The sequence below is a fragment of the Lygodium microphyllum genome, chromosome 15 (genome assembly GCF_053477565.2).
Source record: "Lygodium microphyllum isolate KBCC chromosome 15, Lygodium_microphyllum_v1.1.10, whole genome shotgun sequence".
In the NCBI taxonomy this organism is placed as follows: domain Eukaryota; kingdom Viridiplantae; phylum Streptophyta; class Polypodiopsida; order Schizaeales; family Lygodiaceae; genus Lygodium; species Lygodium microphyllum.
The window spans coordinates 52,938,101-53,010,189 of record NC_141149.1 but is presented as its reverse complement, the minus strand read 5'-3'; the positions used below and the strand labels follow the sequence as shown (position 1 = coordinate 53,010,189).

The 72,089-nt window shown below is 41.8% G+C and overlaps 1 protein-coding gene and 1 long non-coding RNA gene across 7 annotated transcripts; one reads left to right on the top strand and one right to left on the bottom strand.

Annotated features, from left to right (window-relative positions):
• The first annotated feature begins 19,234 nt into the window (after positions 1–19,234).
• LOC148024523 (uncharacterized) lies at positions 19,235–54,419 on the top strand. 6 transcript variants are annotated; one of them, XR_015693322.1, is made up of 5 exons: positions 19,235–19,569; positions 41,373–41,535; positions 41,648–41,699; positions 41,813–41,909; positions 54,067–54,419. It is a non-coding gene; the product is annotated as an uncharacterized LOC148024523 (long non-coding RNA). The 6 variants fall into 6 exon arrangements; XR_015693320.1 differs by lacking the exon at positions 54,067–54,419 and adding an exon at positions 19,687–19,851 and having other exon boundaries at positions 41,813–51,952; XR_015693319.1 differs by lacking the exons at positions 19,235–19,569; positions 54,067–54,419 and adding exons at positions 40,178–40,289; positions 49,359–51,952 and having other exon boundaries at positions 41,462–41,535.
• On the bottom strand, positions 42,279–51,467 carry LOC148024524 (ABC transporter C family member 4-like). The gene is made up of 11 exons (XM_087694175.1): positions 49,395–51,467; positions 48,346–48,666; positions 47,578–47,664; positions 46,669–47,367; positions 46,406–46,570; positions 46,009–46,303; positions 45,693–45,907; positions 44,888–45,193; positions 44,424–44,487; positions 44,080–44,319; positions 42,279–43,013 (listed from the first exon to the last, which is right to left on the bottom strand). Exons 1-11 carry the CDS (start codon positions 51,465–51,467, stop codon positions 42,907–42,909), a joined length of 4,572 nt encoding a protein of 1,523 aa, XP_087550301.1. The 3' UTR covers positions 42,279–42,906.
• Positions 54,420–72,089: the final 17,670 nt, after the last annotated feature.

Sequence of the window (72,089 nt, the reverse complement as noted above, 5' to 3'; positions counted from 1 at the left end):
GATATCTCAAACTTCGTGACGTGGGTGCAGTACTTTATTAACAAAGAGCTGGCCCAAGGAAAAAGCACCGAGACCACAGCCACAGGGCAGAAAAGACCAGCCCACGAACGCCGAGTCAAGGTAGGATCCGAAGCGCAAGAAAGTGGAGGCCTCGACCACTCCCATCCACATAACAATGACGCCACTAGCTAATTACGACGAGTACATCACCGAGCTGCTCTCACAATTGGAGAAGGCTAAGAAGAAAAGGAAGATAGCTGTGGTTGAGTTGACAGCAGAAAAGGAGTCGGTGGCTACATTTCAGCTCGAAAAGACCCGAGTAATAGCCATGCAGCAAAGGGAGATCTCTAATCTCAAATAGGAGCTGAAGGCTAGGGATGATAGGGAAGAGGGCTGGAGGCAGAGCTGGAGGATGAAACACAGGAACTCGTAAAGATGCAAAGAGAATACAAGCTCATGATTGTGCAACTTGAAGAATTGATTGCAAAAACCGATCATATCGAAAAGCTTATGGTTGAGTTTACTGCCCCACGGACTAGGAAAGAAAGCAGGAGTTAGAGCTACAGCAGAAAGAGATCGAAACCATGACCGACAAGCTGGACCAAGGAAAGAAAGGACGGGAAACCATGAGCAAAGAGCTAAAGGATCAGGAGTAGAAACTCGTGTCCCTGGTCCAGAGGCAGGGTGAAAGCATGGAAGAGATGAAGAAGAGAGCCAAGAATGGGCCAGGCAAAATGAAAGAAGGGTGAAGACACTAGTACGGCACCTGGCTCTGGTAGAAAAAGAGAAGATCCTTGCAGAGAGCAAAGCGGAAACCTCCCAGGTAGCCTTTAATACCCAGCAAAAGGCCTTCCTAAATACATTGATGGACACCACCCACCCAGACGAAGGAGAGTCATTGGAGGTGGTTAAGAAAAAACTCAATATCGCACACAGAGCTCTGCGCGCAGGGCTACACGTGCCACCCCAACCTACGGAGGTTAAGTTGAGCCTAGATGATCAATGAAAGTACCTGTTACTGGCCGGCCTAACCTCCCAAGAAACTGATGCGATAGGGTTTGAAGAGGGAACACAACAAGGAGACTGGCAGGGGGATGAAGCTAAACTTCAATTCGATATGGGAAGGTTTAGAGAAGAGGTGATCTCACAACCCCCCTCGCTGCATTCCCAAGAGCAACAACCGGTCAGCACATCTGGAGAAAGACAAGCCGCGCTCAGGAAAAGAAGGAAAATTTTAGTAGAAGAAACCAGAAAGTAGCTAAGGGCCAAGCCAGTCATGCAGCCATTCATGCCTCTCCCACCATGCCCTGAGGACATTCCTGCAGGATTCCACGCAGAACTGGTAGTTTGGGAGTGACAGGAAAGAGAAAAAGAGCCATTCACTTTTAGCTTCCTCATGTCCAACAGCCTGCGGAGGGTCTTACCACTCAAGGTGATGGAGGAAGTGATTGGGATTGGTAGCCGACTAGGACAGAAGTAGCAGGAAGAAAGAGAGAAAAATCCCACTCTTTGGGGAACTAAAGAAGCCGAGTTCTGGCAAAATAAAGAGTTCGAAGTGCCGCATTCCGTGCAAAGTTATAAATGCCAATCCCTTGTAGGGTAGGAGTGGATTTTGTTGCCCCCCTCCACGGGCGATATGATTTTTCCATTATCTACAACTCTAATGCAGTCTCTTTTAAACACGCCCTCATCTTCAACTCGGAAAGCTTGGATGACTCCATGACTCGCTTCCTCGCCGACTTCTCCTCTTGCCCTGATCCAGCTTTCATAACTACATGTAATTATCTTAGGCTTCTTAAATTATTACTTAAGCAAGACTCAACTTTGCAAGAACATGGCCTGCCTCCCCTCTTCTTTGATCCTAACGCCATCGACAGTTGTGCCATGGCGTGCCTAATGATGAGGGCTAGCCTCCTCCCTTCTTTTTTCCTAGCTCTCTTGGAAGACATGAACAACAGCCAGTTCACCAGATGTAATCATCCCTTCCTCTCCACCACTTCACTCCACGTTCGCATGAATCTTAAAGGATACATGTAGAGCTTGCAATTTTTGAGCAAATCTATCCGACCCCCTTCTCTACCTAATTCAGACGATGAGAATTAGGCACTAGCTGTCATCCTAGTAGTGTAATACTTATACCCAAAAAAAAAAGAGAAAGAAAGAAAGAAGAAAGAAGAAGAAGAAGAAGAAGCAAAAGAAGAAAAAGAGAAGTATAAAAGGAAAAGCAAGAGGAACATCACTCAAGGACATGGAAAAAACAACTCACGTGAAGAAACACTTAGCACCACATAAAACACGCTTACTACACCTAGGGGTCCTCAAGTTAGGCGTGCCCGATGGCCTCGGTCGGCCAGCTCTGCTCCTAACCCCCTAGCCCTTTTGATCCCCCACTTCACGCTTAGGGCCCATCAAGGGCAGGACATACCTAGGGAGGTAACACTTGCCTATGGTTAGACCTATCACCCTAAGCTACTTACACCACACCTCCCTTTGCACGAATGGGGTCCTCAAGTGTGGGACGTCACCCAGGCTTGCCTGTGGTTAGATCCACCTTCCCATTCCACTAGCATGAGCACGATGCACCACACAATAAGGTAGACACTCCCCTTAGGTAGTGCACTGCACCTTCTCCTTTCAGGCATTACAAAAGGCGACAAACCACCAACTTCGGAGGCCCCCATCATCCACTTGGCATCCAATTGGCTTCTCTAACACACATCATTACCAAGCCTCCACAAGCACTCGAGTCTACATGTGGCCCTACCCTCACCCGAACAATTTGCCAACAGCCTACCATTCCCCAATAGTAGCTAGAAGTGCCGTGGGATTGGCACCCGTCTCGGAGGGGGTAATGTTAACCCAAGTCGAGATGGCGGAGAAATATTGTTATAAAATCCAAGATACACGCTCAACTTTCTTATATACTTAAAATATATATGGTGAATATTATGTTGGCACAAAGGGAGAGTAGATGAGAGAAAATAAAGATGTAGAGAGAGAGGTAGAGAAATTGGCAACACACTAGGGACTGTGAAGATGGGCTAGTCCCCCCCCTTGTGGAGTTATATTATTGACAAGGAGCAAGCTCCTCCGTTACACATAAGCCAATTCTTACTTGTAGATCTTGGAAACAAGATCACGGTTCATTGCACAGTATACAACCAGCTAACACTTGCACAACTTGGAAGTTGACACCTTTTGATCATTCTTGAGACTCCTTCTCTCCTACACAATATGTGTAGGGCTCTCCTCTTGGCACTTGATTTCAATAGAGCTTCCGCGGCACTTGTACCTTCTCTTCTCCTCTTGAAACTTGATTTCAACAGAGCTTTCGTAGCACTTGCACCTTCTCTTCTCCTCTTGGATACATGCAAAGTGATGCTTCCTTCACCCCTCTCTTACACCCAAAGAGAGCCTCCTCTTTTATAGGCTTTCAAGAGTTTCTCTTCTTGGAGAGAGAGTTAAGTTGTTCTTTATGCAATTTGTGGTTGTTCCACTCTGCAGCACTAATGTCGAGATATCTCTTTGTGCATTGTTTGGATGAAAAAACGTCCACCATGAAAGTTGTAGATCTCGTTGTCTCCAATAACCCTAGCGGCCCGTTTTTAGAGATTTTTTTTCTATTGCAAGATATTTTTAAAATGGATTTTCTATTAAAAAAATAGCTTTTTAAACTATAGTATTAACTTGTGATCCATGCAACCACTTTAAGTCATAGATAAGGAGAGTTTATTAGATTGCCTTGGGCCTCAACCTCAAGATTGAATTCCACACAAAAGCTTGTGTCATTTTAGACCTTAGAAAGAGAAAATCACTTCTCTCCTCACTTCTAGAGGATCACGTTCTCTCATCTTTCTTAATGAGAGAATTCCCTCTCTCATCTTTCTTAATGAAAGAAAATACCTTAAACCTTGACTTGTAGGGGAGAGGATGACCCCAAATGAATGCAATGCTCATTACACACAAGTAAAACATTCCCAGGCGTCCCTGGATGCACACATAAATACATAACACAATGCTAATGCACTTCCTCTTCTTAGAACTCAATCCATCTTCATTTATGTGTAACTCCTTGGTTCTTGTGTACACTCTTACACTTAGCAGACACTTCTTTCCCCCTTCATAACTTGTACTGCCTGTATTAGATATCCCCATCACAGTGCTCTCTGATCACCCCATTAAGTGATGCACTAGGAATACTGGTCTCTAAATGGTCTCATGGCCATGCTAGATCATCATCAGCACTTAAAGAAAAGTGAGTCATTAATTTATTGACATGAATTTATTAAATAGAGAATGCGTAATAAGAAATCAATTTAGTGACATCCCGCTGGCTTCTAAACACTTGACCTCAACTGTAGAGGGGATACATAGTCCTTAAGAAGATCTGGAAAGTCTTGTAGTTTTCTCTCAGTCATTAACTGAGCATCCAATGGGGGATAATTCTTAAACTTAACCAGATAATTCCATAATACCTTACCTGACCTTAGAGTATTGTCCTGATGGTGTAAAATTCTTTCAAGCACAAGGAACTCTTCTATTTCTTCTATGTCAGGTAAATCTTCTTTGATTGGTTCCATTGGAGGTTCTCCAATATAGGGACATAGCAAACTTATATGGAAAGCATTATGAATGTTCCAATGACTTAGTAGATCCAAACAAAAAGTCACATCGTTTAACTTATCTGTGATCTTGAAAGGGCCATAATAGCGATTAGAAAGCTTAACCACTTTACCCTTTTGACCTTTCTGCTTCTTCAAGCGAGCCTTCTCAAACTTAAGAAGAACATACTGTCCCAACTTGAGATCTAACTTACGACGATGCTTATTTGCTTCGTGTTTATGCTTCTCTTGTGTCCTTTGGATAGCAGCTTTTACTTGATTGAAAGTTATATCAATGTTTTTAACAAACTCATCTGCTGCAAAGATCTTATCCTTCATAAGAAGAATGGGTGGTAAATGAGGCTTACCATAGATGATCTCAAAGGGTGCCTTACTAGTACTAGAGTGCACCGTATTATTGTATGCAAACTCTACTAAAGGCAAATACTTTTCCCATTCTCTTTGATTATCAAAGACATAGGATTTCAAAAGGTCCAAAATAATAGAATTAGCACTTTCACTCTACCCATCCATTCGAGGATAATAAGAGAATGAAAACTTTAACTTTGTCCCAAGGTTCTCGAAGAGAGCTTGCCAAAAGAGACTGGTCATGCAGGGAGCTCAATCACTTATAATGGACTTTAAGCATGCCATGATGCGTGAAACTATGAGCAGTGAATAGCTTAGCCATATGATTGGCTTTGATTGTCTTTCGCACAGGTATAAAGGGAGCTTGCTTATTGAATCTATCAATGATAGTCCGGATTGCATCATTGCATGCTTGTGTGCAAGGAAGCTCCATGATAAAGTCCATGGATATACTTTCCCAAGGCTAATTGGGAATAGGTAATAGCTTCAATAGACTAGGTGGTTTATGCCTATCGTACTTACTTTTTGGCATATCTTGCACTCACGGACATATCTTTCAATGTCAGCTCTAAGAGTGGGCCAAAAGAAATATCTTTCCAATGCTTGAGTAGTGGGTAGAATACCCCTATGTCCAGCATATGGAGATGCATGCGCTTCATCCATTACCTTGTGTCGCAATGGTAATGCTACACAAATTGCTTGATGATGATACAAATAACCATTTTGAATCGAGTATGGTGTAATCGACTAACCTAAGTTAAGCTGATCCCGTATGGTTGAGAAGTCAAAATCAGTTGCATACATTTTGGGTAAATCCATGAACTCATTATGGCAAACAGTTGTGATTGCATTCACTCAAGGTCGCTGTGATAGAGCATATGCTACCACATTCTTAGTTTCAGATGTGTGAAGGATTTGAAAATGAAACATAGATAAGAAATTTGTCCAACACATATGTTTCTCTGAGAGTTTCTTTTGAGTGAGGAAGTATCTTAGACTTTGGTGATTTGTTTTAATAACAAAATGTGCACCAAGTAAATAGTGTTTCCGTACTTGAAGAGCATGTACCACTGCCATAAGCTCTTTCTCATATACTAGAGCATGTAGCTCATGGTCCTTGAGGCGTCTGCTCTCAAATGCTATTGCATGATGCTCTTGGTTAAGCACAGCTCCAATGCAATCCCCAGAAGCATCACAGTGAACTTCAAAAGGTTTTTGAAGATCCCAAACTATGAGAATTGGTTCTTGAGTCACAAGAAACTTAATTCTTTCAAAGGCTTGTAGTTGCCTTGATCCCCAACAAAAATGCATTCGCTTCTTAGTAAAGTCATGTAGAGGAGATGCAACATACACAAAACCTTGTATGAACCTCCCATAGTATGAATATAGGTCCAAGAAACTTCTAACTTCATGTACAGAAGTAGGTGTCGGCCATTCAACAATGACTCGAATCTTCTCAGGATCCATTCTCACCAAATTGTGAGAAACAATATGGCCTAAGTAATGAATTTCCGAAAGAAAAAATCCACTCTTCTTAGCATTGACATGTAGTCTATGCTTACGAAGCTCTTGAAAAACAATAGATATATATTTTCTATACTCTTCTTCAGACCGTGAAAATATTAGAATGTCATCAAAGAAGACACCTGTGAACTTTGAGTGAGGTCTAAAAATTCTATCCATCATTCGATTGAATGTGGCGGGTGCATTAGTCAAACCAAATGGCATGACTAAGAACTCGTATAGCCCAAATGTCATACGAAAAGCTGTCATCTTCAGGTGCTATCCATATCTGGTGATAGTAGCCGCTCTTGAGGTCAATGTGACTAAAGATACTAGCCCCTTACAACTTATCCAAGATATCATCTATCCTTGGGATAGGAAAACGGTTCTTGATTATGATCTTGTTCAAAGATTTGTAGTCTATGCACATACGGAAAGAACCGTCTTTCTTTTGGATAAGTAAGACTGGAGAGCAGTATGGAGAAGAGCTAGGTTGAACTAACTCTTTTTCCAACAATTCGTTTACTTGTGTTAGGATCTCCTCTTGCTGACTTGCACTTACTCGGTAGGGCGGTTGGTTAGGTGGTGAACTGCCTAGGATAAGATCAATTGTGTGATCTTCCAGGCACTTAGGAGGTAACTCTCCTGGGAGTGAATCACTAATACAATCTTCGTATTGTTTAACAAAATCATGTCTAGCTTGATCAATTAAAGAGAGGGGTTCTTTTAAAGTCTGAGACTTAGAAGCATTAGTTGGTATTGTGTGTTCATTAGAGGCACCAAGTGCCCTTGAATCATTAGTTTCTTTTGACTCTCTCACAAAAATCATGTACGCAGAAATAGATTTCTTCATTTATTTAGAAATGCTAACATGACTAACCATTGGTAGCCAATCTCCAGCATCAGCAATGTATACTATGTTCCAACCCTTGAATTGAAATGCAAGGGTCTTCTTAGCAAAATCGGGAAGAGGTCTAATCTTGTAATGCCAAGGCATGCCTCAGATAACATCACAGATACCTATGGGTGCAAGCAGAAAAGATTCTTGGTCGCAGTAATCCCCAATTCTAAGATTCAACTTCCCTTGAATAGGAATATAATTGGTTGTAAGTCCTTCAAATGCCGAACCTGATCCAATTGGTGTTCCCAATCGATCTGGTGGAATTTGTAGCCTTTCAACAGTATCTGCTGACACAAAATTATATGTGAACCCTGAATCAAAGAGTATCAAAACTCATTGATTGTTGAGTGTCCCCTAACCCTTTAAAAGTTGTATTTTCTTCTCATTTGAATGAGTGTTAGCTTGCACATCTGGAACTAAATTTGAGAATAGGATCTTTAACCACATTTGCTTCCTTTCTTTTGTGAGGACAATCAGGCTTCATATGCCCTAACTCACCACAAAGAAAGCACATTCCTTCCTCTTTGTACTTTTATATCTCAAAAGGTGAAAGATACTTGCACTTCTTCTTGTTACCCTCTGGCTTTGAATATTGGTCATGGGTAAAGGTAGGTCTTCTTCGATTAGTCCTGTCTCTTGGTTTATCATAGAGCTGCTCTTGTCTAGCTCTATAAAAACTCATCCCTAACTTTTGAGATGTACCATGTGTATGCAAACTTTTAGCTATGATGGCAAACTCCATCATGCGAGATAAGGTTTCATGTGGATACACCTTCATGGTTATGTGTAAATGAGGGAGTAGGCCAGCTTCAAACTTCATTTTCTTCTCTTCATTGTTGATCTCCATGAAAGGAGTAACCTTGAGAAGAGTAGACCAAAACTTGTCCACATAACTAGTGACCTTTTCATGCTCTTTCTGGCCTAGCCAATCCCACTCCTTGATATCATTCTCAAAATCAGGAGGCCAGAACTGAGCATAAAACTTCTTCTTGAACTTTTCCCAAGTCGTAGGTTTCCTTCCCTCCAAAATGAGAGTCAACCACCAATTGCCAGCGGTGACTTTCAAGTACATGCCTACATGCCTTTTCTGAGAAATTACCATTAGAAAAAGCAACTTCAAATTGCATGACAAAGGCTAACGCCTTAGCAGCATCTCTCTTACCGGAGTAAGAGTCAAACTTTATGTCCTTATCCCCAGACTTGAAAGTCTTAGTCTTCTTAAGGTTGCTCCTCTTATGGTCCCTCTTTGTCCATTTGTGGATTACACGAGACTTAGAACCAAGAGAGTAGAACTAGAAGATGAGGAGGAGGAGGAGGAGGAACTTGAGTAATCATGGGAGTAGCTGGTTACTGAGGGAGATGACTCCCTCCTTATCTGCCTCACTCGAGGTGAGGTCTTTTTACTCTTCTTGACCTGAGAATCCTTCTTCCTTCTAGGAAGCTTATCAGCAATTGGATGCTTTGCATCTTCACCATCAATTGGTGCAATGGTGCTTCCTCCAATATCACCATCTTTTGGAGGATTCGATCCTTCATAAATATCTTCTTCCCTTGTCCTTAAGTTGTCAATCAATTGACGTACTTTGGGAATCTCCAACGGGCTATGATACTCTCTCAATTGAGCATGTAATTGCTCACTTGTAGGTGCTTCATCAATTGCCATCTTTACCTTCTTCTTGCAAGGATCACCTTTACTTTGAGAAAAGCAAAGAGACCTACTCTGATACCACTATTCTAAATTCCGAGATACACGCTTGATTTTCTTATATACTTAAAATATATATGGTGAATATTATGTTGGCACAAAGGGAGAGTAGATGAGAGAAAAGAAAGATGTAGAGAGAGAGGTAGAGAAATTGACAACACACTAGGGACTTGAAGATGGGCCAATCCCCCCCCTTGTGGAGTTATATTATTGACAAGGAGCAAGCTCCTTCGTTACACGTAAGCCAATTCTTACTTGTAGATGTTGGAAACAAGATCATGGTTCCTTGCACGGTATACAACCAGCTAACACTTGCACAACTTGGAAGTCGACACCTTTTGATCATTCTTGAGTATCCTTCTCTCCTACACAATATGTGTAGAATATGTGTAGGGCTCTCCTCTTGGTGCTTCATTTTAGCAGAGTTTCCGCAGCACTTGTACCTTCTCTTCTCCTCTTGGAACTTGATTTCAACAGGGCTTCCACAGCACTTGCACCTTCTCTTCTCCTCTTGGATACATGCAAAGTGATGCTTCCTTCACCCCTCTCTTAGACTCAAAGAGAGCCTCCTCTTTTATAGGCTTTCAAGAGCTTCTCTTCTTGGAGAGAGAGAGTTGAGTTGTTCTTCATGCAAGATGTGGTTGTTCCACTCTGCAGCACTAATTTCGAGATATCTCTTTGTGAGTTGTTTGGATGAAAAAATGTCCAACACAAAAGTTGTAGATCTTGATGTTTCCGATAACCTGCGTGGCCCATTTTTAGAGATCGTTTTTCTATTGCGAGATATTTTAAAAATGGATTTTAAAAAAAACTTTTTAAACTGTACTCTTAACCTGTGGTCCATGCAACCACTTTGAGTCATAGATAAGGAGAGTTTATTAGATTGCCTTGAGCCTCAACCTTAAGATTGAATTCCACACAAAAGTTTGTGTCATTTTAGACCTTAGAAAGAGAAAATCACTTCTCTCCTCACTTCCAAAGGATCACATTCTCTCATCTTTCTTAGTGAGAGAATTCCCTCTCTCATCTTTCGTCATGAAAGAAAAGACCTTAAACCTTGACTTGTAGGGGAGAGGATGATCCCAAATGAATACAATGCTCATTACACACAAGTAAAACATTCCCAGGTGTTCTTGGATGCACACATAAATACATAACACAATGCTAATGCAGTTCCTCTTCTTAGAACTCAATCCCTCTTCATTTATGTGTAACTCCTTAGTTCTTATGTACACTCTTACACTTGGCATACACTTCTTTTCCCCTTCATAACTTGTACTGCCTGTATCAGATATCCCCGTCACAGTGCTCTGATCATCCCATTAAGTGATGCACTAGGAATACTGGTCTCTAAGTGGTCTCATGGCCATGCTAGATCATCATCATCACTTAAAGAAAAGTGAGTCATTAATTTATTGACATGAATTTATTAAATAGAGAATGCGTAATAAGCAATCAATTTAGTGACAAAGATGGCGAAAAAAGAAAGAAAAAATCGAAAAAAAGATGGAAAAATAGCAAAGACATACAGGCAGCCTCTAAAGCTAAGCTGGGGCAAAAAGCGTAATTTTAAATGAAAGGCGCCTCAAAAAGCTCTAAAAACTCTTGTAAAAAAGTGCCAGGCTCCCTTTTGTGCCAATTATAAAATATTAGACGGGTGTAGGCTAGAGGCATAAGGCTAGAAGAGGAAGATAGAGAAAGGACCTTGTCACAATGGCCCGTCATATAAAAAAGAGATGGGTGTCCATGGAAATTTAGGATTTTGTATATAAAATTTAAAAAGTGAATGAGAGCTCATTCTTTTGGTGTGTGGCTAACAAGAGTTCTCTTTTTCTTCTCTTCTTCTCTTCTCCTTGCTTGTGTGTGCTCTTGAGAGAGGGAGTGTGAGAGTGTGAGGGAGTGAGGGATCAAGAGGGTGAAGCTCTTCACCATCTCCTCTTCTCTTCTCTTCTATTCTATTCTCTTCTCTTCTCTTCTTCTCTCTTTTCTCGCGCGCACGGCTATGGTGGATGGAGCTTGGAGATGGAGAAGGCTTGAGGATGCTTGAGCTAGCATCTAGGATCGTGGAGCTACCGGCATGTGAGAGAGAGGAGACAACTCATGTCGGCATCAAGGTAAGCTCACTACACTCATAGGATCGACGGCGCGTCGGCTAGGTGAGAGATAGCCATTAGAGCTCGCTTGAAACGCTTGAAACAATAAGCGGTCCGTGGGTCTTGGCAATTGAGCGTGAGCTCCCTCAACACCTGGATTGCATTCATATGTCTATTCTTCATGGGTCTAATACTTACCATCTTTGACCATTGTCGCCGCACTGTTGGAGATAGATGTAGTAATTGTGGCCATGATATTTTTGGCCCTTGATCCATCACATTAGCAAACAAATCATAAGCTCTAGTACCTTTACCCAATGAAAAATCATCTGGCTCAATGTATCGGCGTGAGCGAGCCCTCCTATTTTTACTACTGTGTGTCTTTGCAACCTTTGAATACTTTGCCTCCTCTTCCATATTTTCAACCGCCTCTGGTGGTGTAGGCTCCATCCTCTCAATTCTACGAGCTTTCTTCACCGGCATTGCTTCAACCTCTGCTACTTTGGCCTTCTCTTTTACATCACTCTCATCCAAATTGATCATCCTGACATCACGATTCTCTGGCTATTGGACAGGCAAGGGCGGCACCTCAATAAGTGGTTGTGGATGGTGGAGAACTTGAACATGTGGTGGAGGCCTTGGATTCGATGGAACAAGCCTCTCCCTAGGTGGTGTCACTTGTTGTTCCCTTTTTCTTGATTGGAACCCATTTCCTGGAAAACGCCTGGGATAAGGACAAAAGTACATACCATGGTAAGTCTCCCCACAATTATAGCAAACATACTCTCTTTCTTGTCTCCTTGGACCTCGATTGCCTTCATTTGTGAGGGGAGGGGGCCTTACTCCTTACATCAAATTCAACGAAAGGCTTTCAAGTTGATTAGTAATGCGTTGTAGGAGCTCTTGCTGTGGCATCTCTGGTTCAGGTGGGGCCTCTGCTATTTCTCTAGGACTTGGCATGATTGGTAAAACCTGCATGGGCTCAACTCCCCTCTTCAACTGGGCTTGATACTTCAATTTTCTATCTTTCTCCCTGGCATAAGTGACTGATTCTTCATAGGATGTGGGAAACTTTCCTTTGACCTTCTCCCTTAGTAGAGGGTGGAGTCTAGCAAAAAAACAATCTTTCTTAAGGCAATTAGGTTCTCTCTCTCCCTCGGCTAAGGAGGCTATCCATTTATCCCATAATTTTATAAACATGCCTTCATATGCTTGGTACTCCCCTTGTGAGGTTTGGTGAAGATCTAGGAGCTATCTCCAAATATCTTGAGGAGGCTCTATATCTTGGTACTCATATATGAATGCGGTCTTGAGATCCTCCTAGTTACCCCTTATAGCCTTCGGGAGAGCTTGATACCACACTCGAGCATCACCCTTTAGAACTAAAGAGAAGGCCCGTACTTTGGTTGCTTCATCGTCCCAACCTGTGACTAGAAATGCTATTTCTAAGTCATCTAGAAAGTCTAGAGCTTTCTCCCCTTTTTGCCCAAAAAAACTTGGAAAAGCCATGATAGGAAGATGTTGATCTAGCTCAATATAAAATAAAGATGAACATGTTTAGGCCCAAGTCATATCTTATTAAGGTAGAATAAATGGATTCACAGATGCATTAATCTCACCAAGATGACGAGGGCCCAATAAGCCCCTTATGATATTTTGAAACCTGAGCTTTGTGCTAACTATTATATGCACGGTTTGCCTAGCAAGTGGACAGATAGGTCCGTACAAATCCCTATGGTTCATGGGATATACTTAGAGTAGAATGAATATGTGTACATTAAAGGAGATGTTATAATCCAAAATAGGAAATATTATGGGATCAGGGGACAATAAGATCTCTCTCAACCTCTCAGCTCCAAAATAGAAGACCAACCTTTACTGAAAATGTATCTTTCTATTAATACACGCATCCACCCGAATGTTTTGAACCGATTGAAAGTTGTAGAAAGTAGGAGCAGTCATTTATGCATTAACTACAAATTTCCACTACAAACTTTCATGAAGCGTGTTGTTGAAGCTCTGGCCTCTTAGATTCCACCATTCAAGAGATGCGAAGGATTTGCTCACCACTAATTAGCGTAGCTTTGGTGTGACCATCATCAGCCTTATAAAGTTCATAGGCTTTGATAGTTACCTTTCCAATTGCTTTGAGTCTTCTTGCTAGTAGTAGTTGAAGCGCATCACCATATATAGCCTCTCACCAATACCGCACACCATTGATCTGTAACTCCCACTCTAAAAACTTGTTAATCCCAAGAATTTGAAAGCACCTTCACCACTTGAAGATGAGGCTCCTTAGGGAGTGTCTTTACACTAGACACCAAGCACTCAACACAATGCCTTGACCTAGAGACTTGATGAGAGCAAGATTTCTCTTAAGCAAAGAAGGGTGTGTGTAATTAACTTGCTTTACCTACATACGTGCCATTTGCCGATAAAGATTCTTATTCTCTTGAGCTTCTTTTGGAGACCATAGTGATACTCTTGAGCAATGAATCCCTTGAATAGGGTTTGATGAAGATTCCTCCTTAGTGATTCCTTGATAAACACTCATTGAAGAAGATGACAACTCCTTAGATGTTTCTTCCTTCATAGAAATTGTAAAGCGTAGCTTGAGAACTTCTCAATGGGGGCACAAAAAATGAGGGCTGAAATTATAAATGGGTTGTCTCTTACCCATCCAACCTCCAATCCTCACTAAGTGAACTAAAGAGGGGCACCACCTAGCCAAAGGGAGGATGGCTAGGACATCCCTTTTCTCAAAGAGAATCAAAAGAACAAATACACAACTTCACAAGAGAGAATATATGTACTAGACACCATATTAGAATATGAGAGAGAGAGAGAGAGAGAGAGAGAGAGAGAGAGAGAGAGAGAGATTAGAAGAGAGGGAGACAAGAGGAGAAGAGGTAGAGGAAGCTTTCCATTAGGAGAAGAGGTAGAGAAAGCTTGCCATTATGCTAGATAATAAAAGAACTCACTTATAGCTTACCTCAAAGAGATGGACTAGCATAAGGGTATTCTAGAGTGCTTTCATGTGCTTGTCATTGTCATTCTCCTCTTTACATCTCCATAGGCTTCTTATATAGCCTCCTCGAGGGATTAGATTAAGCTAATCTTTTTTATTAGCATAATCTTAGATGATGTATGGCATCTTTGAAAATATGGAGAATAGTGGATGGGACAAGTCCCCACCTTGATCATCATGCAAGAAGCCAAGGGTGGTGGTAGACAAAATAAAGAAAGTGAGCTAGATTACAAGAGATGGGTGCCCAAAATACATTATTATAATATATTTACAAAAAGGATAGAATGGAAAATTGATGTGGTGAAAGAGAGAAGAAAATTGCATGTAGCCAATTGTCTGCGCCTTCGTAACTTTAAATCGGTGAAGAATTTGAAAAAAGTTTCTTCTGCAACTTTGTAGATAGGTCGAAACCGATCAGGCTGTGTGAAAATTTTCTTAAAATTCGCTTTCCCTTGGGAGTTATTGAGATGATAAAAAACGACTTCCAAAAGCTGCTTTAACTTTAGTTCTTTATATATATATATAAATTCATATAAGCATGTGGCAGAAAGGGTCCATGCTTGTAAGCTTTTATGTAAGATCCAAATGACACCATGATGTGGATATTGACTTGTGTACTACGGTGAGGTGTCCTCTAATGATGGTGATAGATTCCAAATCTTAGTGATGCTGGCAGAATCCACGTGTAGTTGGAGGCTAGTCCTTTGAAAAATCTATGCACTCACTCAACTCCTAGGTGTAATCCATTTCCATCTTCACTAAGATAACCATCCCTTTTATCCTTTACATTGACATCCCTCCTAAGAACTTGTTCCCCCCATTTTCTAGAGTTATCATAATCGAGAAGCAATGTAGCATACCTAGTGCTTGAAGAGTAAACCCAAAGTGATATGGTAAGTCTCTTAATAGGGGTTTTGGCCAAATTTTGTGGTAGAAATCCGGTTTGTAAAAAACCCGAATCAACTGTCTCAATGTCAGATTGCAACTTATATCCTAGTTGCTTGCCCTTCTTTTTACCCTCTTGTTTATTATTCTATTTTTGCTCATGACTAATCTCTTCCATAACATGCTCGGGAGGTGGCTGATTTGCAGCTTTAGACTAATCCACACTTCTTCTTGTCATTCTTTTAGATGTCCTTGTATTATCTTCATCTCTTTTTTGTTTTTCTTCCACAAGTGCATCCGTGTTTTGTACCTTTGCTAAGTATGCATGCACTGAATATGCATCTATCGGTAATTCCCAACCAATTATGCCACGAATGTCTTGCCCTGCATGAGATATTTCACTATCAGTGACATTTTTCTTTTTAGTTGCATGTAAAGCATGTGTCCATATTTCAGCCTTTGGATCCCAACCGTCACTTGGCCATGCATTCTATCCAAATATAGACCAAAAGTAGTAGCATAAACCGCCACATAAGCATTTTGGACAGCCAAGTCTTCCAACAACTTATGCATACCTCCCTTTCCAAAATTCAAAGCAAGACGCAAAACTGGAATCTTTGCACTACTCAGAAGCAATCTCCAGGCATTAGATCTCCTGGAGCTTCTTTGGAGAACGAAATGTGCATCAAAATTATAGCTCCTTCTCTGTGGCTCGGAACCCAAATCTGATGGTTTCTTGGCTCCGAAAGGGGGGTAAAACTTCAAGACACTTGATCACGGATCTCCCAGATCACACCTTCTTCTTCTTTTAGTTCAAACTGTAGTTTTCAGCCTGTTTACAGCGATCGCGACACGCACGATTTCGTTAATATGTCCTTCTTATGAAAATCCCATAATTGACTGAAAAAGCAACTTGCTTTTTGCATGCCATCCTAATCTAGAAGTTTTTTTAACTTTTTCAAAATTTTTACAATAAATAATATAAAAAATAGGCTAAAATTATCCAAAAATCTAGTATTTTTGGATAATCCGTGCAACTCACACTAATACTAATGACTTAGATCACATTGACTCTCTTGATCAATAAGAAAGTCGGATGATGATGCATTCCATGCTTTTTCACACTATGTCTGCATAGCATCACGACAACTTTGTCAATGACGTTGGACCTCCGTATGTTTTTTTAAAAAACTATTGGCACATGGTTTTATGTATCACATTCCTCCCCCATGCATCATGACTCCCTATGCTAGCATTGTTGATTGATAACTTCCGTATTCCCTAGTGGCATAATATGATGTAGTGCTAATTGATAACTTATAAGTGTCCTAGTGGCACAATATGACTCAAGCATGTGTGCACATCTAATGACATGCAAGAAGGATGTGCATCACCCATGTGCACACATTTGTCATAGCACTAAGGGTTTAAGCCAATTATGGTTGCTTGAAAGTGTATATCTTAGTTAGGAAGAGAATGTTTGCTATGTCTTTTTGTTAGGGTTCCTCATTTTCATGTGCAATAAACTATCAAGGATGTTTATCAAGAGCTTGAATTTACCTCAAGATGATTCCTTCCTAAAAACTCTTTCAATTTGCTTGGGGGATTTGATGGTTAAGTCTACATAATATTGCATGTGGAATAGGATCTTTCATTGACTTGCTTTTCTCAATCACCAATTGTGTATGGTCATGTTAACATCATAGCCCTCTTGAGCCACTATCTTACTTTATGTGGTCACCCTTTTATAGGTCTTGCCATGTTCCTCTCTTATGGGGTGATTTTGAAGTTGTTCTTCATCTTGAAGATTATAGACTTACATCGACAAAATGTTTGTGAGACTTCCCTTGCAATTGTACTATGGTCACCTAAATTTCTTCTTCTATGATTGTGCATTTGGTGTGAAAAGTAATGAAGATGCCATGCAAAACTAATGCAATTAAGCAATCAAGTGTAAATTGCTTGCTACTATCATATACTTCTATGGTTTTTCAGCATAGCATGCAAAGTTTGTATACTCAAACTATTATATGAATGTGGCAAATTGAGATTCTAATGTGTGGTTTCTAGGTCAATCAATGTATCTAGAATCATCTTGAGGCTCTTACTATTTATTGGTGTTTAGTTGACATGTGATCTCTTAGGACAATGATGTTATTGAGAAGCATATCTAAAACTTTGGGCTAAAGTTATTTAGGGATAACCATGCTTATTTTCATCTACCCCTCTGCAAATTAGTATACATCTAGTGACATAGAGGATGTATGCTCTAGCTTGATTGTCTAGGAGAAAATATACCAAAAAGCTCCTCCCATCACCTGGATTCATCCTAAATCCACTCTTATAAATCCCAAAAGAGACCCTTTTGGCATATGGCATGTTTGTCACTCCATGCACTCATTTCAAGAAGAGCTTGTCAAAGTTCACCTCAAGCCAAAACATGTAACTTCAACAACACCACATTGTAAAGCAAGTGAAGTAATTTTCAAGAAAATTGAAGTTTTTTGAGAGGTCACAAGTAAGGTTGATTATGATGGAGTTAAAGACACTTAGTAATGCAAAAAGAAAAGGGGCCACAAGCTGAAACACTTTGAGGGCCCAAAACTACAACAAAGGCACCTTGCTTTCTAGCTACATCACCAATTAGGCATATCCCACTCTTTTGAAGGGATATAGTTAGTTTGCCTCTCATCTTCTCCACTTTATTTTAATTCAAAGGATGATTGTATCTCAAATAATGAAGAAGTACCCAACCCCAAGCTTGTCCATGATCCAATTATCTCAGGATTAATTGTTCATGAATGCACTTTTTAGTTAACTTTATGGAAACTAGGGGGGTTATCTCCTAGAGGTCATCTTTTTACTATGGAACACGTACTTGGAAGTATGACATATCCCCCTAGAGAGGATGATTGGTTCTTTTCTTTAGGAGTTACAAACCATATGACACATCATACAAAATGATTTGATAAGAAGCAACAAATGTAAACCAAAGAAGATGTGGCTATAAGAGATGATACAGGGATGATACCTTGTATAAGATTACTCGCATTAGTAGTGTCCCATTGGTCACTAGAGATAGTATAGAGAATAAGCTTGGATGTCTTGTATATGCCTAAAGTACCATCACTAAAAATTTGGCTTCAATTGGACAAATGGCTAATCAAGGGTTGCAAGTAAAGCTCAATAAATATGGTTACTTCATTAAGGAGTTTAGAAATGGAAAACATAGTAGGTTGATTGCTTGTGATCAAAAGAAAGATGTTGTTTGCATTGGATGCAAGTACTCCTATCATACTTAATGAGTTCAAATAGGTGGAGGGATTAATAATACATTTTAAAGATACAAAATAATTGAAATGATATAATAAATTTATAAAAATTATTTTTTATTTTAAATAATTATGATTGGATTAAAATCAAAATATATTTTAATAAAATTATCCTAATTAGATAATCAAGCTAGGTGAACTAGTTTAAGCGTGTGTTTGAGTATTTGAATATATCTATAAGCAAAAATTATAATGGTTCATATGTGAGGAAGTGAGAATAAGGTGCAATCACATGTGTTTTACTGAGAAAAATTTAGATATGTTCTAGTAACAGTTTTCCAATGGGGAAGAAAAATTACTTATAATATTTTTTTTCGGAGCAATCTTGTCGAGGAGAGCATTATAAAACATAAAATGAATGTTTTGAGATGATACTCTTTCTTTCACCAACATTCGACCATGTTGTTGTACTATGACCTCCAAACATCAGTCAAAAAGCAATTGTTTAATGGTAAAAGAACAATCATCAAGATAAACTCCTTTCCATTTAAGACTTTTGGATGCTGATTTGTTGGAAGCTTGGATAGAGAACGTTTGTGCTCTATCACCGAAATCTTTAGGCTTGTAATGTCCACAGGACACCTTGATCCTCTATAGGTTGAATTGGAGCTTCTGGTGAGTAGAAGTGTTGTTACCACCCGATTGTGATTTTGAAGGGTTGAAGGTCCTCTTAATAATTTTAACACCTTCACCTTTTTTATTATAAGGACCAATTCTCTCTCTTATGTAATAGAGAGTGTGAGGAGAAAAATCAGTTAAAAGTCTTGAATAAAAAAGAAGCTGCGAAGGTTTGATGTGAGACCAGGCCGAAAAAGTGGAACCCTCTAGAACAGCCTTCCCATTCCGCGTGTGAGGGGGCACATCAGCACATGTGATCTGATACCCTACCTGCATGCATGCAGGAGGGTCCATCTCGAGAAAGAGACAAAGGAGGATGTAGTATGTGGACGATGCTCTAAGCGCAGAGCAAGTCCAGCACATGGACTACAAGGAGGCTCTCAAACATGCAGACATTGACATGGCGGCAGTCGAGAGCCAGCTGCGAAATGATCAATCCAAGTACAATAAAACCTGCAAATCTATCATTGCCCAAGCCAGCAAGAAAGTTCACAAAGCTACTGTGACCCTCTCCTTTGACAAGGTTAAGCAAAGGTACGCTGATATGCTTTGTGTTTTGGCATGTTTCTTTACTTCATGGGGCGTCCTCCCAGCAAGGACAAGTTTGCACACTGGTTTGATAACACGTACTGTGGTAAGGCCACCCTGTAGCAATACAGGTTTATTGGGAAAGGCTTCTTCCTGGTCCTCCTAGGTTCCAGAGCTGAAAGTGACTGGGTCCTGGGCTCTGCTGTGGGACACAGAGGCAACCTTGTGCACACAATACCGTGGAGCGCATCCTTTTCTCCTGAAGGGGTTCTTCAATATGAATGTCAGGTATGGGTTACTTTCGCGGACCTTCCAGTCTTGCTTGATGATGAGGTTGAGAAGCTCGCCCAAGGACTGGGCAAAGTCCTCTATGTTCCCTCCCCCACCACCCTCTCTGGCAAGCTTAAAGCAGAATGTCGAGCTTGTGTGTTGTGGGACCGTAGGAATGAGCCGGCTGACTTCCTTGAGATCAAGGATCCATCGGGCTTTGAGGTGGTGGTGGAACTCAAATTTTCTCCTTTCCCAGATGCATGCTATAATTGTTGTGAGAATGGCCATTTTGCTCAAGATTGGCCCGAAAGAATGCAGCAGCAAAGCAGTGTTGTCTCTACGGATGGCTATCAAACTCAAGTGCAAGAAGTTAAGATCCAATCTGAGCCACCTAAAGGCAAAGACTCTGCAAAGGGAAAGAAACAACAGACAGAGCTAGCTGTCAAGCCTCTTGGCAAGTCCCCCAGAGCACACAGAACATCGAGACTGACAAGGAGAAGACATCAGTGCAAAAACCCACCAAATCCACGCAGGTGCAGAAGGAAAATGTCCCGTCGAAGAATGGTTGGAAGACCAAGAAGAAGCAGACCAAAATCTCACTCAAGAGGCTCGCTTGCAAACCTCTGGTTAACTGTTACATTTATGCGACCATTGAGGGCTCTGGAGACTTTGACATTGAACTTCATGAATAGGCTTGATATGAATAAATAGTCAACCAAGGTGACCCTGCTTTTCTAGAATGTGAGGGGTTTGGCTAGTGAGTCAAGATGGAAGCGATGCATGAGGCTCATCAGATTGCACAAGCCTTTGATCATAGCTCTTCAAGAGGTTAAATTAGGTTAGGAGGATGTTGCAAGATCTCTATCCCAGGATTCGCCATTTTTGCTGGCACGAGGCAAAGGTGGGGCCATTCTAGCCATCAAAGATGAGCTCTGACCTCAGCTAGCATGGAAAAAAGGGGATGACAACTCTATGGCTGCTAGGGTTACCCTTAGTGGTAAAGAGATAACCCTGACTGCCATATATGCTCCCAACGTGTCATCCAAAAGGCAGCATCTGTGGGAGTGGTTGAAGGAAAAGCTCGAACCCACTTTGACCCTACTTTCAGGGGATTGGAACGCGACTTTTTTGTTAGATAGAAAGAGTAGCGTGGGACACTTTGCAGCTCACCCACAATCTAAGGGACCTAAGCTTCCCCTTCCAACAACAGGAGAATCTAATGCCCTTCACTTGGCATAATAGACATGTGGGTCCCACATGGAGAGCTAGGTTCTATGGCAACCTCGATGCTTGGTGGCTCAATAGTTGTACAAAGGTAAGAATTTTGACTCAAGAGACAACTTCTAATCACTTACCTGTCCTGATTTCTTTCAAGATGGTTCTCTCAACAAGAACCCCCAATGGTCCCCCCCCTTAAGCTAAATACCTCATTCCTTAGAGACAAGACCTTCCTTCACCAAATGAAGCGAGCCTAAACCCATGCTGTTGATGATCTTATCACACCTGATTACAAGTGGATCAAGTGGCTGCACTTAGTCACAAATGCAGCTAAGCACTATGGCAAGCAAAAAGCTGAACAAAGGAGAAAAATTGATCAGCTTGCGGTCAAGGCAAGAGAAACACTGGTGAGTGTGCTACAGCATAATCCGAATGATACCCATATGCAAGCTACTCTTCTTGCTGTGGAACAAGCTCTGAGAGAGGCTAAGGAGTTTAAAGTAGTTGTTGCAAAGGTGCAGCTCAAAGGAACATGGGAATTGCTAGGAGATGCACCCTCCTCACTTTTTTTTTGTGCCCTCAAGTACAAGCAAAAGAAAGAACACATCACAGAAATTGTTGACATTAATGGAACTAAACACACTAATGACTGGTCTATTTTGTAGATATTTAAAGTTCATCTATCGATCATTGTTGGTAGTGCGCTTGATGAGTCAGTGAACTATCAAATAATGATGCACAACTTCCTCAGTGCTATGGTGGACCCTATTCGGCTTGATGAAGCCCTTCTTCTTGAAAGGCCATTTATAAAGGAGGAGGTCAAGTACACACTTGATCTAATGAAGCATGGGAAGAATCCACAGTTGGATGGCCTCCCGCCCGAGTTCTTCCAAACGTTATGGGATTCCTGTTCGGAACAGTTAGTCCACCTCCTCAATCGGATAAAAAAAATGGGCGTGATATCGGAAGAATGGAATGTTGGCCTCATAAAGTTGGTGCCTAAAGCTTTGGATAGGTCCAAACCCTCCAATTGGAGGCCACTCACCATACTCCTCTTCACTGATAAAATTCTTGCCAAGCTGCTCATCACAGGTAAAATCAAATTATTGCTGGGCAAAGTCATATACCCCGAAAGTATGGATTTGTGTTCGGGAGGAAAATACAAGATGCTCTACTCAATCTTATATTCTCCATTGACCATGCTATGGGACTTGACACTGACTTTGTCTTGGTCAACATGGACCTTGACAAAGCCTTTGGCTTTGGCCTTTGGCTCGGACTTACCTTGGCATGGTTATCATATCCACACTGCAAGCCTTTGGTTTTGGCCTTTGGTCTGATCTACCTTGGCATGGTTGGTGCACTATTTAGCAATGCTTTGGCATGCATAATGGTCAATGGAAAGCTCTCCCAGCCCTTCCCTTTGCGTAGATCCATCAAGCAGGGCTGCCCACTGGCACTCCTCTTTGCTTTAATTACTGACCCCCTTTTGAGACATATTGACAAACAAGTGGCAGCAGACACTATTAAAGGACTACCCCTTCTTGATGGTTTTCACATGGTATCCCAATTTTTCGATGAAGACAACGCCAGTATAGTCCAAGTTGAGAAGACTTCAATAGATAATCTGATGGAACTTTATCAAGAATTCGCTAGCCTATCGACTTCCAAGATTAATACTGTCAAGATCGAGCTTCTCCTCCTAACTTGCAATGAGTCCCATCCCTAGTTATTGCAATAGGAGTCAAGGTTGATCAAGTGTGGAGAAACTATAAGATATCTAGGGTGCCCTGTTGGCGTAGATCTCTCCACTAAACAATGCTTTCAATGGTTTAAGGGGAAGAATAAATTTGAGAAATTGCAGAAATTTCAATTTTCACTAACTGGGAAGCTTGCGATAGCCAAGGTGATCTTGACCTCTTTCACGGTCTTTATGGCTTCTTTGATTCCATTTCATCGGACTTTGTGGGAGCAGCTAGACCAGATGATCAGAGACTTCCTATGGAAGAAAGATGGGTCCAAAGGCTATACTCAAATACCGTGGTTCACTCTTACTGCCACTAAGACAGATCAGATGGAGGCTATGGTCTGAAATCCTTGTATCCTAAGGCTTAGCGAGACTGGCACTCTCGATCCTTAAAAGAATCGACACTGCTCAAAACCCTAGGCAAGTCTTCCAAGAGAATGGCTTAGTGCAACCAAACTTGGTGGTAAAGAATGGCCTGAAGCATCTTGGCATGACAGATTAGGTGGAAATCTAAAGATTAAAGTGTCCAGTCCAAGATGGCACAAGACTTGGCTCAATTATGGGACTCTCTTGGGAGAAATGAAACTCCTCCATGATCCCCAAATGCGAGAGGATGGCTTGCTATTTCTCAGCATTTGGCTCTTTCCCTTTCCTTATGATCCTCCCTTGGCACCCTATCATGAGCGGCCGAGATTAGCAAGGAAGATTGCTTTAAAAGGTCTAAAGACATGGGCAGATGCATGGGATGCAGGTTTCAATTCCTGGAAGGGCATGCCCACCATCAGGGATCAATTTAGACTCAACGAGTTGGAACTTCAGTGGATCATGAGGCTGATGTCAAGCCTCAAGCCTGATTTCTCGCTACCATGCAAGTTATAACACACCCATCTCCTTAAATCTTTGGTCACTAATGTAGGCATGAGAGCCTGGACTGTCAAGAAGCCCAAACAGATTTATGACTCATCTGCTTAGGTAACCATGCAAACTTGGGCTGCATGGAAGAAGCAGTTTTCTCACTCTCGAATGTCAACCTAGAGAATATGTCTAAGAAGGACTTGGAAAGCCACCAGATCTGACCTCTGTCGTGATGCTATGCGGACACAGTGCGAAAAAGCATGAAATGCATCATCATTTGTCTTTCTTACTGATCAAGAGAGTCAATGTGATTTGAGTCATTAGTACTAGTGTGAGTTGCATGGATTATCCAAAATTATAGATTTTTGGATAATTTTAGCATGTTTTTTATATTAATCATTATAAAAATCCGAAAAAGTTAGAAAAGCTTCTAGATTAAGATGGCATGCAAAAAGCAAGTTGCTTTTTTAGCCAGTTACGAGATTTTTTATAAAAAAAAGATAGATGGGCAAAATCGCGCGCGTCGCGATCGTTGTAAACAGGCTGAAAACTGCAGTTTAAACGGAAAGAATAAGGAGTGATCTGGGAGATCTGTGATCAAGTGTCTTGGGGTTTTATCCTCTTTTTAGAGCCAATAGAGCCATCGGATTTGGGTTCCAAGCAGTAGAGAAGGAGCTGTAATTTTGATGCATGTTTTGTTCTACGAAGAAGCTCCAAGAGATCTAATGTTTGGAGATTACTTCTGAGTAGTGCAAAGATTCCAGGTTATTTCAATACATATTGATTCAATTCATTGTGCTTTGTCTTTGTCGTGTTTATCACTTGTGAATTCTCTTTCTTCTCTTCCATTTCCTATCTCTACTTCCTTCTATCTTTGATCCCCGATGGATTCGATCTTTCGACAAAAACTCCTTTGACATTAGTGAACTCGATGTAAAAGGTCGTCAGGAGAAGGAAAGACAAGATGGGAAAATCTTCGAATATAATCTCCAGTGATGTTTTGCAACAGTTGGTATAAAATATGAATATGCTTATGTAGGTACAACAGCAGCAGGTGATGCAAGCTTCTGCTTAAACAGAATGTGTTGTCGTGAATGCTTTGCAAGCAGTTGAGCGTGAGGTGAAGTTATTCAATGGCAGAAATGTATCTGCATATGTACATACCTATGCTTAGAAGATGGTGTTTACCCTCAAACGAACGAAGGTGGAAAATCCGAAAAAGCTAAAGCAGAAGACAAAGGCCAAGGCAAAGTGAAACGGAAGACAAAGACGCACAAGGAGAAAAGTTCTAAATAAGGGAGAAAGGCGCGCAAGGAAAAGCGCAAGTCAATATCTTTGTAAAAGAGCGTAAGTGCATCATGGTTTAATTCAAGGAGCGTCGGGCTCTCACCCGTGCAATTTGTAAATGTAGATGGGCGGTGGAAATGAAGCTAGGAAGATAGAAGGACAATGGGAAAAATGGCCTAGGTCACGGCCGGCCATGTAAAAAAGGGGATAAGGGGACGACTGCCCAAAAGGGATTCAGGGTTTTGTATATAAAGTTAAAAAGTGAATGAGAAGCTCATTCTTGTGTGTGGCCAAAAGTGGCTCTCCTCTTCTTCTTGCTTGCTTGCTTGAGCTTGTGCTTGAGAAAGGGAGTGTGAGAGTGTGAGGGAGTGAGTGTGTGAGGATAAGGGACCGGGGAGGAGAAGCTCTTTATCTTCTCCTCTCTTCTTCTCCTCTTCTCTTATCTTCTCTTGTCTTGCTCGTGGCGATGGAGCTTGGAGCGTGGAGCTTGAGGATGGAGCTTGCTTGAAGCTTGCACTTGGATTGTGGAGCTACCGGAGTGCGCGGGAGAGGAGGTAACTCGATCGGCATGGAGGTAAGCTCACTACACCTGTAGATATGGATGGCGCAGCGGCTATGTGAGAGGTAGCCATTAGTGCTTGGCTTGGAAAGCTTGAACAATAAGCGGTCCGTGGGTCTTGGCTGTTGAGCGAAAGCTCCCACATTTTGGTTCCGTTGTCGGGACCAACGGATTTAAGCCTTGAGCGCTTGCGCGCTTCGAATCGAGCATTGAAGTAGGGTTTTTCCCGAATCGGTGCTTGAGTAGATAGGTATGAAGCGAGGGAGTTTGAAGAGGTATTCGATCTCCTTAGCAAGTAGGTTTTTGATTTGTTGTTGAATATTAGAGTAGGACCATCCATCTCCATCTCTGGTTTTGATTTTTGTTGCATTAGGTCAAGATTAGGATAGGAAACAAGAAGAAAAACAATAGGGTTTTCTGTTGCTGTATAACAGGCTGAAACACGGAAATAGGGGCACAGATTCAAATTTCTGGTTGGAAGAGTATGAGGGACTGACTTTTGAGGTTACAACAGGCTGGGATGGGGCAATAAGGCTCAGGGAATCAAGAAATACCACATTTGATACCCTACCTTCTGAGAAGAGAGAGAGAGAGAGAGAGAGAGAGAGAGAGAGAGAGAGAGATGCGGGGAGATCGTCAACGTGCTGATCGATTCAAGTGCCATACCGTTTTCAGGTATGCCAGGCGTTTCCCTCTGTTGCTTTGCATCTAATTAGATGGCACGGCACGATTCGGTGAAGTAGACGTCAGTCTAGAGATGTCGCGTGCAACTCGTGGGCCGTTGGCCGCGCAGTCGGACCAGTTCGTCCGAGTCCCAAAATAGGATTGTCCTATCTCTGGAGTCGGAGTGTCCGACTTCGAAAATCGGACCTCTCCAAAAACTGTCCGACTTCGAAAATCGGACCATCCTTCCGATCCGATTCTCGGAATCGGACCAGCCCTAGAATTGAATCACCTTCGTGTGTCGGATCGGTCCAATTTTGAAAACCGGACGCTCGGATCTTGAAAATCGGACACAAGGAATCGGACCACTTAGACACCTGTCAAAATCGAACGTCCGATTCCAAAAATCGGACCACTGGGCCAATCGGACCAACCAAAATTGGACATCCAATTTCGATAATCAAACTCCTGAAAATCGGACGTCTGAGAATCAGACAAAAAATTGTCAAAATCGGACAGGTATCTAGAACACAAATTTTGACGCATCTAAACCCTGAAATTGACCCCAAAGGCTACATAGAGCTAAAGGCACATCACAGATTTATCAGTGGGCTGAAACTTAGAGCAAGTAGTTCAAAATTTGGCTATAAACGGTCCTCCAAATTGCATATGGTGTTTACCGTAACGGCTCTGCGGGTCGGAGGGGACGAATTCTCACTCGCAAAAGAGCAACCAAAAGCCCATACCCGAACAGAAAGAAACAGAGACCCTAGAACATCAATGGGCCAATCTAGCCAACAAGGGCAAAAAGGCCACACTGTAAAAACACATACGTGTTGTATTCGGATTGCATCTAGTCAAAGCGGAAAGCAACAACATCAAGCTACAACAGTGAGAATGATTAGATGTGATAGTCCTGACGATAGATGCTCCTTGAATAGCACTGCACTAACGATCCAAGACATCAGTGGAGAATCCATATCTAGTCGTGCAGTTGGGGACTCAAGGGCATTTGTCAGAAGGCTTAAATTTACAAGCCAAGACCTGGAAGATGAAGACATAGTACCACCTGCTTATCTTAGGGTCAAACTCATTGCGAAAAGAGAGCATACTATCAATGCTCTGATTGATGAAGGAGCAGATTTTAATATCTTGACTTATGAATCATGGACCCTACTAGGCCAACCAGAGCTCACACCGACTAATGCAACTCTTAGCCCTTACGGGGGACACCCACAAGCACTCATAGGGAAGTGCAAAATCCTTGCGACAATTGAAACTGAAAGCTTGCCTATCCTATTTCATGTTCCTCCAAATAATGCTAGTTACAGGAAGGAAACCCTCTTAGGAAGACCCTTCAAAAGGGCGACCAAGTATGAGGCTGACTGTGAAGCACAGAGAATACACCTGACACTACCGGGTGTGAGGATAGTCACAACCTTTAGCAAGGGTGACCTCGTAGAACCTTGAGGGAAAGGCAAGGAAGGTGTTGACATAACAGTCAAGCCTACTAACGAGAGCAAGGACTTGTTGGAAGAGTTGATACAAGCACAGGTCGAACAATGAGAACCAGTGAGTGAGGCCATGCCTGAAACAAGAAGGTCAAGAGACAATGCCAAGGACTGGCTTTGGACTTACAAATATCGTAGAAGATCCCAAAAGAAGCCCAAGCCTTATAGACGAAGGCATCGATGGAGGGTTAGCACAACGCCACGATGGATATTCAAAGCGTTGCTACGTGCTCAAGGGTATTATGCAGGTAACTGATGGATTTGGGTACCAAAACCCCCTGCTAAACCTCCTCTATCAGCTGAAGGCCAGATTGCATCAAAAGCAATGAAGCACAGGAGGAAATTTAAGAGAAACTCCAGGTCTCGAGGCAAGAAACCAAACACGAGCGTTCAAAAGAAAGAGCCTCAACCTAGTATGCTTAATAAGCAGATGTTATATGTAACCATTGAGCGTGCACAAAAGCCATTAGTGCCCAATAAGCCTTTGATTTCCCAAGAGGATGACAGGCATCATAGGGACAACATTGCTGATGGCAAGGTTGATCGCTCAACAAAGCAAATGACACAATCGTCTAATAGCCTCGAGCAAATCATTCAACCAGTGCCAAGTCCACCTAAGAGTCCTAGATCTCCTACACCCTCTTTTTCCAAACGGACACAAGAAGCACAGCAACGGTCGTCAAGGGCGGCTGCTCACTCCCAATCTCTATCTCCATCTAAGCTTCCAAATGTCCAAGAGGTGGGACACGACACAAGCCGTAGCTCTCGGCCCAAGGATATGCCTATGCAACTTAATGTGACTAGATCAACTCACGCTCAATCTACACAGATGAATGCTCAAAGGGCAACAAAAGACACAACCACTTCCGATCGCCCTAGGGACCTGATACCGCAATCCACCAAGAGTAGCCAGTCCATTAGACTAGCCGCTACTACTTTCAATCAGGGATCACAGCAGTCATAGCCCTCGGCCGTGACAACGCCCCTTGCGGAACGTGTCCTTAGTAGTTTACTTGTGGAGGAGGTGTCGCAACCAACTTCCTTGACAACTCCAGTACTTCCAAAGTGCCTAAAGCTTAGGTTGGAGGAGTTAAACACAAGGGAATGGGCTGAAGAGCTAGACTCTCCAAAAAGGGAGGCAGTTGTATCCTCACAACCTAGCGAGGCTATTCAGCAGGCCACGGCCATGTCCCATAAGGACACACTAGAGAAGGAGAATGCTGAGGCCCAACCAAGTACATCAACGGTTGACCTAGTCCAGGGTCCTGAGTTGTTGAGAGATGCATCTTCACTAACCAAGAAAAAGAGGAGAAAACAACGAAAATAACAGTTACAGGTGGTTGTGGACCCCAAGAACATTGACACCAAGAGCGTTGGAGAGCTGAGGAATAAAGCATCGAGTCCATCCACCAATGATCCCATTGACGCCTCTTCTAATAGTGGTGAAACCTCAGACACATCCGTGTGCTCTGAAAAATCAAAGCAGTCGTTACCATCAACGGTTGCTTGCAACACTTAATCCACTGACAATAGAACTCGCATTGACCAATCAAGAGTGGATACAACATTGTCACAACAGGGTGACAAATCTATACTAGTCACATCTAAGGAGAACCATGACGCAATAAGGAATCCTAGCGTTGGCCAAACTTGCTCCTCTAGGCCTGAGCCCCTAGCTATGCTAAAGTCCACACAAACTCTTAAAACCTTGCATGAGATAGCAACCGAGCAAGCCCTCGTTGAACATAGAAGTGTCACAGAATGCTTAACCGAGTTGGATGCTAAGCTCAAGGTGTTCGCACATGTCTATGTCCTGGCAGACATGTGCGCATTCTCTAAAGAGCAGCTTGAAGAATACTTGCCATTTCCCTTATCCTGGGAAGAGCAAGAACATCTTGACGAGTACTATGACAGGTTCTTGTATGAACGCATGTGACTCATCTTTGATGAGAAAGCTGACGAACTACGCTTAATTGTCACATTCATTAAGGTGCTCTACCAACCAAATCTCTTAGAGATAGAGCAACTAAAGCGACTATCAGAGGGTCGGAGTCAATTTGAACAATGTTGGTGTGAAAACCGCGTTGAAATGGCCGAACTAGGAGCCCAGATCATGACAGTCTCAAAGGAGCGATTGGCCAAATGGCGGTCTCAAAGAGACCCAACCTATGTGGCACCAACTTCCTTTCGAGTACTGACTACCATTCGGGGTACAGACTTAGCTGAAACTAGCTAAGAGAACTCTCTATCTAATAAGGTTCTCATTGAGGAGGAGTTACATGTTGCCAGTAGACTTAGACAAGGTTCCATGCTACTCGATGTTGCAAAATATTGATCGGTATTGAGTAAGCTGCCACGAGTACTAGATGCATGTGCCATGCTCCAGTACAATCCGGAGTTCTACAATTGGCTTTTATCCTCGTAAAGTGACATGGATTCGTAGATATGTATATAAATAAACAATGACTTTTGTGACCCTGTATATACAATGTCAACACACATAAGCAATGATAGTCAAGTGCAGGGAGAAGAGTTGGGTTCAATAGGCTAAGCTCCTCAGGTTCTCTCACCGCACATTTAGAAGTTGTGTGACCATTACCGCCTCCAAGTGGAGGGCATGCAACCCTCTTCACCACCATAGAAAGCTCTAACCAACATCTCTGAGGGTGTGGACAGGGTACCATCCTTTCCCATACACCTTTCCCCTTTATGGTCTATCCTTCCGAGGATGAGCCTTGCTTTGCTCCCTGACAACCAGTCCACGCAACTTAGCATAAGCCAATATTTGCTAATGGCTGGAGGCCAAACGAACATCATCATAGGGGCCATTCCTCTACTACCACCACTGCATGCCTCACCTTTTCCCTCCTCGTCATATGCGCTTGATAACCCACTGTATAATCCCTTCTATGCAAATGGTTTTATCATCTCAAGGCCTAACCCTTGGTTCGCATTTTGTAGGTCCCCCTACGTAGCAAGCATGGAGCACCCAGTGCAGCTGGCGTGCAAAGACGCTCTCTGTCGTCGAAGGGAGCATGCATCACAAGCTCTCCCGCCGGTGTGCTACGTGCCTAGCCTTAAAAGGTATGTAAATAAATGAGGCCCCAAGCGACACCGCCCTGGATGTAGGCCGAAGAATCCCCAGGCCAGGGGAATAGAAGCTCAAAGAAGCACACAAGGCATGGCAACACCGGTTGCGCGAGTCCCCAACAGATGCTCGGGTACCAAGTGCTCAAAGGTAGAAAGGGCAGCTCGAGACAGGGAAGAATTCGATGCATTGTTCAAAAGCATTTTGGAAACGATGGTGGCCAGAGACTACACCATTCAGGTCCTGGCTGACATCTTTTTTGCCCAACCTCATAGGAGACCCGCACTAGCAGAGCCTCAGTTGCCTGACCACCCGGACTCACCCCGCCTCATGCAAATCGAGTAGCCCCTATGATATATAAGCAACTTAACAAAGGCCATCCTGCCATAACTTTTTGACTTTAAATGGTTAAAGGGGCAGGCTCTCCACTTGTACACACTTTCCTCACCTACTGCTAATATATGTCAAGTCGTTAACAAGCACCGGAATAGGTATCGCAATCAACATCGTAGGATTTTGAAAAAGTAATATCTTGACATTATTGCATTTGTTCGTTGTACTTGACGCATGCGACTTGCATATACTCATGAAGTGATAAGTGGATGCAGGATGACACAGGTCTTCATGCGAACGTGTTCAATGCCCAAGTCACCGCAAGACCACCAACCTCACAAAGAACCGCGACAAAGCCACGCTGCCGAACGCAAAAAATCACCCTTGCGAGTATCCACATTGCATAATCCAAAGCATAGTCATGGGCTACGCTCTCTTTCTGGGTTAAGCTCTACAGTTGACTCACGACTATTGTTATCTCAATTGTACCGACATCGTGTGTCGCAAAGAGGTTTGCAATATCTCAAGTGTATCTTCCTATCTCAACAATTGTTTCTCTAACAACGAGGCTAGGGCACAATCATCACTCTAATATCCATTTCCTGAGCTTTCGAAGCTTTGACATTTTCCAACCCATTGAAAGGTTGATAGTCTCAATATATTGCAATGGTTGTACTCAGGTAAGTCAAAAAAAAAAGAAAAAAAGAAAAAAGAAAAAGGGAGAAAAGAGAAGAGAAAGAAAGAAAAAAAAGAGAGGAAAAAAAAGCATAAGAAAAAGAAACAAAAAAGCAAACAGAAAAGGAAAAAAGAAAAGGAAACAACGAAAAGATAGAAAGCACCCATGATCACAGCACAGTACTTAGGGGTCCTCAAATTAAGTGCGCCCAGTGACCTTGGTCGACTGGCTTCGTCCCTAGTCCCCTAGCCCCTTAGCATCACCCACAATTGTTCAAGGCACATCAAGGGTAGGACATACCTAGGGAGCTTGTCTTGCCTATGGTTAGACCTGTCTGTTAGAGTGCAGCAGTGCGGATGCGTAAGACTGAAAGAGAGAGAACGCAGAGAGAGACAGTTGAAGACGAAGATCTGCTGTATAAAGTGTGCTGTATACAAAGATATGCAGATATATACATGGGCGCAGTGCGGTGGACTGCATGTCTCCACCTCGACGATGCAACCTGCTGTTCACCTCGAAGTCCGCTGCAGTCTACACGATCTCCTGTCTGAAATCTACGAATAGAGATAGAATCTGCACGAGCCTCTAGCCTGCTGTAATCTGCGTACAGAAGTGTGTAGGAGACTGTTGGAAATCCCGGCTATAAATAGCCAAAAGCTGGGTGCAAAATAACTGCAGGTCGGCTGCATTAAATGTAGTCGACTGTATTGTACGAGGATCTGAATCGCTAACACCCCCTCTCAGAGCCTGGCTGGGACAGAAGCCTGAGGGATCTGGAATGGCTCCGAAGTAGAGTCTAGGGAAGCGCCTTCGTAAACAAATCTGCAACATTGTCCTCCGTCTTGCAGTACTCCACAGTGATGGTCTCATCCAGAAGCTTCTCTCTGATAAAATGATACTGGATCTCTATGTGCTTCGTCCGGGCATGGAAAACAGGATTCCGAGCCAAGGCAATGCAACTCTCATTGTCGCATTGCAGCAAAGTAGGATGAGTCTGGGAGCAGCCAAGCTCCTCCAACAATCTCCGAAGCCACACAGCCTCACATGTGGTGGAAGACGCGGCCCGATACTCCACCTCAGTAGGACGAAAGGGCTACTGTGGGCTGCTTCTTGCTACTCCATGAGATAACACCTGCACCCAAGGTAAAACAGTAACTTGTTGTAGACCGCCTGTGATCCACATCACCAGCCCAATCCGAGTCGCTGCAGCCTGCAAGTACAAGATCTGAACCACCTGTATCTGATGGATAATAAATCCCTAAATCAGATGTCCCTCTCAAATACCGAAGTATCCTTTGGGCAGCTAGCCATTTCACCGTCTGAGGTTCACTCATCAACCCCGCGAAGAGCCCAACAACAAAACAAAGATCAACACGAGTGTTGAGGAGCCAAATCAATGATCCAATCAACTGACGATAGCGGGAAGCATCCGCCATGGGAGAAGCTGAATGGGAAGTGGCCTTCCAGTTCGGATCCATAGGAGTAGAAATGGTCCGATAATCCTCCATCGCAAAAGAAACCAAGAGCTTCTGTACATATCTCTGCTGAGAGATGAAGATCCCCCTCTGAGACTGATAAATCTCATGGCCCAAGAAGAAATGGAGTAGACCCAAGTTCGTTATCTCGAACGTCCGATGTAAAGCTGCCTTCGTCTCTTTGACCTTCTGTGCATGATCACCTGTGACAATCAAATCATCAAGATACAACACAAAAAGTATACAACCAGCCTCGGAAGTGTGTACATAAAGCTGCGGATCGGCCTTGGAACGTCGATATCCCAACTGTGATTGAAGGAAAGAATCAATCTTCTCGTTCCATGCACGCGGAGCTTGCTTGAGGCCATACAAGGCCTTCTTCAACCTGTAGACTTGCCCATCTGAAGATCCAAAGCCAGGAGACTGTTCTACATAGATCTCCTCCTTTAAATCACCATTGAGGAAGGCCGACTTTACATCCAACTGGGAGACAGGCCATCTCCTATGGCCAGGCAAGGCAAGAACAGCTCGAATAGTCGCCATACGAGCAGTGGGAGCAAAAGTGTCATGACAATCAATCCCTGGGCGCTGTGCAAAACCTTTAGCAACAAGGCGAGCCTTGTGCTTGTCCAAAGAACCATCGCTAAGGTACTTGGTCTTGAAGACCCATTTGACGCCAATCACCTTCTTATTCGGGGGGCGAGGCACGAGATACCAAGTGCCATTCCTCTCAATAGCCTCCAACTCAGCTTCCATAGCTTTCTTCCATGGTGCGGACTGTAAAGCCTCCTGCACGGAGGTGGGCTCTCGATCCTGCATAACACAAGTCATCAAACAATAGTTAGAGCAAACAAGCTCCGTAGAATGTGCCTAGTGCCTTCGTGACCGCTGCGGACCATCCTGCGGTCCCCACTCCTCAGGGACCTCCTCCATCCCTGAATCACGGAGTGTGTCAAGGGCCCAACGAGGAGGAGACCGGACCTCTCCTTGTCTCTCTCCATTAGCGGAAGATTCTGGGATATCCACCGGTGGTAACTCCTTGGGGGTGACCGGTGGAACAGTAGACTCTGTATCAGAAACAGAATCAAAATCAAAAGGCGCGGGCTCCAAAGGAACTGTCGCGGGAGCCCGATTCTCCCCTAGATCTCCAAGAATGGGATGCTCCTCACCCGCTGCTATGGTCGGAACCTCCACGAACCACACATCTCGACTGGTGTACACATCCCGCTTGACGGGATCATACAAACGATAGCCTTGGGACTGAGAGCTGTAGCCAACAAACACCTGTCTTCGGGAAGCTGCTTCAAATTTATTACGATGGGCCTTGGGAATGTGAACATAGGCATCACACCCAAAAACCCTAAAATAAGAAACATCGGGCTTAGTCCCAAAGTAAGTCTCAAAAGGTGTCATCCCATCAACGGCCGAAGTGGGGGATCGGTTAAGGATGTGGACTGCAGTAGCCACAGCCTCGGCCCACAGAAACTGAGTTGTCTGTTGGTGCTCCATCATGGTGCGCGCCATCTCGATCACATTTCGGTTCTTCCGTTCAAGAATGCCATTTTCTTGAGGAGTATTGGTATTAGCAAACTCTTGGTGAATACCTTTATCTGCACAAAAACGAGCAAACTCATTAGAAACAAATTCACCACCCTTGTCGGATCGCAAGGTCTTCAATATCTGGCCTGATCGGTTCTCCTCAAAGAGAAGCCAATCCTTGAAGTGGAAGAAAGATTTCGACTTCAATGCCAAGAAATAGGCCCATGTCATCCTGCTGAAGTCATCTACGATCAACATGAAGTACGAGCTCCCTCTCAAGGACGCGTTCCTCATAGGGCCACAAAGATCCGTAGATACAAGCTCCATCGGTAAAGTAGACCGCCGCGAAGCTTTGTTGGGAATCGCATCCCTATGCTGTTTCCCACGAATGTAGGAGACGCATGGCTGCTAGCTCACCACTATGTCTGGCAAGCCTCGAACAAGGTGTCCACGTGACGCCCTCCGAAGATAATCATAGTTGAGGTGACCAAATCGAGCATGCCATAGCTCTGACTGTGTCTGAGGTAAGAAGAAGAGTAGAGAGGGCGGTAGAAGACTTCAATTTGTAGATGCCGTTCTCCTCATATCCTGATGAGAGAACGTTCCTTGACCCACGATCAAGGACTCGCACTGAATCACTGTCAAACTCCACCATAAGTCCAAGGGAACAAATCTTATGAACTGACAGTAGTTGATACTCTAAACCTGGTACATGCAAGACCTCTGAGGTATGGGTACCACCACGTTTATCTGGAATAAGCTGCATCTCACCCCGTCCTGCAATAGACACCGAAGAGCTATCTCCAATGAGAATCTACCCACGCCATCTGATGGAGGAGTCATCTGATGGAGGGCAACACCATCTGATGGAGGAGTCATGTGCCGGGAGGCACCATTGTCAACGATCCACTCTCGAGCCTGGGGAGCTGTCATCGCAACATCAGAAGCATTCGGTGTAGAGTCCTCAATGACAGCTAGATGAAGAAACGCAGCTGATGAGGGTGCAGCCACCGCTCCAGAATCCTTCGTGTCCTTGTTGGTGTCCTTCTTGTCTTTGTCAGGGCAATCCTTCTTCCAATGGCCGGTCTTTCCACAAATATGGCATGTGGATTCTTTGTCTTTGTCCTTGTCCTTCTTTGACTTGTTATCCCCCTTCTTCTTCTTTTGGTCCTTCCCCTTCTTCTGAGAGGCTTGACCTGTCAGTGCCTTCGACTTGGAAGCATTCTGTCCCTTCAGTTGTTCCTCTTGGTCCAAGACCATAGGAACCAACTCTTCCCACCGAAGAGTGGACTCTCGCCCCGAAGCAATAAGGGCGGAGTAGAAAGCACCGAATTGTGGCGGCAACTGGGACAAGAGTGTGATCGCCATGTCTTTGGAGGAAATCGGCTTCCTCGCATTCTGAACCTGCATCTGAAGCTGTCTAAGCTTGTTGATTTGCTCCCGCAACGAAGAAGACTTGTTCACGGAAAAGGTCCGTATCTATACCTCCAAAGAAACCCGCTTCATAAGGGGCATCTGGTTATACATCTGATCAAGCTCCAGCCATATCTTGCGAGCCACCGTCAAGTGCTCGATGTGGGCTATCACGGCTGTAGTACAAGACAGAAAAAGAAAGGAACGAATCCTGGCATTCAGTTTGTCCCAGTGAGACTGTGCCTTGGCCAACTCCGCACGAGCATCGGAAGAGAGTTTGGACTCATCTCTCACTGAGGGCCGGTCGATCTCCTCCTGTACAAGCTTCACCAAATCGTAGGACTCAAGGATGGCCAACATCATCACGCGCCAAATGTGGTAATTGTCGCCATCGAGCTTCTGATCTGCGGGAAGAGCCGGTAAGACAGGCACCTTCTGGTCCATGATTGTCTGGAACTCCAACTCAATCTCTGTAGACATCTTCACCTGTAATGCCTTTACAAACGCAAAAGCAGCCCCCTCTGACTGTGAAAACGCAGCCTGCTAGGGCTCTTCCGCGTCCTGAAACTTCTTCACCCACTGGAGGCGATGAAAAAGCAAAACTTGCACTTGAAAGCTGAAAACTCAAACTTCCTCCTCATCAAACAGCAGTAAACAGCAGCAAATCCACCACCTGGACTCTTTTCTCGTGCACCCTCGCTCGCTTCAGCCTTGTTCCGAGGCGCAGCCCTCCTGCTTGCCCTCAAACGCTGAAAACGCAGCCTTGTGTCGTGATGAAAACTCCTCTTCAGGTTGGTTCTTCACCCAGTCAGCCCTTCTACACTGCTCTGATACCATGTTAGAGTGCACCGGTGCGGAAGCGTAAGATTGAAAGAGAGAGAACGCAGAGAGAGGAGAGAGAAAGAGACAGTGGAAGATGAAGATCTGCTGTATAAAGTGTGCTGTATACAAAGATATGCAGATATATACACGGGCGCAGTGCGCTGGACTGCGTGTCTCCTCCTCGACGATGCAACCTGCTGTTCATCTCGAAGTCCGCTGCAGTCTGCACGATCTCCTGTTTGAAATCTGCGAACAGGGACAGAATCTGCACGAGCCTCTAGCCTGTAATGTGCATACAGAAGTGTGTAGGAGACTGCTGGAAATCCCGGCTATAAATAGCCAAAAACTGGGTGCAAAATAACTGTAGGTCGGCTGCATTAAATGAAGCCGACTGTACTGTACCAGGTTGGATTGCCACGTGACAGTCCGACTGACCAGGATTTGAATCGTTAACACTGTCACCCTGATCCATTCACATGACTTCCTCTTGTACTTTGCCTTAATACCATTGCAATCAATTGTGGTAAGCACGACACGAATGGCCATAAAAAGTACACTGTCCTCACCACGCCGGTCCAATAGCTACCAGCTACCGATAGTGCAGTGTCCTTGTGTTTAATTATGTTACGTCGTGCAGTCATAAGGCAAAGGATGTTGCATACGCCTTTACGTGTACTTCTTCTCAATATGGACAACTTTGCTTCATCCACACATCGTTATGAAAAACCAGGCCGCGGTCTTCTACCTACGTAATATCTAAGTATGCACAAGCACTTACATAATATCTGTACTGATGTATATACACAGCTTGGATCCTCAAGTGCAGGACAATACTCAGCTTGCTTAGAGTTCGACCTGTCTCCCAAACTCATTAAACTATGTCTTGTGCACGATAGAGAAGACTAGCACTACCCCTAGGGAGAGATCACCTATGAGAGGTTTTCAATTGCAAGTATTGAAGACTCCAACGAAGGTGTCGTTCGCTCTTCATCGATACTCAACTCTGAATTCCTATCCTTATCATCCTGCAAGCCCACTACGAATCGTCATGTGCTGAATCCCCAACAAACCCCCACTTGTACTCCATCAGTGCAATCCCCACAAAGAACAGCCCTACCACCAACTCCAATAGCCCTACTACTAACCACCTAAAGCACCAACGTGCTCTCACCGACCTTCCTTCCCACCCCTACCAACACTCCTCCACGGCAACCACAGACGTCCTTGCCACCCACGTCTTCGGTGCAGGCCAAAGTCTACTACCTACGACGGTGAGTGCCATGGGACTGACACTCGTCTCGGAGGGGGGTAACGTTAACCCTCAAACGAACGAAGGTGGAAAATCTGAAAAAGCTAAAGCAGAAGACAAAGGCCAAGGCAAAGTGAAACAGAAGACAAAGACGCACAATGAGAAAAGTCTTAAATAAGGGAGAAAGTCGCGCAAGGAAAAGTGCAAGTCAATACTTTTGTAAAAGAGCGCAAGTGCATCATGGTTTAATTCAAGGAGCACTGGGCTCTCACCCGTGCAATTTGTAAATGTAGATGGGCGGTGGAAAGGAAGCTAGGAAGATAGGACAATGGGCAAAAGGGCCTAGGCCACAGCCGGCCATGTAAAAAAGAGGATAAGGGGATGACCGTCCAAAAGGGATTTAGGGTTTTGTATATAAAGTTGAAAAGTGAATGAGAAGCTCATTCTTGTGTGTGGCCAAAAGTGGCTCTCCTCTTCTTCTTCTTCTTGTTGCTTGCTTGAGCTTGTGCTTGAGAAAGGGAGTGTGAGAGTGTGAAGGAGTGAGTGTGTGAGGGTGAGGGACCGGGGAAGAGAAGCTCTCCATCTTCTCCTCTCTTCTTCTCTTATCTTCTCTTGTCTTGTCTTGCTCGCGACGATGGAGCTTGGAACGTGGAGCTTGAGGATGGAGCTTGCTTGAAGCTTGCACTTGGATCATGGAGCTACCGGAGTGCGCGGGAGAGGAGGTAACTCGATCGGCATGGAAATAAGCTCACTACACCTGTAGATATGGATGGCGCGTCGGCTATGTGAGAGGTAGCCATTAGTGCTCGGCTTGGAACGCTTGAACAATAAGCGGTTCGTGGGTCTTGGTGGTTGAGCGAAAGCTCCCACATATGGAATTCTTTGGGGTGGCTCAATTTGCATGGAGCCAATATTTTGTACGTGTTACAGTACATGAACTGAAAGCACGGATTACTGAATTATAATTGCAGGATGTTGATTGGGTAGCCTTCAAGAAGACACTTAGAGAAGAATTTTGCATTGAGGACACCAGTTTGATTACGCGCAAGACTTTTTAGGAGTGGGTTTTACAACCCAATAAGGGTCTCGTGGCTATAGAATTATTAAGAGAATTTGAAAGTTGATTTGAGTAGTTGGATCTTGCAGAACAGCAAGCTCTTGCAAGTCAGAAAATTGAATTGTTTCTACAAGCAGCTGATTGTGAGCTTCAAGAGAAGCTTGATGATTTGTTGGAGGATCAGATTACAGAGACAGGTTTGAAAATAGAGTGGAGACATGTCAAGGAAGCTGTTACTGCACTTATGAAGAAGCATAGAAGAAGAGAAAGATTGCATGCCTCTAGCTTGCCCATTGTTACGAGTAAGATAGTTGATGTATCTAGTAAGCCACCTATTTCTGTGGCTAACCCTATGGCTGTATCTGCTATTGTTCCCTCTGCTAGGGAAGATGTCTTGGATGAATTGGTCAAAGGTATGTGGGATCTTCAACTGAAGGTTGTAAAATTGGATGAAAAAAGACAAGAGAATAGGGGACGGGCAGCAGTCCCTAAGCTAGGAAAAAGATGTATGTGGTGTGTTAGTTTGCAGCATGAGAGAAATGATTGTGTTACCTATCAAGAGGCCTTGGCATGACAGCTCATCTTTTGGAAAGATGGCAAGATCCATGCATAAGAAATGGGATTGCCTCTTGCTTTGAATTTTGGAAAGGGAGGTATGCAGAAGTTGTTGGAAGACTTGGCTATCTGAAATGCTTATGCGGCAGTACATGCTTTTACTTTTGGTCTACAGTTGGATAGAATGCATGGCTAAGTGATGCTTGGTCCAAAGGCTGAAATATGGACACATGCTTTACATGCTACTGAAAAGAGAAAGGTCATTGATAGTGAAATGTCTCATGCAGGGCAAGACATTCGTGGCATAACTGGTTGGGAATCACTGATAGATGCAAACATAAGCGGGATTACGTGTATCCCTCTACAAAGCTGTATTTTGGCTGCACTTATCTTTGCCATGTTCCAATCGGTACATACGTTCCTGCCCTTGATTTCATAATTGCTGTGTTGGTTCAATCCATGGATTCTGTGTTGAATGCATTGGTGCTTTCTTTGTATGTACCTGCCCTTGATTTCATAATTTCTGTGTTGGTTCAATCCATGGATTCTGTGTTGAATGCATTGGTGCTTTCTCTGCGACATGCTCCATCTATGCATTTCTTATCGTCATTAATTCTGAGTCGCACCTAATTCTGTGGCGTGTTAGCATTTGTTCAGTTTTGAGGTTCATATCTTCTCTAATTTGCTGTTTGGTTCTCTTCATCTAAGAAAGAAAAGACCCGAGAGAAGATTGTATACTCTGTTTATGCATTCCTTTCCATGATTTCAAGGTGAGTAGATTTTCTTATGCTGTAAATTGGTTGAGTTCATGGAATTTGTGTTGAATCCATGGCTGCTTGCTCTCTGTTATGTTCCATATGTGCATTTCTTTTTGGGCATTTATTATGAGTTGCGCAAATCCTGTGGTGTGTTAGCATTTGTTTTCTTCTGAACTGCACATGCTCTCTGATTTGCTGTTTGATTCTCCATATAAGAAACGAAAGGATCAAGAGAACCATAATAGTGTTCCATTTATGCGTTTCTTTCCTTTTTTTTTCTATTTCCGTAATGGGTCATTGTATCAATTTACTCTGAATGTACAATACAAGAGTCACAAGAGAATTATATATACGACGAAGAGACTGAAGAGACCGCAACATGCCAAGATGCCAAATCATCCCTGGAAATAAGACCTGCATACTGTATAGTGTCAAACTGCCAATGTAGGAGATCTCTCAAGCGGCCAATAGAATTGTGCACTCTGGAATGGGTAATTAAAAATGTTCTAATGCATTGCGGACAGACCAATTATGCTTTCAACCCCTCCTTTTCATGCTTTTGAGGAGATTAGAACCTCTTCTTTGCTGTTTGGGTTGAATTCATATCTCCTCTCTCTGATATGTTCCATATGTGCATTTTGTTTTGTCATTATTTATGAGTTGCACATGTTCTCTGCCATGTTAGTTAGTATTTGTTTTATTTTGAGGTGCTTATGTTCTCTAATTTGCTGTAGGTGGTTCTCTTCATCTGCGAAAGCAAAGATGTGAGAGAAGCATTGGGTGGGTCAAGCAATATTTCAGTAATGTCTGATTGTGTCAACAGGGTTCCCTTGGATGGGCTTCATATGTGAATTGTCTGTATTTGGTTGAATTTCATTCGAACAGTTGTTTTCTGTGGTAAGCATTATCTTTCAAGCTCTTGTGGTATGTTGTTAGGTTTGTCCTAAATTGTTCAGTTGTTCAGATAACACTATGCTGGGGTTGTGCTATGTTGGTAATCGTTCTGCAGTATGCTTGGGCGGTCTCTATTGAAACAACTGTTTCCAAGTAAGATGCTGAAGGTAAGTTGATCTGCCTGAATGCGGTACATTCATTTCCATTCTCTCTCCTGCAATTTGTGGTCAACAACAATTATGTGCAACTCTAGTGATTCTTTGTTGTGGGCAACCGACAGATGAACAGAAAAAATGTCCTACAAATATCTGCGTAGACAACTTTGAATGAACCCATTTCTTTGGATGAGTTATGGTAATCAGGTTGATGGGATGAGGGTAAGTTGATCTGCCCGAATGCAGTACATTCATTTCCATTCTCTCTCCTGCAATTTGTGGTCAACAATATTTATGTGCAACTCTAGTGATTCTTTGTTGTGGGCAACCCACAGATGAACAGAAGGAATGTCTTACAAATATCTATTTATGTGCAACTCTAGTGATTGTTTGTTGTGGGCAATCCACTGATGAACAGAAAAAATATCCTAAATCTATGCGTAGACTACTTTGAATGAACCCATTTCTTTGGATGAGTTATCGTAATCTGGTTGATGGGGAAACATGATGAAAACAAACAAGAGATGCCAAAGTGTGCACAAACATTGTTTCCAAAGAAACCAAGATGGTCTGCACTTCCAGCTTATTGTCTGGATTAATTGTCGTGTTTCAAAAATTCGGACTTCGGACTTGACCCTCTCAATCTTAGCTATTGAATAGAAGGCATTTCATTACACCCTGTAACTAGTTACATGTTGAGCATTACGATATCCAATGCTGTAAAGAAGACCAGCAACACCTCACTAGCATGCAAGGGCTGTAGTCCGCATGCCCTCCACCTTATCAGTAGTACAATGTTGTAACAATGGCCTGATTGCCACAGAAGGAAAATTGGCAATGGAGTCCGGAGTTTCAGAGGCAGTATCGTTTGTGGAGGTTATGAGTTTGCTCTCTTATTGCAATGGCTTATTTGAAGTTGTCTGCAAGTTTGCTGTTTAAAATCTTATCTTAGAAGGTAGGATAGTCATAGGGTTAAGATGGGTTTGGCATTCTGTTGAGCTGTCAATCCTTCTGAACAAGAAGACAGTGTCTCAGATGGACAATTCATGCTTTAAAGATTCTGCTGGCCACACATCACAAAGGCCATTGATATTGATCTTTTAAGGTCCAGTGGGTTATGATGTTTGCACAATCTTCAAGAATACACACTTCAGCATGTGACTTCAGACGAAGCTATCTTGGGGGTTACATCTTGTTAGCGTTGAGCAATAAGCATGTATTACTCTCTCTTTCCTGACCGTGTGGCATACTCCTGTACAAGAGCTGTGAAGAGCGAGCTTTTGTTCTTCAAGAGGTTCTGCGGGCTGTCATACTCTTTCACCCTTCCTGTTTTATCAGACCGACACCAAACAATGAGAAAGCTGCTCAACATGGTACATTGTGGCTTATGTGCATGTCTAATGCTTAAATTTTTTTTGCTTGTCAGGTGTTGATGGAGATGTGCATTCAGATGCTTGTGCATTCGTAACAACCCTCAAGCATCTTGCAGTCATTTACATAGCCTGGAGAGTTATTTACAAGGAGATTTTGAAGGAATCCAGGTTTAGCAGCATTGCATCTGTTAACATTGAAAATGTCACAGCATCATAGTTATCAGTTAAAAACATTTGCTCATATAAATCAATGAGCTTGTTTACACATAATGCCACAATCCCTAAGCGCTATCTACCATCAGGTTAGCCAGGAGGGAACCATCTCTGCATGATACTTCCTCATCTCTGCATCTGGTAGCTAGGATTTCACCTTGCTTGTGAGCGGTATTGCAGCATTTATGTGGGCAACCTCAGTGAGTACAGTTCAATAAATTCTGGATAGAAAACAGCCATGACTGTCAAATGTGCAGGTTTGTTGACTTGGACATTGAAGGTCCAGTGCCCACATTGACTTAGATTTGGATGTTTGATTCAAAAGTTTTCATTCCATCTGGTTGAGATTCAGCAGAGCGTGTGACTGCTTGTGACAAACACATCTTGGAAGAAAGATTCTAAGCCAAGTAGGAACAAGGCGTGTGACTAGTAGCAACCAATCATTATATAATGATGTGCATTAGTATGGGTAGTCACAAGAAGTAGGCATTAAGAAGTTCGTGAAAGGAGGCTTCCAACTGTAAGGGAATGCTTTGACAAAGTGATCAAGGTGGGGTTTTAAATCCTTATTCTTGGTACATCCCCCTCACTCCAAAGGAAAGGTACTGCTATAAGTTTGTTAGCAAGGTTGAAGTCAATTCCTGGACCAAGATTTGTCCTTAACATCTTTTCATATCTCAGGTTAAAGCTGGTATCCATGATTTATGTCATGATACACATATACTGAAGTCAGCTTCAACTAAGAAACAGAAGAGTAAAGAATAATAAAACACATGGAGACTGGATTATATGGTTATTGGAAAAACCTGCTTCCATGACAAGCACTTTATCGGCATCCATAACTGTTGGTATCCTGTGAGCAATGCTCACAACAGTGCTGTTGACAAACTCCTTCCGAATGAGAGTTTGAATCACTGCATCTGTTTGGGAATCCACTGAAGCAGTAGCCTCATCTAGAAAAAGTACTTTGGTATTTTTCAAAAGCACACGGACAAAGCAAAGCAACTGGCTTTGACCCACACTCCAGTTGCCACCATACTCTGACACTGTAAACATACAAGAGCATGATTTTAGAAGAACAATCAGAATAAGAATATTCATAATCTACAAATGAAGAAGTGTGTAAAACCTCACTGAGTTGTCAACTTACCTTCTCCATCAAGCTTGTTAGGCCTGTTCTGAACAATGTCAGCAAGTTGACATTTATTTAACGCCTGCAAGACATGAAAGCATTAGTTTTGTGATCACCTTACCCATTCAAATTTGTTTGGCCAATGTACCACAATACAAGGACATCAGCATGCAATCCAGTTATGAGCATGACGAGCTGAAGTTTTAATGTCCAATGAGCTTAAGTTGTGATAATGTTGTCAAGGATATGAAGGTTTAATTTAAGACCTCAAGTGAGTCCTTCCTTACTTTGTGAACATCTTTGCACTGTATATAACTGATTTTTTTCACACTGCAAACAATTCCCTTGAATTTCTTAGCACTTCCTGAGATAGAAATGTTATTCATGGCATAAATTGCCCATAAATTTGAGTTACCTTAAGTAATGTGTTAACAACTAGAAGAGGTTAATAATGGCTATCCCAAGTTAGTTCAGACAATCACCTCCCAAATCTGCTCATCTGTGTATAGTCCAAGAGGGTCCACATTCATTCTGATACTGCCTTGAAAAAGGACAGGCTCTTGAGGAATGATGCCAAACCTAGACCGCAGATCATAAAGGCCAATCATCGAAAGATCAACATTATCAACAAGTATCTGCCCGCTTGCAGGCTCGACCAGCCTGAAAATTGCTTGTATGAGTGTGGATTTGCCGCTTCCAGTTCTACCAACAACGCCTACTTTGTGACCACCTTGTATTGCAAAATTTACACCTTTCAGGACCAGAGGTGTATTAGAGCGGTAGCGAAGCTGCAACAACAAAGTTGGTGTCATTAGGATAATAAACACTATCTGCTGTATTGAGAACACAGCATCTCTCTCTGTTTTGCTTTCATCTGCCCTAGGTTTAAGCCACACATTTTATTGCCCCAGTGACCTGGGTTCAAATATTGAACTCAAGACCTGTTTTCAACCTACCAACAGAGGCACACCCATCTCTCTCTCTCTAACACAATAGAGCTGCTTTTGTCCATTGTGAGGCCTCTCAATATAAATATCAAGGTATAAATTTATCATCTTGCTAGTGCAAAAATCCTGTGTGCATGTGCTTGACCACAAATCTTGCCATAAAGATAATAAGCTCAATTCACTAATGATTATGAAGCGACCTAAATTTTGACATAGAAATCAACTCATTGAACTGTGAGTTTATATATTTGCAGTGATACTTTGGGCCAGACCAGAGAAGACCTGCAAGTGCAAAACTGTTTTTTGTTGTTTTTGAAAGTGAAGGGAAGCTAAGATATACCTTCAATCTTTTGGATACAATATTTCCTATCAATGGCCAGTTAGCAGAGGGCAAACAATTCTGAATGATTCTTGCAGCCTCACTAGGTATGTCTGTAAATTGTCGCATGCGTTCAACAGAAATCATCTTATTCTCCACAGTGCAAGCTAACCAACATGCCCAGTAGAGGCTTTGGCTGAGCCCAAGTGCATATGACATTGACAAAGAGACCAGCTCTGCATATCATGGGCAAGATCAGTTAAAGTGAAACACCTACATTGAAAGTCACACATGCCAAATAGCACCAGTGCCAATCAAATCTGTCATAAACGGGTACCTGGTCTAATAGTGTTTTGTGGCAGAACCACAAAAAGAAAAGCTGATGCACATAATATGGCTGCTCCAAGCGATTCTAGCCGATAGCCTAACCATTCAGTCGCTGAATTGTTGTGAAAGTCCATTTTCATGTTGGCATTTACTTGATCCACATTCTGTTGTGAGAACTCTTCTTGCTTCTCAAAGCAACGCACACTGTCAATTCCAGCAACTGTTTCTGAGAAATGGTAGATGAAAGGTGCCTTGGTTATTGAGTCGAGTCGAGTGATCTCCCGAGATGAGGTGATGTAGAATTTCTGCAAAATTGAAGAATCAACACAAAGAGCTGTTACATCTCTCTCATGTAATAGAAATTTTGTGAGAGCATGACAGTTTTAAGTTTGAGTCTCTTAACATACCTGGTACATGTAGAAGAGAGCAAGAACTGGTGCGACAACGAATATCATTGGCCAAGCTGATATGCAAATAACAACAATGATGCCGATCAATGCAAACAGGGAGCCCATTAAGCCACCCAAGTAGTAATGAAGGATAAAATCAAGATTGGTCTGATCAGCAGAAAACTGCAAGCAGCACAAACTTTGTTTAAGTTCATACCTTCAGAGCTCTTGAAACTTACTCTACTAAGACCCCTTTAAATTCAAACCAATTGGTTACTTACTCTGCTCAAAATTCTTCCAGAAGGTGTTGTGTCAAAGAAGGACATGGGAGCTCGAAAGATACCACGCAGCATCTCAACAAAAAACAGTTGAGAAGTTTTCAAGCCAATTGTAGCTACAAGTGCGACTCGTATGAAGACATTCACAAAGCTCGTCAGATTGAGGATTGTGTATACAACTATAAATGTTCTTCTGCTTACTGTTGAGCCAGAAGTTGTGGGTATATCATCTGCCAGCCAGAAATCGCTACCAAGGAGCAGCACTTGCCAAATTGCTTGATTAAGCATAAGTATGGGCACAGCATACCATCCAAGCGCTTTGGTGAGATACAGCCAATAGACCTTCCAGCTAACTTGACCCACTTCCCTCTGTTCATCTTCAATCAATCTGACCGGTCCTTCAGCTCTACCGAATTCGGTCAGGGATTCGTGACTGGATAACTTCTCAATCAATCCTTCAGTAGATACTGGAAGATTTGGTGTCAATTCCTCAGTAGAAATCATTCTTTCAAAGCTCTGTGGCTTGTCTGGCAACTCTTTTATTACTCCATTTGCAAATCCGTTTACCACTCTGTGGATTCCATTAGTATCTACCAGACTTATTGCTTGCTTATGAGCATCCACTAAGGCCTCAAAGTCTGAACCAGCTGAAAGAATCTCATTATACTTTCCTGACTGAACAATGGTTCCATTTTTCATGACCTGAAATGTAGAAAATGCAGGTTTGAAAATTGTCCGAAAGTTGGGATGATCATTGTGCTAACAAGCACATATAGGCAGTAAGACGAGATCTAATGCTTCAACCTATCTTTCAGCAGAAGAAATGGAAATGCATATCAGCCTCAGGTGGCAGCAATGCGGGAGCACGAGAGTTTCCTGGAAACAATAATTGCTATTGGAAAGAATTCTTACAATTACAAGGTCTGCACCAGTTAGAAATTCCACTTGATGAGTGACCAGCAAGACTGATTTGCCTTTTAGAAGTCCAAGTATGCACTCCTGCAGCAACAACCACCCATGAATTCATGAATTTTCAGCTCATAAAGAAAGACCAAACTAGGCAGTCTTTCCATGTTTGACAGAGATCTCACCAAAACCTTTCTGGGAATTTATATTAGAGATTTGAAAAGAAATACCCAAGAGGAAGAACTTATTTGTCTCTAGCTAGACCATCATAGGTCATGAGTTTGTGAGCCATAAGAGAAATTCCAAATCAGAGAATCTTCCCATTACCTTTCTGAGAGTTAATTTATAGACTTGATAACAAGTTACCAAGAGAAAGAGCTTGTTTGTCTCTAGCTACACAATCCAGTCAATAAATGATATCCAAAGCAGCATTTGAAGTATATGATATACTGCCTTGAAAGTTACAGTCACTATGAAATGCATGAGAGTCAGCATAGGAAATGCTGAGAAGAAACCAGTATTAGTTTTCCAATTTTGCACGAGATACATAGGGACTATTGGAGCAAGTACTTGATTCTTTTTAGCTTTTGTGAGGTTTTGAATAAGAAGCTGCTCCTTTAGTTAATAACCCCTCAAACCAACACCAAGATCCCTTCTAATAATATCTAGGATGTTTAGGGTGAGATGCCTATGCACCCAAAAAATAATAGTGTTAGTTTGTGTAGTAAAACTTTAACTTAAAAGACAGAGGATTGGAAAGTAGTAGATTGATACCTTGAAAAGATGGGCACCTGTATGGGCGTCAACAGCACTAAAAACATCATCCAGAAGATACACATCAGAATTTTGGTAAACTGCTCGGGCAAGCTGGATTCTCTGCTTCTGCCCTCCACTTAAATTGATTCCCTTCTCCCCTATTTCTGTTTTATCACCATGATCCATGGTTGCAAGGTCTGGTTCAAGTGCACAGGCTTTCAAGACTTTCTGATATTTGGCATGGTCCATTGGGGCACCAAAAAGAATGTTGTCTTGAATTGTTGCATTCTGAATCCATGCAGTTTGAGGAACGTATGCTACACTTCCACTTAATTTTGCCTGTCAACCCAATTCATCTATGTTTCTTACCATCCTCTCTCTCTCTCTCTCTCTCTCTCTCTCTCTCTCTCTCTCGCGCGCGCGCGCGCACAGGCGCACACACAAATGGTGCATTGCTTGTATACGAGAAGTTTTTGACATTTTCCCATGTGGGGAAAAAGAGCTCCTTTTCCTTATTTTTCCCAATAGTATTCAATTTCCCGAGCTTCTGCTCGGGAGGCACCGCATACCTAGCTAGGCGCAGTTGGGGGCATGGGGCTGCTGGTTCCCACCCTGCACTGGCTACCCCCTGCTGCCAACCGCACCCAGCTAGGTATGCAGTCCCTCGCAGAGACTCATTAATGTTAACGCAATTCACAAGGTGGGAATTGTAGTGGGAATTTGTCTAAAACTTCTTGTGGTAATCCCAAGGTGGGACAGCTAATACTTGTTGGTTTTCATTTAGCTTTTCACTTTCATAAGCAAGGCAACCACAAGTCTCATCAGGAATGGAACTCATGGCATGTGTGGTCAAAGGCATACATTCTTATAATTATAGTCTATAGTTTCAAGTTTAACTTCAATCTATTATTGAAGGGTAAGCATTCTGAGGGTGTTTATAATGAATCTAATCATGCTATGTTGGCCTTGAGAATAATGAGGTAAATGGGCTATTCTATGTCCCATGATATTTTAAATCAATGCATGTGCAGCCAGTTAAAGGTAGATGGTAAAATAGACAGACTTACAGTTCCTGAGATCTTGAACATTTCCCCCAGCAAGGAGGACAGCAACGATGATTTGCCAGACCCAACTGTCCCAACTATCGTCACCAGGGAACCCCTTCTTATTTTAAGGTTGATGTCTCTCAAAACCACAGTCTTCTCCACATCATCCCATGCAAAACTGCCCTGCTCCATAACTACAGGGTACTCATCAAGCTCCCTCACTCTGGTCACTGCCCCTTGCTGGATTTCAGTGCTCTTCAAAAAACCTTCAACTCGATCCAACGCAACCAGAGCTTGCGATATTGCAACAATCGCTGTTGGGAAGTTCCTGATGGGTTCTTGCAGAATCCTGAAGAGGGAAGCTGCAGTGAACAATGTGGCTACTGTCAGTGGCCTTCCTGTAACAACTGCCACTGCATATGTGATGTTCATGACCAATGGCTGGGTATTCCACAGGTTAAACATGTTTGCCCCTGCTGCAATCACAAATTTCATCAGAGCAGAGTACTCTTTTGCCCTGTGCCTCTCAATTTTGTCCTGAAAGAACTCTTCCCATGCCTGGAGTTTGATCACCTTCATGTAATGCAGGGCTTCATTGATGGCCTTCATCCTGCCATCTCTTGCTCTCATAACAAATTCTTGGAAATATCTTTGCTTTGATGATGTGAGCATGGCCAATGCCGCAACAATGACCATGGCAGCTAAACCTGCCAGAGATGCAATGCCAATGACTACATACAGTATAGCTAGAGCAAGGATAACTTGTATGGGCAGGCACCAGATGTAGTGCAGCTGCAGGCAAGCATCTGACAATTGCTGGGCATCGACTACCATGTAATTAGTGATCTGCCCCACACCATGTGCCATGCGAGCAGAGCTGGAGAGGCGCAGCCCCTTCTTGTACAGTGTGGTGACCAGTGCAGTGCGCAAATTATTACCCAGTTTGTAGCATTGGAAGTTATACTGATGGTAGCTGGCAACCTCACATGTTTTGGCAACAATAAGGATGCCAACAAGTGCAAAGCCATCATATCTTGAGACCCGAATTCCTGACACATAGTTGCTGAAGCTGGGTATCAGAAGAGGACCTACAAACATCAGGAAGGACCTGAGTAGCTGCAAGATGCCAGTCAGGATGATTTGAGGCCAGAAACATTTGACAAGGGTAGTAGTGAGTGCATGTGAAGTGTTAGGGTCTTTGGGCCAGTAGGTCTCGAAGAGTTTGCTCATGTTCTCTGCTCTGTCATTTGGGGATAACTGAGGGACATCCCCTTGCTCCAAGGATCTCTTCAATCCTAAACCAAGCAATGGGGTTAACCAGGTGAATGTAATTTTGCTGATAATATTTGCGTTTGCAAAGCCACTGATGACTGGTGTAGCAACCGGTTGTTGCAAGAGGGGCTCATTCAGGGGCTGAGCAACGTTGGGCTCCTTTATGCCAGTGTCCCCCCTCACAGCTGCAATCAGGAGGAAGAAAGCAACCACAAACCTGACCAAGGCATAAATATCAAAGACAACCAATCGTAGGTCATATGACAATGATGAGATTGAAGTCAACCTGAACAGGGAGCTCAAGAATGCAATGACTGAAGTCAAGAATGTGCAGAACCACCATGTTCGGATCATCGTTGTATGGGTTGACACATAGGCCCTCTTTTCATTGATTAGTACAGTGAGGCCAGCTATCCATGCTACAGCCTCAAGTGCAGAAAATGTTTCTTCCCTTGTGTAAGGGGCTGACCAGCCATAACTAATGCCATCCCATATACCAAAGGCTACTATGCCAGTAGAAAAAATAGATTGGCATATTGTGAGCACTAGGGGTAACTTAAACGTGAGAAAGTTGAAGGAAAGGTTTGCCCTGGTATCACTAATGATGAAATTGGAGCTGCTCTGGGTAGACAGACCAAAGTAGAATAACCTTATGCATGCAACTGCAAGGAAGGCCAAGTTCACAATGGAGAGGATTGAGTGTTGAGGGCATTGGGCGAAGAGGATGTAAGCTATCCATTCTTGTATTCTTGGAAAGAGAGCTGTCTCGGGCGTCAATGTTTGCCATGGCCCTGCACAGTGCGTGGACGTTATCCACGACATCTTTTCACAGAGCTTTCACCTGCATTTCAAGTTGCAAAATTAGTCAAATGGTAGCGCAACAGCCCCTAGTCACAGGGTCGATTAAATGCAGCTCATCATACTTAATTAAGCAGAATCCACGCAAGAAGTTTTAGACTAATCCCCACTATATTTCTCACATTGTGAATCACGACAACATCATGAGCTTCTGCTCAGGAAGCACCACAGGTGAATGCAGCTCACCATACTTAACGAAGCAGAATCCACATGAAGTTTTAGACTAGTTTCACTATATTTCTCACATTGTGAATTCCAACGACGTCATGAGCTTCTGTGAGGGAGGACCCCGGGCCGGCAGCCCCCAACCACACCTAGCTAGGTATGTGGTGCCTCCAGAGCAGAAGCTCAAGATGTTGAACACTTAAGGGAAAGACGAGGAAAAAGAGCCCTTTTGCGCACCTGGGAAAATGTCAAAAACTTCTTGTGCAAGCTTATCTGATTTTTAAGAGGCAGAATTCAGCTCACCTTACTCTTTAAAGACACAGCACAGTTCAGCTGATCTTACTGTTACAGGAACTTGATCCTACAGCACACAATTCAGCTCAAGGACCCTTACAAGTTACATAACCAAATCCAGATCATTCAACACTCTATTGTTTAGCCACAAGGACACGGAGAACACAACTTTCCTTCAGATGCTGTCGCTGGGTATATGATGGGCTTATTTGAACAAGTAATATTCACGTCGAACCAAGGTATAATGTAAAATGAATTGCAAATATATAGAACAATCCTTAAAACTCTAAAGAAGAAGGTTTAGAGCCGTGAACTTTTGCAAAAATCTTTAGCCGTAAAAATGGCAAATACATGAAATTTTTAGCTTTAAAGATGGCAAATACATGTGATTTGATTCAGAAACCCCTCCAAAATTTTAAGTCGAAGGTCTTTGTATCCACTACCAGAAACATTTTTGGTGGACACTGAATTCTATTGCAAATTGATGAGTTTAATGGGGATTGTTTAAATTTTCAAGGTATGCAAGCCTAATGTGATTGATTGGAATTTGTCATGGTTACAGGGATTTGCGCTAACAGACCTTGATTGCATCAGCATTAAGCTTAAAAAATCTTAGTTATAAGAATGGCGAGTATATGTAACTCGATATAGAAATCCCTCCAGGATTTCGAATTCAAGGTTGTAGCATCAGCTACCAAATATGTTTTTTCGTATCAGCCGCCTACAGTTTCAGAGAGGGTGTGCAAGCATTGAAAGAGAGGGAAGAAGACGATGAAATCAGGCACATTTTAGATACAACACAAGCAACAAATTTGAGAGTAGGGAATGATTTAGAAGGGAGTAAGTTACCCACAGCAGAGTTGTTGGTTTTGAGCTTAAATGGCTGCACATGACACAGTCGGAAAGAGAGGCAGCGACCCTGAGTTGCGTTCTTCAGTCTTGAGCTTTAATGGGTGTGCATTACAGAGTCTGCCAGAGAGAGAGCTCGCCTGTCTCAAGAGTCTCGAGAGCGAGAGCTTTAGTGGGTGCACATTACAGAGTCTGCTAGAGAGAGCGCGAGCCTCTCTCAAGAGTATCGAGTGTGAGAGCCACTGCGCTCTCTCTGCTACGTGAGAGCGACTCGCGAGCTTGCTCGTAGGAGGAACAACTGTGTTTTCCGCTCATTTTTATAAATTTGAAGAACATTGATATCAATCAGGGATCTTTCACGTGGCTGGCTCTTCCTGACCGTCCCCCTCCCTCATTTACTCACCTTCCCAAGCTTCCTTCCCATGTGTTTGGCACCTCCGAAGGCTCATCAGCGTACTCTTTCCAACCTATATGACCTATATGACTTGTCCTCATACTCCTATTATGTCATATAGTGCTCTTTCTTACCTATAGTTATTGTCCTCACACTCCTCATGTCTTAAAAGCTTCCCTACATCAAGTTATCACTTGACCCCCATAATTCGATAACTTGACCCCCATAATTCTGACCCACCCTTGTTGAGTCTTGAGCTTGTGGGTTCACGGCTTGCTAGGTCCATTAATTTGTTGGACACCCTATCTTCACACATTGCATTCATGTAACTCCCGTTCTATTTCCCACCCAAAACACTCCTCTTTGGTAGGGTCACCGACGAGGAGAATTCCAATGCAATCAAGCTGCATTGTTCATTCGACTTGTGAGAGCTAGGAGTTGTTCTCATGGTTGTTTTTTTTTTTTGGGCAAGCCACGCAAAGGGGTGGTCGATTTCCTTAAGTTTTTTGAGAAAACTTGAAACCCTTTCAAGCCACATGAAGAGGTTCCTAGTTTTGTCAAAAACCACTAGCTTTTCAAGAAAGGAGTGGTGTTCTTCCCAAAAGTCATTTCTTAAATTAGAAAAGGGACATGTAGACCCATTTCAAAAATCAAGGATCCTTTTTCTCTTATTTTTTTGTGCCTAAAAAATAGGTTTGGTTCTTTTATCGAAGTTTATCTTGTTTTTTAAAATTATCTTTTCCATTTAAGAACCAAAAAACTGCTTGACATATGTCCCCGTGAGAAAACCCTCACGAGAACAGCTCTCTAGCTTACCTACACAAAAAATAAAAAGTGCCTCTTGCCCACTTCCTTGTTCAGGGTGGGTTCAGACAAGCGGCGACAGAGACATATCAAAGGGGTGTGATTTTGATGTGGCATCCCCCAAATGGTTGACTTCCCTCCTCTTTCCGTCGGACATCCTCTTTCTACCAACCCCTCCCCCTTGGAAGAGCCTTGGCACTAAGAAAAAGCCTCTCTATATCTTCTTGTAGCACATTGTGCCTTCGGCTTCACTATTCACGCAAAGGAGGTGGAAGGTTGGTCATGTTTTGTAGTGTTGCTGCCTCCGTTTGAACCCAACCTCATATTTGGAGGGGAGGTGCCCCTTCTTGTGGGCATTCAGGTGTATGTATCTTATCTTGGAACAAAAAGAAAATACATTTTAAATAATATTTGAGTCAAAATGCCTTCTACCTTAAAAGCTTTCCTAATGCTCACATATCTTAGTTTGTTGGATGAAAATTGAAATTTATGACTACTATCAAATTGACATTTAATTTTCAACATCAAAATTTTCTTGGTTTACTTATAAAATCCTTGGACTTAGCATGATTTTCTATAGAATCAAGTTGCCTAATTTCAAAATTATGGCTTGAAAATGAAAACCACTAGCCACTATTAGATTGGTCCCTTAAATTTTCAACATATGAAAATTGGTTGATTTAGTTATAAATCCATGTAGATAGCATAAATGTCTATAGAAATCTCAATGGCCTAATTTGGTTTTTGAAATTGGTCGACTAAGAGATGAGCTATTAAAAAATGCAAATAGATCGTTGTATGAGAAATGATAGTAAAGATATTCGCATCACCTTAAGGCCATTATAAAGCTTCTTAAAAAGATTGGGCACCACTTTGAAAGTAGGATTCTTCTTGGCTAATTTAGCTACAATGGCGTGGCAGCAAAATGAGAAGGATAGTTTGTGTTCTCCTCCCTGTAGCATACAAAAAATTTCTAGTAAGCTAAATTTTCCTAATAATTGAGCACTCAATCGGTGCCACAGTTTCCTTGATATATCATTCCAATCATGATTATCACCTAAAAGCAATTCCTTCTAGCTAACATACTTACGAAGGCCAACATCCTTCCTCATCTTCATATTCTTGTTCCACAACATTTTGGACACCTTCCAAACCCAAAAAGATGCATAGGACCCTCTTCCTCCCGATGACACGAAACACATATGAGGGAAATCTCTCTATACTTACAAAGCACAACTTTTGTAGATAACCTTCTAGTCAACACTAAACAAAACTATAGAGAAGAGGATAAGAGAGAGAAAGGAGAAGAGAGAGAGAACTGCAGAGAGGAGAGAGAAAGAGATATGAGATAGAAATACTAGTAGAAGAGAGAAAGATAGGAAGAGAGAGAAAGATAGAAGAGAGAGAAAGAGAGCAAGGAAGCCATGAAAACTAGAAGGAAGGTAAGAGAGACTTGGTTATGCAAATAAATGGTGCCCTAACTGAATCTCTCAATACCTTGAATTCCCTATTAGTGTAATCGGGTATTCCCTAACCGTGTGTCCTACCCATCTATCCCACTTTTTGACATCTAGAAGGAAGGTAAGAGAGACTTGGTTATGCAAATAAATGGTGCCCTAACTAAGTCTCTCAATACCTTAAATTCCCTATTAGTGTAACCGTATTCCCTAACCGTGTGTCCTACCCCTCTATCCCACTTTTTGACATTCCATTCTAACCCCTAAGATTTTTGCCCTCAAAAACAAAAAGAGGACTTATTGATTACATTCCATCCGAAACCCCTAAGGTTTTTGCCCTCAAAAACAAAAAGAGAACTTATTGGTTTGGCTCACAGTGGGTCTACAAAGTACTACTATGTTCAACATTACAAAGGGTAATATATGTATGGAGAAGCTCAATCTCATGTGGAATTGAGGTGCATAGATGTATATGGGATATGTACAACATTCTACCTTGACAGTGTTTGAGTTTGGCCACTAATTATTGACAATTAGGGTCTCAATGGACAACATGCTATCCAAAACATGCCACTAATTATTGACAATTAGGGTCTGGACAACATGTTGTCCAAAACAGGCCTGTTAGAGAAAATTGGTCATAACTTTCTATGGGTGGCTTCGATTGAGGTATCTAGCATGTCAAAATGAAGCTCGTGAAGAATACTTTCAGCCCATATAGACTACACATGACAATATAATTAGTGAAAGGTAAAAACTATACTAAAACAATGTGCTAATTGCAAGTAGTCTGTAGGCCATACTAGGCCAGAATAAGTTAGTTTCTAGCCAAATATACATCTTTTAGGTAGGTGAACTCCTCCAAAATAGTTATTGGTCTCCACCCAAGAGACTTCTTCCAAGACTAAACTTGGCCATTTAATCACATTCTTCAATTGATCGAGTTCTCAATTTCTTTTCTCTCTATCCAATGACTATCTCTCGAGTGACTGGATGATGTCCTCTTCATCTATGGGTGGCAGTTCCTCCGCATAGTCTTTGGGGGACCCAATAAAAGGTTTCAATTGACTTACATGAAAAAAATTATGAATCTTAGTGGAGGGAGGGAGTTGGATGTGATAGGCCAAGTCACTCATTTATTAACTATCTTGTAAGGTCCATAATAGCAGTGTACCATATTATTGATAGAGCCATCCTTTAGTGTGGAGTATCGGGACTTGGGTACCTTTAAGAGAACCAACTCACCTTCTTGAAACTCAAGGGTGCACGTTTTTTCATCCAGCATAGAGCTTCATGTGTTCATGGGCCTTCCTGAGATATAGCTTACATTGCTGAAGTAGAGCTTGCATGCAATCTAATTCTTCTCTTCCATGAGGGTTCAACTTCTCACTAAATATAATTGTTGGAAGGGGCACCCTGTATCCATACACATGGCCTCAAAGAGGGATACTCCAATGCTAGCATGAGTGGAGTCATTATAAGCAAACTCAGCCAAATGGAGCCATGAATCCCACACATGTTGTATATCATGACAAAAATGCCTCAAGTATGTCTCATGCCACCTGTTTACCCTCTCAATTTGGCTATCCATTTGGGGGGTGGTATGCTGTAGATGGAGCTACTTTGGTCCCCGTGAAGCTGAAAAATGTATGTCTAAAATGGCACATGAATTTGGGGGGTGGTATGCTGTAGATGGAGCTACTTTGGTCCCCGTGAAGCTGAAAAATGTATGTCCAAAATGGCACATGAATTTGGCATCTCTATCATGCATAATGACATGTGGAAACCCAAGCAACTTAAAGATATGCTCCATAAATTGGCTGGCTACTTGAGACACAGTTGAGACACAGTATACTATGTCTTGGTGGGGATAAAATGGGCTGCTTTGATGAGCCAATCCACTAATACATAAATTCTATTCCCACCTTTATAAGCGAAATCCAATGATGAAATCCATCATAATATGTGTCCATTTTTCCTCAAAGGGATAGGCAATGGCATCAATAAACCCCCTGGCTTAAGAGTGTTGTCCTTGTTTTGTGGGCATGGCACACATCTAGATACAATTTTCTTGACATCCTTCATAGGACCTTCTAGTGCAAACCCTTTGCAATTCTACCATATGTCTTAAAGATGCCCAAATGACCAAGAATAGGCAAAGAATACATGTATCCATTATTTTCTATGTAAAAGGAGAGGTATGAGAGATTACAATCTTGGCATGTGACCAGATGAGACTATTTTTAAGTTGATACTAGAGTTTTCTTCTATAATACATTGTTGTAATTTTTGAAAGATAGGGCTAAAGTCATCACTAAGCTAGTAAGCCTCTTGAACATCCTCTATCCAATCATTGTGAAGCCTAGAAATAGATGATACCTTGCATACCCACATACGAGAGAGTGAATCAACTAAAATATTATCATTTCCTCAAGTTTGAGTGATCTCAAAATCATAATTCTATAAGGTTGTCACCCACCTTCTTTGCTCTCGAGCACTCAATGATTACTTTTCACTCTAAATTGGCTGCCATAGAGATAGTGGTGCCACTTCTTGATAGCATGAAGGATGGCCATCATTTCTTGATCATAGACATGACTCTTTTTTTCATACAATTTGCAATTTTCAAATGCAATGACACCATGTTCTTGCAACAAGACAACACCTATATCCCTTCCACTAGAATCACACTAAATAGTGAATTCATTGGAAAGTCTAGGAAAATGCTTCTACCATACCCCCACATGTTGCCACTTCCATACGCTCTATTTATATGGATGCATAAATGAGCTCTAGGAGTCCAAGCATACTGCAAATACAAGGGATCATAAATGAAAAACACATCTTTATTCTTGTGGATAGTGGTAGCACTCATATTTTTGTGAATAAATTAGCCATGGATCGTTTGAGATACTTTCCCATTGAATCACAATAGCCCCTAAGAGGACAAGTGGCAAATGGTGGAGAGAAATTGGCACTCAAATATGCTCTAGAGTACCCTTATGCTTGGTTGAAAATTATGTGTCATTTGTGGACTTGATTGCACTTGATATGGGTCCCATTGATGTTATTCTAGGCTATGATTGGCTGAAGCACTTGGGGAAGATTGCCATAGATTTGTCTCAACTTAACATGGAGTTTGTTATGCATGGACAACTTGTACGCTTAGAGGAAATTCGAGATAATGCAGAATTTTAGCTTATTTTAGCCAAGCAACTCAAAAGGGAATTCAAGAAACCGTCAAAGATATTTGTGTTGCATTTGAACAAAGAAGTTACATATCAATCCACAACTTTAGCTAAGAATTGAGCATTGAAAGATCTTTTAGGGGGCTACAAGGATTTATTTTAAATCCCTATAGCCCTTCCACATAAGAGACAAGTGGATCAGCCCATTGACTTAAAGCCCCATTCAAAGCCAGAAACAAGCCACTTTACACGCTCTCAAAGTGTGAGCATGAAGAAGTTGCAAAGTAGGTCAAGGAGTTGCTTGAGATGGGGTTCATTGAGTCAAGTTCTTCTCCTTATGCATCCCTTGTTCTGTTAGTTAAGAAGAAAGATGATTCCTTTAGATGTGTATTCACTATAGGGACTTGAGCAAAATTATGATTAAGAATTATTATCCCATACTTAGGATTGATGACTTACTTGATGAGCTAAAACGGGCAAAGTATTTCTGAGCTAAAAGGGGCAAAGTATTTCACAAAGATTGATCGAGAGATGGCTACCATCAGATACTCATGAGAGCAAGTGATGAAATAAAAATAGCATTTTGCACAAATCAAGGGCTTTATCATTTCATTGTAATGCCATTCGTGTTGACAAACACCCTTGCTACATTTTAGAGTCTCATGAATAAGATCTTACACCCCTTTCTTTTTCAGTTTGTGCTTGTATTCTTTGATGGATTACCTTTCCCATAAGCATCTCCTTGAGGGCTTTGTCTAGCTACAGTTGTTTGTTGTCCAAAATTGGGTTGAAATTCAATGCCTTTCTTTTATTTGCATGCATACCTCTCAACCAACTCTATTGCTTGGAAAAGTGTAGTGGGCTTTTACGCCGTCACAACAGTGGATAAATTGGGCTCCAATCTATATATATACTTGAGCAATTTGGCATCATTATTAACACTTTTCACATACATTGTCAACTTGAGAATTTGATTCATATAGTCTCTCCCAAATAAGCTACATTGATCTAGTTGGTACCACCTCCTAGCCAACTGTTGTTGCAATGAGTCAAACTTGGAATTACCATAGCTCCTTTCTCTTCCACTCCTGAATGCAAAATCTGGAGTTTTCTTAGCTTCTCACCTTCCACTCCCAAGCCTTCTTCACAATACCCTACGTCTTTCCAACTTGTGCGTGTAATTCCTTCTGACAACATTGCTTTGCCTCAATTGTAGAGACAAACACCTGCACCATATGCGCCCCTTAAAGTCTTTCCATCCATGGATAGGCTAATTTTCATGCTTTACATAGCACCACCAAACATGTGTAAAACCCTCAAGATGAAGCAAAGTGTATATTTCACTCATTCATCTTGAGACAGAGATCAAAGTAGGATTCAAACTTAGACGTCCATTCCTCTAGATCTGATGGGGATGAAGATTGGCCATTGTATTTGGTGAGTATTATCTTGTTCTAGATATCCCAATCATAAGCATTTAGCTACCCCTTCAAGCCACGTTGGCCATTGTAAGCATATTGCCCATTATATCCATAATGTCTATTGTATTCATGCTACCCATTGTGGCCATATTTCCCATTAAATGCACATATTGCTCACTGTGACCTTGTTGTCTATTATATGCATGTTATCCATTGTGGCCATGTTGCCCATTATATGCACGTTGCCATGAGTATCATACTGCCCATTTTGGCCTTGTGAGGTTGAAAGTGACTCAAAAGTGGGGGTTGACTTCTAACACCGGAGTGCATAGGAAAAGCACTCATCACTAGCTCTTCATTCTTCCTATTGGATGGGTCACCCACTTCAAGACCCACTTCAAAGTTGTTGGGCTGCCTTGAATCGGGCTAAGAGCTACCATTTAAGGGTGGAGTGGGCTACCTCGATTTAGTTCTATATCTACTTTCTTTGTCTTGGGAATGATCAGTGGCCATTTGAGAGATGAGGATAGTGAGTCTATCCAAGGTTTGTTGAGTATGAGCTTGAGTAAGCGTGGCTTGCTTGTTGAAGAGGGCTATTTCCTCAATCAAGAAATATGTGATATTTCAACTTTATTTTCAATCTTCCTGACTTCTCACAAATTAGACTTGAAGAATTCTCAACCATTAAATAGAGGAAGGCTTGAGCATAATAGTACGAGGATCGTAACACGACACTTTTCGGGGTTGATAGGGACTATAGCCATCCTTCACAGAAGTTACCACGCGAACCGAGCCATGGACCATAAGTCGAAATTGATCAAACACATTTAAAACTTAGCAAAGAAAACAAGTCTCAAAGCTTTAAGCTTTAAAGCTTAAAAGCCTTATGAAGAAAAAGAAGAAGAAGAGGAAAATGACGACAATAGGCTGCTGCCTCCCTCCCCCCCTCCTTTTTATTAAAAAAAATGGCATCTCATGCTCCCAAAATTGGAGTCTCCGATTGCTGAAGAAAAAGCATGAATTCTCCTCTTGATCACTATAGATAACTCCATCAATCTCCCCCTCTTCTCAATTTGTTGAGAGGCTTAGATTGAACCAAGATCATCCAAGAGCCAAGCGAATCAGTCATGGCATCTCTGGCAGTCTCTCTAGACCTCAAAGATCAAATTACCAACATCAGGTTGCATCTTGAAAGCTTCTAGATTGCTGATTTGCCAAGATACCCTCCATAAAGAGCTCTTCTTCTTAGCCACAACCCTTCTTCTTCAATTTAGCTATAAATACAAGGCATTGGGGAGCCATTGGAGAGTAGTTTGAGCAAGAGAGGAGAGGCCTTCTCAGGAGTATAGAGCAAGAGGAGATACAGCTCTTGGAATCGAATCCTTCATCCCTTCTACCCTACTTCCATGTGGAATCAAGACTCTTCTCGATTTTCCTAAAATCCTAGCAATCGCCAATCCCCATCAATCGAATTCCCATCACTCTAATTGCGACGACCCCAAGCTCTCTTATCAAAATCCCCCTCTACGATCTCGTGATTAAAGACCATGGCCTCGAAGAAGAAAGTTATGAAGGTCGCGGAGGCAGGAGCTACCAATAATGCTGCGGACACAATTACTACAAACGGAATGACGAGTATTGGGATTACAAATGAAGCTACAAGTACCATAAACCAAGCACTTGTCATGGATCCCCATGTACTATATTTTTATAATAAAGGCAACTAGCGGGCCATCATCCAATGAATTGGCAACAAAAGCTACATTCATAAAATAGGATTTTATTCATTTATTGCATATAATTTTTTAAATGATTTCTTAATCACAAATTCCAAGGGGTACCTTGGGTTTGTACAAGATGAACCTAAGTAAGTACAAGGAAGGTATTGAGTCCCTAAAAAGCCTTAATATTTTTTTATTTGTATTGATCCAACAAAACCTTTGATGGATAATCACGGATGCTAATTCTCGATATGTAAAAGACCTTGAGATGGAATTGTTGAAGAATACTTTTCGTAATTAAACTAATCAAGATATTTTTTAAATCACGGGCAAGGACCCACAAAACTCCAAGGGAGTTATTCTCAAGAATAGAATTATTGTTTAGTCCATCTAAGAAGACTATTGGAAGGTATCGCCACTTATACTAAGTTTTTGTCTTGATATTATTATTTTTGGAAAGAAAAGATTTATATTGGAAATAACTTTGTTAAAAGTTTATGTATAATGCATTCAAAAGGAGATATTTGTGATTGTAAGTTTGGTACTAATCTTTCCTAAAATCATCTGGCTAAAAGTTTATGTATAATGCATTCGAAAGGAGATGTTTGTGATTGTAAGTTAGGTACTAATCTTTCCTAAAATCATCAGGCTAAAAGATGGATGACCGAGTAGTACAGATAGCCGACGCGACTGAGCCAGTATTCAGGTGAGTACAGAACACCGACTAAGGCAGTGTTCTTGATGGCGCTAGACCTCCCCAAGGCCATCGTGAATAAAACCTACTCTAAGGAGTTTTCTTTTTTTGTTTTGCGTTAGTGAGTATAGACCAATCATGACACAAAAGGTCTTGTCGTACGAAACTTTAGTCAGTAGGAGGAGGTGAGGATACCAAGGGGTGCTGGTCATAAACTCCTTAGGTTCTTATGAACTACCAACTACCTTTTGATTTCCAGATAGTATTCATGGAAGTTCCAATACTAGTTGAGGAACTAAACTTGGAAATAATAATACCTTCGGGTTGACATCACTCTAGTTAGAACAAAAACATTTTAAAAAGTTATTTTTCTTAAAGAAACCTATTGAGAAGGGATTGCTTTACTCCGTTTTTGTGTTGTGAATTAAAGGTGTGTAACAAATTTGTATCAAGAGATAATTCAAAGAAGTTATTTTTATATATTGAACCTAAGATAGTAGATAATTAGGTAATTAAAAATACTCTCTCAAGGGAAGCAGGAGGATGGATCCCTGACGGATCCAGACCTATGGTTGGGTGGTCTCGATAAGCCGAGGGATTTCCTAAGAAGGAATAAAAATCGCATTTTTTATGAGATCAGAAAGCCTGACTCACATTACTTTGGAACTATGGGTAGAAAGGATCAAAGTGCCATATTTTCCTTTGTTTCGCATTCTCTTTGAACCTAGCGCAACATAAGCCCGTTTCAGTCAGCAATTTCTATAAGGGATGGAATCTTGAACCACTAACACTAGTCAACTGTTAGTAGTTGATTTGACCAAAAAGACTCAGGTCGATCCTTGTGGAAATGGTTAGAATTTCCACTACGGGGTAGACTCAAGCAAGCGTAGTTAGCAAACTTTGAGGGTTTTCATCAAAATCACAGATGATTCTTTTTAGGGTATCACATGATGGGCTACTAAGAACGTACCGCCAAGGAAAGCTTTGGGCGGGCAGGTTACAGTTGGTATCAGAGTGCATATTGATATAGGACACGACACAAGTCAATAAAACTAGTTATAATTATAGCATAAAATATCTTTCCCTTAAGTAGTGAATATGTTCTCTTGCTAATATATGTTCTTGATTTCTGGGGTAGAAAGACGAACCTTGGGAATGATTCTTGATTTTCCAAGTTATGTTTATGTCAGCAATACATTCCTCTAGTTTCAGCTGGAGAAACCGGATGATGTGAATATTAGGTCAAATATACAATCCTTCACCCTTGTATTACGAAAGACGATGGATGTTAAGCGGAGGATATTGTTACATTGCCACAAACTGTCTTGCTTACATCCAGAATAATTTAAAGAGGCTAAGGTGGATGGAAACCCTTAAGGTTGCCAAGATTTCTCTCTTCTATGAGACCAGAGTAAACTCAAAGATGTTCACTAGAGGGCGACACGTCAAATTAAACCGTTATATCTATGAGGAGGTTACAAAGGTTATATTGACTAATCGAGTCATGGTTGTAGGACGCTCCAATTGCTGCAACTATAAGAAAGATGGATTACCTGGTCTTCCCCTGAAATATAGATTTCTGGATATCTATTCCCAGAATCCTAATTACTATGCAATGGATGTATCGCAATTCCATGCCTAGATTGTGGTAGAAAAATCTTTTCCAAGAATAATATGAGCTTCCGAACTACTCGAATAATGCATTTCCTTCCTATTGACATAAATAATTATTTTTGTCCACCCATTTGTCTTCTTGATAATCAGGAATAGTGGAAAGATATCATCTATTTGAATTTTTTTTCTGATAAAAATTTAAAATCTCTTTTGAAGGTTAAGCCTTGATTATTATCAAAAGTCCAAGTAGTATATAATTTCCTTCCTAAATTAGTGAGGTAGATTAAGCAAGTAAACATATCTTTTTGAATATGGTTGGAGAGAAAATTGATCATAAAAATTGCATAATTCCCTAGAACATCACCCCGAATCTCAATATTACAGAAGCTCAAGAGAAGAATTTTCTTCTCAAATGGTACAAGCCACCTGAGTTTGATGGTAAAAGGAGGGACATTCTAACTGAAGCAGAAACATGAATAGAATCTATGGAAGACTATTTCATTGCTATAGAGATTGCACTGTCAAATTAAGCCTTGATCACCAAACTAAATCTCACAGGAGATGCCCATCTTTGGTGGAAACAGTGGTGCAAGGACAAAAGAACGTCTGAAAGCGCTATCACTTGGAACAAGATTAAGGATGATGTGCGTGGGAGATATCTTTCGCCCACATATTAGGCCCAGAAGATGAATGAGTTCTTCAACCTAAAGCATTTAAGCCTAAGCCTAGAAGCTTACTACTCCAAATTCGTAGCACTTCTAAAATATGCACCTACGATGGATGTTTCATAGAAAGTATCCAAATTTTGCCATGGTCTAAATTTGCCCCTAAATACACGTCTTGAATCAATGAGACTATGAGATTTATAGGATGCATTGATTCAAGCAGCTCCAATAGTTCAGGAGAGGGAGTGCAAAAATTTGGAACAGAAATAGTCAGAATAAGGGCAACTTCCAAGGTTATGCAAAAAGAGCCCAATGGCAGTACCAACTAAACATGACGAAGAAAGCCAAATCAAATGCAGTGGGAAGCTTTATACCTACATGAAAGAGTAATGAGGCTCCAAGGTGCTTCTATTGCAAGGAACCAGGACATCTCAAGAGGCAGTGCTACCCGAAGCTTTGTTTCGCAAGCAAAGCCAAGATGCCAAGGGAAAGGTTACTAGAATAAACCTAAAGGAGGTCAGTAATAACAAAGATCCCACAATGGAATCTGATATGGAAAGAGCCATAGTTCAAACACCAACAAATTATCAAGTTAAACCCTTTCAAATTTTAATCGACTGTGGAAGTACCCACTCTTTCATATCACCAAAATGTGCGAATAAGCTAGGCATAAACACTACTCTTGCACCTAGATTGCTTGTGGAGTTAGCAGACGACAAATAAGTTCTATCAACACAACAAACTAGCAAGGTCGAATTTAGCTTGGGTGGCAATTATTCCAAAATAAACTTTCGAATTATGAACCTTGGGGCTTATGAATGTCTGCTAGGAATGGATTAGTTAATTCCAAACAATGTCCATATCCATTCAAAAAGGGCCAAATCACATTTCAAAATTCAAAGGGAGAATAAGAGACCCTCAGGGAAAAGCAGGGAACCCTGAGGTTCAGTTGGCTAAAGCTTCTCGAATAGTAAAAGGGCTAAAGAAGGGAATACCCGTTGATTTAATTAAACTCAACAAGGCCGAGCAAGATAGTCAAGCCAAGAAACAACCATCTTGGCTAAAAGAATATGTGGATGTTTTTCCAGAAGACCTGACAGAGTTTCCACCAACGAGGGAAGTAGATCACGAAATTCAACTCATTCTAGGCACTGCCCCTGTTGCCAAACAACCCTACCGAATGTCAATTGCGTTAAAAGAACAACTCAAGCAGCTATTAGATGATGGATACATCCAACCAAGTAATTCACCATGGGAAGCCTCGATACTAATTTAGAAAAAGAAAGACGGAACACTCTGCCTTTATATCAATTACCGTGGACTAAACCAGGTGATAGTGAAAAAAAAAATCCAATTCCCAGGATAGATAAGTTGCTTGATCGACTCGAGGGAGCAAAGGTTTTTTCAAAGATCTATCTCAGATTACGCTATTATCAAATAAGAATTAGGGGGAAAGATATCTCTCAAACTACTTTTAACACAAGGAACAGTCTTTATGAGTTTATTGTGATGTCATTTGGATTAACAAATGCTCCTGCCACCTTCAACAAGTTGATGCAAGATATTTTCCGACCCTACCTTCATGACTTCGTCCTCATCTTCTTTGATGGTATCTTAACATATTCCAAGAATGAAGAAGACCATGGACCACATCTACGAATAGTTCTTGAAACAATGAGATACCACAAACTGTATGCTAAAAAGAAGAAATGTGCCTTCTTCAAAAAGCAGATTGAATATCTAGGATTCATAGTACGACAGATGGCATTTCAATGGATTTTGCCAAGGTCCAAGATGTACAAGATTGGCCACCCCAATAACGGTCAAGGAAGTGCGAAGCTTTCTAAGGCTAACAGGTTGGTATATAGAGTCTTCATTAAAGACTATGCCTTCATCGCCTTGCCTCTCACCGACCTTCTCAAAAAGTAGGTCTCCATTACATAGACATCCGTCAAACAATCTAGCTTTGAGAAGCTTAAGCAGAGTTTGGTAACCGCCCCTATCTTAAGGCTACTTGACCTAAGCAAAGCGTATAAGCATTGGTAAAGGCATTAACAATCCATATTGCTTACCATGGTGTCGCTTAACTCTTTGACAAATTAAACATTCAGATACAAAGTTAGAGACATCAGATTCCATTTATGGCCAGTAAAAATCTTCAACCAATGTATGCAAAGTAGAAATAATACGTCTATGGCCTTGACATGGGGGACAATGAATTTTGTGCAACACAAATGATCTAAATGGAACAGTTACTCACAACCTTTTCTTATAAAACATAAATCCATGAGTATAAAACAATGAATCTATTGGAATCCAGTTATTTGCAACTAATTTATTCCAATCAGTTTGAAAACTGGGGTCTTGATCAAAGGTACCTTTCATAGAGATAAGGGAATCAAAAGATATAACATAGATATTATGGATACTTGGTCTTCTACTGAAAGCATCGGCAACAACATTCTCTTTTCCAAGCTAATATTAGATAAGTGGATGAAGACTTTGAATAAAAGCAGCCCATTTAATATGACGGTTAGAGATTTGTGACTAACTAAGGAGATGTTTAATACTTTGTTGGTCGGTTTTGATCATGAATTCAAATCCCATTAAATAGTGTTTCCATTGACGTAAAGCTTGTACTACTGCAAGAAATTCCTTATCATAGGTAGAATACTTGAGTTCAAAGGGTTTAAGTTTGTAGCTAGAGTAGGCCAAAGTCATAACTGATGCAAGCTCTCTTACTTTGGGTTACGTGCTTATGCAAGAAGGACATCCAGTAGCCTATGCTTCCAGAAAATTAAAGATCCATGAAAGAAACCATGCCACACATGATCTAGAATTACTTGTTATAATTCATGCTTTGAAATTATGAAGACATTACCTCATTGGTAATAGGTTTTCTCTAGTCACCGATCATAAAAGCCTAAAGTGGATTTTTACTAAACCAAATCCCAATATGCGACAACACTGATGGATTGAGACCTTGAAAGAATTTGACTTTGAAATCAAGTATAACTAGGCAAGGAGAATATGATTGTGGAAACCCTAAGCCATAAATCATTTCTTAATGCTTTAATCCTAGAGCAACCCTTTAGGGTTGGAACTCTTGCTACAATGATTTCCATCCCAGTAACCCTCTCATAGAAATGGCTAAAGAACAGGAAGTGAAGGATCCAAGCTATAAGAGATTGTTAAGAGAAATTTTCATCAAGGATTCAAATCCAAAACTCAAGACTAGATATCAAGATTTTTCCATAAACGAGGAGCTTGCCTATTATAAGACAAGACTATGTATTCCTACAAGTTAGGAACTCAAAAAGAAAATACTTTGCAAAGCTCATGATTTTCCATTTTCGGGTCACGATGGTTATGCTAAGACTCTTTATACAGTCAGAAGAAGCTTCTATTGGGAATGAATCAAGGGTGATTTACTTAAGTATATCACCGAATGCCTAAACTGCCAATGAATTAAGGCCGAACGTGTCAAGTTGCCAAGAAAGCCCTAGCCACTTGACATCCCTCAAATGAAATGGGAGTATATCAACATGGACATCATAGTTGGATTACCCCCGATACAAGGAGGATATAACTCCATAATGGTAGTCATTGATATGCTAACAAAAGTTACACACCTTATTCTTGTAAAAACTAATTACAAGGCTTCCAATATCGCTAGGCTTTTCATTAAGGAATTTCAAGCTACATGGATTACCCTAGAGAATCATCAACGATCGTGATTCTCTCTTCATCTCAAACTTTTGGAAGAGTTTGTTGAAATATCTAGGAATCCACCTCTGCTTCAGTATTGCTTACCATCCCCAAACGGATGGTCAAACAGAGCGGGTTAAGCAAGTTATTGAAGACATACTGAGAGCTTATTGTAATAGGAGACCCAAATGGTGGATCCAATACCTACTCTTAGTTAAATTCGCCTACAATGCATCATACCATCAAAGTATTCAAATGACTCCTTTTCAGGCACTATATGGGCAAGATTGTCTCACACCATTAAATTTTTCTGATCCTACTCTATGGGTAGAAGCATCTAGGCAAATGCTAGAAGAAATGGATCAGCAACAAGTGAAGACTATAAGGTAAGATATTCAAGCTACCAAGGATCGATAGAAGGCATATGCCGATCAACAAAGGCAAGAACACATTTTCAAGAAGGTGACATGCTTTTACTACGAGTTCATCCAAAGGAAAGTTCCTTACCTTTGGGGGAATTCAAGAAGCCAAGTTCCAGGTATTGTGGGCCATATAAGGTGCTAAAGTGTCTAGGACCAAATGCTTACAAGATGCAACTTCCCAATGACTTGAGAGTACATAATGTATTTCATGTCACTCTATAAGCGTATGTTCCTAACCCAGACCATGTACTTTTTAACGACCAATAAATTGTGATGCCAAGTTAAGGAGTTCTTGAACTTCAACCAAAAAAGATACTTGATATGCGGGAGAAATTTCTAACAAGAAAAACCCTTAGAGAGTATCTCATCCAGTGGAAAGACTAAGAGGATGCCACTTGGATTGACAAAAAATCACTATGTAACCAATATCCCCAGTTTTATTCGAGATGAGGACATCTTGATTCCTCTAAGGGGAAGAGGATGTGATATTCTGACTTTATTTTCAATCTTCCCGACTTCTCGCAAATTAGACTTGAAGAATTCTAAACCACATTAAATAGAGCAAGTCTCGAGTAAAATAGTTCGAGGATCGTAACACGACACTTTCCCGGGTTGATATGGACTGTAGCCATCCTTCACGAAAGTTACCATGCAAACATAAGCGATGGGCCATAAGTCAAAATTGATCAAACACATTTAAAACTTAGCAAATCAAATAAGTCTCAAAGATTTAAGCTTTAAAGCTTAAAAAGCATATGAAGAAAAAGAAGAAGAAGAGAAAAACGACGACGATAGGTCATTCCCTCCCTCCCCTTTTTTAATAAAAAGAAACAACACCTCATACTCCCAAAATTGGAGTCTCTGATTGCTGAAGAAAAGTCTGAATTCTCCTCCTGTATCACAGTAGATAACTCTAGTAATATCCCCTTGTTCTCAGTTCGTTGAGAGGCTTAGATTGAAGCAAGATCATCCGAGAGCCAGGCGAATTAGTCATCGCATCTCTAGTAGTCTCTCTAGACCTCAAAGATCAAATCTTCAGTATCGGATTGCATCTTGAAAGCTTCTAGATTGTTGATTTACCAAGATACCCTCCATAAAGAGCTCTTCTTCTTGGCCACAACCCTTGTTCTTCAATTTAGCTATAAATATGAGGCATGAGGAGCCGTTGGAGAGCAGTCTGAGCAAGAGACGAGAGGCCTTCTCAGTGTTGGGGGTAAAGGTGCCTCCGACTAGCCGCCCATGTATTAATACACTGACAGTACCCACACTTGCACACTGCAGGCGGCGGGCACCCATCACTGTTACTTCATTATTTATTCTTTTAGTGACATTTGAATAAAGGGAAGATGGGTCACACATTGTGACTGTTGGAGTTCCCACATTGTGTGTGTCTCTCTCTCTTGCTCTTGCTCCTTCCACCATATATCTTGCTCCCACTCGTGCTTCTACTTCAGGGCTCACCTCCCTTCAACTGTGGTATTAGAGCCTTCTTCTTCATGAGCTCGAGCTTGGTCCACAGCACACTCTCAACTTCCATTCGAATACCTATGATAGTCATCTCTTTGTTGGCAGCCCCATAGTCACTCTGTTCAAGCTTCCTATCGGTTGCATTCTTCTTGGGAGCCTTCTCAAGTAAGTTGGAGTAGCCCCCATAGCCCTCACCTTGTTCGTGTAGCATCACATTGCGTGGAACAGGCCCTTTTTTTAGTAGCAGCTCACGTTTTTCATCTCCTACAGCATATCTTCCTCATCGGGAAACTATACAAGTACTTATACACTTGGTTTTGATGCTTGGCATTGATCCTTCCACTCTTGGCATTCCATTTAAGAAATAAGCTTTAGTTTTGGACTGCTATAATAGTCCACAAACTGTCATGAAACATGGCAGCACTTATCTTTGATGTCTACACTCATTGCCATTGGTTGGATGATGCCCGATTGATACTTATATATTCAGGGATGCTATGTCATTGCTTGGAGTTGATTTTGGACTGATTTAACCACTGCATTTACTCTATTTTGGCTGAGGTTTGGTGGCTAGAAATACAAGGAAGCCCTCTATTTGATGCTTCTATGATCAGCTTTGTTGGTTTTATGATGTTTGGTTATACTAAAGTGATGTCTACATGTATGGGAATGCTATGCCCATGTTATGGGTTGGATTTTGAGCTAATTTTGATATTGAAATAGTTTGGTTTGATAGTGTATTCACTGCTATATACAACAATGTTGAACCTCTTTTAATAAGGATTTTATGTACCCATTGCTTCTGGCTATGATTCGGGTGCTCTATATGCACTCTTGATGTGTTCTATTGATTCTAGTATATTGGTATATCATATATCCATGATTTGAGGTGGCTTTGAGCTTCATTTGAGGACTAATTTACTCAATTTTGATAGTGAATTTACTACTGTAATAACCAAGGCTAAACCTATTTGGTCAGTGTATGCTCTATCTATTGGTCATGGGTGCTTCCCTGGTGACTCATATGACTACATGGATATATACGGTGGTTGGAAAATGTCATGGATGGTTTCAGAATGTATTTTGAGCCTTGTTTGAGCTCCGTATTGGTTGGAACTTACTTGACATTGGAACACACTGGCATGCTTTGTGACAGAGGTTATACCTATGGTCTATGCATGGCCCATTGGTACATGCATTGTAGCATTATACCTACAAAGTCCAATGTAAAGATTGAGGAGATAAATGTCATGCAACCTAAGGAGTCCGATGGTGACTACATCTTAGTAGCCTCTTCATGTGATGCCTCTCACAACTGATTGAGGCTCAGTCTATTCATGCATAGTGTTAGCTCTTGGATTCGGGTGTGTCTTTTCATGTGATCCCCTACTATGAATGGTTTCATACCTATCACAGTGTATCTGGTACTGTGCGCTTAGGTGATGATCAGTCTCTTGTTATAGTTGGCATTGGTGATGTCACTCTCTACAGTTTCCCTTGGGTAGCACTTTTATTCTACATAATGTATGTCATGTATCCGAATTGACTAAAAGCCTTATGTCTACTAGGCAGCTTGATGATGCAAGTTATCATATATGCTTTGGTGATTCTATATGAAAGATAACTTGTGGCAGACTTGTTCTTGCAAGAGGTGCCAAGTCTGGCAGCCTCTACCCCTTGGTTGTATCTTGGTTCTACTCTTGATCATGTTTTGGCAGTGGGT

What these genes read in the sequence shown, in the direction of transcription:
- LOC148024524 (XM_087694175.1), bottom strand. Translation starts at nt 51,467, where the DNA reads ATGTCGTGGATAACGTCCACGCACTGTGCAGGGCCATGGCAAACATTG. An exon ending in ACAAAACACTATTAGACCAG is followed by an intron (nt 45,908 to 46,008) that starts GTACCCGTTTAT and finishes CATGATATGCAG; the next exon opens with AGCTGGTCTCTTTGTCAATG. An exon ending in CAGATGAGCAGATTTGGGAG is followed by an intron (nt 44,488 to 44,887) that starts GTGATTGTCTGA and finishes CATGTCTTGCAG; the next exon opens with GCGTTAAATAAATGTCAACT.